At 42.2% G+C, this 72,089-nt stretch overlaps 2 protein-coding genes across 3 annotated transcripts in view; both read right to left on the bottom strand.

The window, feature by feature from the left end:
- The window catches only part of SIGLEC15 (sialic acid binding Ig like lectin 15), a 41,223-nt gene extending 31,670 nt beyond the window's left edge, over window positions 1-9,553 (bottom strand). The window contains exon 1 of the mRNA XM_049781689.1: window positions 9,537-9,553. Within this exon, the coding sequence (XP_049637646.1) occupies window positions 9,537-9,553 (17 nt within the window). The remainder of the gene's footprint in view (window positions 1-9,536) is intronic.
- Window positions 9,554-40,847: 31,294 nt separating this feature from the next.
- On the bottom strand, window positions 40,848-70,132 carry SLC14A1 (solute carrier family 14 member 1 (Kidd blood group)). Of its 2 annotated transcripts, XM_049782504.1 has the most exons (10): window positions 70,064-70,132; window positions 69,130-69,192; window positions 58,093-58,255; window positions 54,608-54,797; window positions 51,702-51,830; window positions 50,811-51,003; window positions 48,850-48,997; window positions 48,528-48,662; window positions 44,768-44,817; window positions 40,848-43,013 (listed from the first exon to the last, which is right to left on the bottom strand). In XM_049782504.1, the coding sequence occupies exons 3-10, from the start codon at window positions 58,226-58,228 to the stop codon at window positions 42,840-42,842; spliced, it is 1,155 nt and encodes a 384-aa protein (XP_049638461.1). In that variant the 5' UTR covers window positions 58,229-58,255; window positions 69,130-69,192; window positions 70,064-70,132; the 3' UTR covers window positions 40,848-42,839. The 2 variants fall into 2 exon arrangements, with proteins under 2 accessions (XP_049638461.1, XP_049638462.1); XM_049782505.1 differs by lacking the exons at window positions 69,130-69,192; window positions 70,064-70,132 and adding an exon at window positions 58,974-59,148.
- Window positions 70,133-72,089: the final 1,957 nt, after the last annotated feature.

The following is a 72,089-nucleotide window of genomic DNA, read 5'->3' as shown; positions in this document are numbered from 1 at the left end:
TAATATGCTTGCAGCTACTGGAGAGAGAGAGAGAGAGAGAGAGAGAGAGAGAGAGAGAGAGAGAGAGAGAGAGAGAGAGAGAGAGAGAGAGAGAGAGAGAGAGGGAGAGAGAGAATACAAAGGATAAGTTATATAGAGATTTTGCATATGAAAATATCTCTGCAGGGAGAGGATTCAACAGGGAGAGGACTCAACAGGCTTCAGCATATACTTTGCCTTCTGTATTTGATCTCTAGCATAACATGGTCCCCCAATCACTGCTGAGCATCACCAGGTGGGACAAATTCTCTCTAATAAACACATTTATGCTTTGCTTTTTTAAATTTAATTACTAATATTACTAGAAAGAGAATTCTAGGCTGACAAATTTTCCTTAATAATTTTGCAGGAATTCCACCACTGTTGCTAGCTTTTAGCTGAGAATTGTCATTCCATTTTTATTGTCATTATTTTGTAAATTATCTGGATCCAGGACCGGGGAGAGAGCATGGAGGTAGGGTGTTTGCTTTGCATGCTGAAGGACGGTGGCTTGAATCCTGGCATCCTATATGGTCCCTGGGCCTGCCAGGAGTGATTTCTGAGCATAGAGCCAGGAGTGGCCACTGAGTGCTGACGGGTGTGATCCAAAAACAAAACAAAACAAAAAAAACAAAAAACAAACAAACAAAAAACTGGATCCAACCTCTCCACCCCTATTTTGTGCATTATTGTGGCTTTTTATCATTTATTACTTTTTATGTTTTCTAAGCCCATTAATTCTAGAAACTTAGGCCTGTCAATTCTGGAAATTTTCCTTAAATTTTTTTCTCTCTTCTCCCTCTTCCCCTCATTGTTGTTGATGCTGTTGTTGCAATGACTGGGGATCAAATACATACATGGCTGTAGTGTTTGCACATTCATTTTTAGTTGTGAGGACAGCTAGGGGTTTCCCATCACGATGTGGTGCTTTCTGGGTTTGCACTCCCTTCCATTGGGGGGGCTTGTATATGTGCAAACTGGGGGTTACATTCTCGACCAGGCATATACTTTCTGGCTGTAGTGCTTCCTGTGGTGTTAGCACAGATGCTCGGAAAAAATTGCACTCTTGGCCATGGTACTTGAACATTACTCTAGATTCAGTGCTTGCTGTGGTAGAGCCAGGTACCATGCATGGCAGAGGGATCACAGAACTGCCAGGACTGACTTGGCAAATGTGATGGTGCCAGAGTAGGTAAATCTGTGGACATGCTTTTGTAAGGTGGGCAACCCAGTCACACAGCTCTTAAACTCAGGGTCCTGGAAAATTTTCTTTCTTTTTTATTTTATAAATTCTTATTTAAGCACCATGATTACAGGCATATTTGTAGTTGGGTTTTAATCATAAACAGAATACCCCCTTCACCAGTGCAACATTCCCACCACCAATGCCCCCTCCCACACCCCTGCCTGTATTCATGACAGGCATTCTACTTCTCTCATTTTTTAACATTGTCATGCTAGTTGTTAGTGTAGTTATTTCCCTAATAGCATTCACCACTCTTTGTGGTGAGCTTCAAATTGTGAGCTGGTCCTTCCAGCCCTTCCAGCTCTTAACTCTATTTTCTCTGGGCCTTATTACAGTAATGTCCTTAATTTTTCTTAAAGCCCATAGATGAGTGAGACTATTCTGTGTCTATCTCTCTCCCCCTGACTCAACATAATAGATTACATATACACCCACATATAGGAAAATTACATGACTTCATCTCTCCTGATGGCTGCATAATATTCCATTGTGTATATGTACCAGTTTCTTTAGCCATTCATCTGTTGAAGGGCATCTTGGTTGTTTCCAGAGTCTGGCTATTGTAAATAGTGCTGCAATGAATAAAGGTGTGAGGAAGGGATTTTTGAATTGTATTTTTGTGTTCTTAGGATATATCTCTAGGAGTGGAATTGCTGAATCATATGGGAGTTCAATTTCTAGTTTTTTGAGGAATCTTCATACTGTTTTTCATAAAGGCTGAACCAGATAGCATTTCCACAGCAGTAAATAAGAGTTCCTTTCTCTCCAAATCCCCACCAGCACTGATTGTTCTCATGCTTTGTGATGTGTGCCAGTCTCTGTGGTGTGAGATGGTACCTCATGGTAATTGTGGTTTGCATCTCCCTGATGATTAGTGATGTGGAGCATTTTTCATGTGTCTTTTGGCCATTTGTATTTCTTCTTCGAGGAAGTGTCTGTTCATTACTTCTCCCCATTTTTTGATGGGGCTATATGTTTTTTCTTATTAAGTTCTGTCAGTACATTGTGTATTTTTGATATTAGCCCCTTGTCTGATGGGTATTGGGTGAATAGTTTCTCTCATTCTGTAGGTGGCTTTCATATCTTAGGCACTATTTCATACTTTGAGGTGCAGAAGCCTCTCAACTTAATATAGTCCATTTGTTTATCTCTGCTTCCACTTGTTTGGAGAGTGCTGTTTCCTCCTTGAAGATGCCTTTAGTCTCAATGTCAAATACTGTTTTACCTACGTGTTGTTCTATACACCTTATGGTTTTATGCTTGACATCAAGGTCTTTAATCCATTTGGATTTGATCTTTGTGCATGGTGTTAGATGGGAGTCTGAGTTTGCTTTCTTGCAAATGGCTAACCAGTTGTGCCCACACCACTTGTTGAAGAGGTTTTCCTTGCTCCATTTTGTATTTCTTGCTCCTTTATCAAAGATTAGTTGATTGTATGTCTGGGGAATATTCTCTGAATATTTAAGTCTATTCCACTGATCTGAGGATCTGTCTTTATTCCAATATCATGCTGTTTTGATAACTATTTCTTTGTAATACAATTTAAAATTGGGGAAAATAATGCCTCCCATATTCTTTTCCCCAAGGATTGCTTTAGCTATTCGTGGGTGTTTATTGTTCCAAATGAATTCAGGAGTGTTAGATCCACTTCTTTGAAAAAATGTGATGGATATCTTTAGAGGGATTACATTAAATCTGTACAATGCATTGGAAAGTATTGCCATTTTAATGATATTAATCCTGCCAATCCATGAGCAGAGTGTGTGTGTGTCCATTTCCTTGTGTCCTCTCTTATTTCTTGAAGCAGGTTTTTGTAGTTTTCTTTGTATATAGGTTCTTCACCTCTTTAGTTAACTTGACCCCAAGATATTTGAGTTTGTGGGGCACTAATGTTAATGGGATTGCTTTCTTAATGCCAATTTCTTCTCTATCATTATTAGTGTATAAGAAGGTCATTGACTTTTGCGTGTTAATTTTGTAACCTGCCACTTTGCTATATGAGCCTATTGTTTCTCAGAGCTTTTTTGGCAGAGTTTTTAGGGCTTTTTAAATATATTATCATGTGATCTGCAAACAGTGAGAGCTTGACTTCTTCCTTACCTATCTGGATGCCCTTGATATCTTTCTCTTGCCTAATAGCTATGGCAAGTACTTCAGAACTATGTTGAATAGGAGTAAGAGAGGGCAGCCTTGTCTTGTACCAGGTTTTAGGGGAAAGGCTGTTAGTTTATCTTCCTTGATAACATTTGCCATTGGCTTGTGGTAGATGGCCTTGACTTTATTGAGAAAAGTTCCTTTCATTCCCATCTTGATGAGAGTTTTTTTTTTTTATCAAAAAATAGATGTTGGACCTTATCGAATGCTTTCTTTGCATCTATTGATCTAATTATATGATTTTTGTTTTTCTTTTTTGTTGATATGGTATATTATGTTGATTGTTTTATGTATGTTAAATCATTCTTGCATTCCTGGGATGAAACCTACTTGGTCGTGGTGAAAGACCTTGATGATGCATTGAATTCTATTTGCCAGAATTTTGTTGAGGGTCTTTGCATCTGTGTTCATCAGGAATATTGGTCTGTAATTTTCTTTTATGGAAGCATCAGTCTGGTTTTGGTATATAGGTGATATTAGCTTCATAGAAACTATTTGGAGGTGTTCCGGTTTCTTCAATTTTATAAAAGAGCCTGAAAAGAGTTGGTAGAAGTTCCTCTTGAAAGGTTTGAAAGAATTCATTAGTGAATTCATCTGGGCCTGGGATTTTGTTTTGGTGAAGATTTTTGATCACCATTTTAATTTCCTCAATAGTGATGGGCTGTTTAGAAATGCTACCTCATCCTTATTTAATCGTGGAAGCTTATAAGAGTCCAAAAATTTGTCCATTTCATCCATGTTCTCATGTTTTGTGGCATAGAATTTCTCAAACTAGTCTTTGAATATCCTTTGAATCTCTGCAATATTTGTAGTGATCTCCCCCTTTTTATTTCTAATCAGGTTATCAAGTTTCTCTCTTTTGATCTTTGTGAGTTTTGCCAGTAATTTATTAATCTTGTTTATTTTTTCAAAGAACCAAGTTTGCTTTCATTGATCTTTTGGATTGTTTACTAGATTTCCACTTCATTGATTTCTGCTCTAAGCGTTGTTATTACCTTCTGCCTAATTATTTTTGGTTCCATTTGCTGATCAGTTTTTAATTTTGTAAGCTGAGTCATTACGCTATTCATGTAGGTCCTTCCTTCCTTCCTGATGTGTGCTTGTAAAGCTATACATTTTCCTCTCAGTACCGCTTTTTCTGTGTCCCGTAAATTCTGATAATTTGTGTCTTTATTGTTATTTGTTTCCAAGAATGTTTTGAATTCCTCTTTGATTTCATCTCTGACCCACTGATTGTTCAGTAGTAAGCTGTTTAATTTCTGGAGGATTAAAGTTTTTCTTCTGTGTCCCTTTGTAGTTCACATCTAATTTCAGTGCCTTGTGATCAGCGAAGGTATCCACATGATATCTATCCTCTTGATTTTATAGAGATATGCTTTATGGGCAAGCATGTAGTCTGTCCTGGAGAATGACCCATGTGCATTGGAGAAGAATGTGTATCCAGGTTTCTGGGGAAGCAGTGCCATATATACACTAGTCCACTTTCTTCCATTTCTCTTTTCAGAGCTAGTATATTTTGGTTGAGTTTCAGTCTGGTTGACCTTTCAAGGGGTGACAGGGCAGTGCTGAGGAGGTCTCTCACAATTATTGTGTTGTTATTGACATCTTTTTTCATATTTGTCAACAATTGTATTAAATACTCATTTGGGTGCATATATGTTTAGGAGTGTGATTTCTTCCTGTTGTACATATTCCTTGATTAGTACAAAATGTCCATCTTTGTCCCTTACAACTTTTCTGAGTCTAAAGTTTGTGTCATCTGATATTAGTATGGTCACTTCAGCATTTTTTTAATAATTTTTTTATTTTGAATTATGAGAACAAAAGATGCAAAGAAAGAGGACAAGGTAAAGTTACAGTGGAAGGACAATCACCCATAACATAATTATCAGAAGAAGTCCCCTTGCTGATATCTTAACTTTGAACTTTCACCAAAGAAAGTTAAGATAAATAAAACAGAATCCATGTGCAATTACTTTGTCCCTCAAGTCCCCAGATTGTAGCACATTATAATATTTCTTAACAGCACACAAGGCAATCTAAAGCCATCAAACTTACGTAACTCCTTAAACATTAGAGGCATAGTATTTTTTACATTTCCATGTACATGCATATTAGCTTAAGTTAACCTCAAATTTTAAGTGGGTGCGTTTTAAGGATTAGAGTCAAAGGAGCACAGTAAAAACGGTGTTAGAGTGGCAAGTGTTGTTTGCATAGGCCCACCAAAATATGAGAGGCATGTAAAGGAATAACCTTGGCCTAAATACAAAGAGATCCTACCCCTGAAGTTTCCTGGCATAAGACCAGCTCTAGGCCTCAGGAAAGTTATCGTTCGCTCCAAGACATTGTCCGTAGCGCCAACACACTTATCACACAGTCTCTGTTGTTGGTCTCATGTTTCTGTATTAAAGATTCTGGAATCTGCATGTCCTACATTGAAGTCATGATGTGGAGTGCCTTCTCGTTTCACCTCATCATGAAAGGGCAATGCAGGAAGCCCTGTCCTGTAAGCAGGTTGTTGTTGTTAAGTCTTCTCAGTGTTAAGGGAAGTCTCTTTTGAGCAGGACGATGTCTGAGCAGTGGTAGGGTCTTCCGTGGTAGAGGATTGCTTCCAGGTGATGTTATAGACAAACCTCACCATAAAGGGGCAATACAGCAAGCCCTGTCCAGTAAGCAGGTCATTGTTCTTGTTGTCTTCTCAGTGTTAAGGGGTGTCTCTTTTGAGTAGATCGATGTCAGAGCAGCTGTAGGGTCATCCCTGGTACAGGAATGCCTCCGGGTGATGTTATATACAACCTTGGATGTTTTGTAAATGTCTTCTGTAGATCAAGGGGTAAATGGAGAATGCCCATTCTTCTGAGGCCTGTGCCAGGTCTTTATGTCAATGTTCAGGGTGTAAGGTCTCATTGCACTACAAGGTTTGTGTGTTCTCATTTCTATTAGATAAGAACTTATTGGTATGTATAGTATTTTCCCATGTTAGTGTGCCTACGCAAACAAGATATAAAGCCACGTGGTGCTATCAGATATATGGGGGCATAAGAACATTTCCAACAAGACCCATGACTTGGTTCAAACATAAGTATTAAACTGAGGGATTCTTTCACACCAAATTCCATATTGATCAGTTCACAAAGAGAAGATAAAAAACATGGGGGGGGGGGGATCATCACTGTATAAGAAAGTATTTAGCAAAAGTAATACCCGTCAAAGAAAACACCCATAAAATGTTGAAAAGATATGTGTCCTTTTTATGCCTTTTAAAATAGTTGGGTGGGTGTTAACTCTAGGGCACCACTTTGGTCTGTGACTTAGGAATCAACAGTACTTAAGTTAGAAAGGGTAAAAAAGGAGTAATGATGATAGGAGTTAAAGAAGTTAAAGAGAAATATGAACTTATGAAGGGGTATGCAAAAGGGCAGAGTACAAAATGGACATTCTGCATACATAAAAACATAATTCAATGATAGTGAGTACTATTAATGTTTCTTGTGAGAGTACTATTAATGTTTCTTGTGAGAGTACGATTAATGTTTCTTGTGAGAGTACTATTAATATTTCTTTTTGAATATTTTGAAAATGTAGACTGGACAGAGATTACCAGTGCCAGCCAAACCTCCTCCTGCTAGAATCCCGGCTCCCAGGAAGGAGAGATCCTTCAAGAAGCTGGGAGACCAGAAGTTCGGAGCCCCACCCAGACCCTCCCTAAGGAGCCGCATGGATAGTGGGGGAAGGCCTAGGGTACCTTCAAGCTCCACCAAGGGACCCAACTCACCGGCTTGCCCAGGCGTGTGGCCCGGGGAAGCCCTGGAGATCTGGAGCAAGGCGGCAGAGGGGTGCTGGGGTTACCCAAGTCCCGCACCCCCCCTAGGCCTGGCCAAGCAGGCCTCCGGCATGGCGGGGGCCTGCCAAACCTCCTCCTGCTAGACTCCCCCACTTCAGCATTTTTAAGGGTGTTGTTTGCTAGGATAATTTTCCTCCAGTTTTTTTATTTTGAATCTATGTTTGTTCTGACTATTCAGGTGTGTTTCTTATAGGCAGCAGAAGGTTGGACTCAGTTTTTTGATCTATTTAGCTACTCTGTGTCTCTTTTTTTTTTTGGTTTTTGGGCCACACCCGGCTTTGCTCAGGGGTTACTCCTGGCTGTCTGCTCAGAAATAGCTCCTGGCAGGCACGGGGGACCATATGGGACACCGGGATTCGAACCAACCACCTTTGGTCCTGGATCGGCTGGTTGCAAGGCAAACGCCGCTGTGCTATCTCTCCGGCCCTACTCTGTGTCTCTTAATTGGTGCATTTGTCCACTGATGTTGAGAGAGATAAATTTTATGGGAGTTAGTGCTATCTTTGTGTAGAAGTTTGGTGTGTTTGTTGGTCAGTCTTGTTTCAAAGTAGACCATACAGGTTTTCTTTTAAGGATGGTTTTGAGTTTGCAAAATTTCTGAGCTGTTGTTTATCCATGAAGGTATGTATACTTCCTTCAGATCTGAAAGTGAGTCTTGCTGGGTGCAGTATTCTAGGCGAAACATTTATTTTAATTGAGTTTTGTCACTATGTCCCACCACTGCCTTCTGGCCTTGAGAGTTTCTTGTGACAGGTCTACTGTAAATCTTAAGAATACTCCCTTGAATGTAATTTCCTTTTTTGATCTTGTTGCTTTTAGTATTCTATCCCTATATGTGCATTTCATCATTGTGACTAGGATGCGTGTTGGGATGCTTTTTCTTGGTTATCTTGTAGCTGGTACTTTCTGGCATGCAGGATTTGGTCGCATGTAGTCTTTAGCTCTGGTAGTTTCTCTGTAATGATGCCCTTGACTGTTGATTCTTCCTGGGGATTTTCTTCCTGGGTCTCTGGGACTCCAATGATTCTTAAGTTGTTTCTATTGAGCTTATGAAAGACTTTTATTTTCATCTGTTCACATTCTAACTTCAACTGTAACAGGTGTGCTGTGTATATTGATCTTCACTATAGGGAAATCTAGGTGTTTTGCATTGTCAAGTCTACAGATGTTTCCTCTTAGTTGGAGGTATTTTTCAGCAAAATAGCTTACAATATTTCTGCATCGGAAGTCAGAATATACATACATTTTAATATAAGGTGTAAAATTAATTTGGCTGTAGCATTTGGGACTAGCTGCTGTGGGGGACTCCAGTATAAACGTGCATTTATGAACAATTCTCTTCTTTAAATTTATTTTTTTTCTTGTCTTTATTCAGACATATGCAACATGATTCCTACCTTGTTTAGTTCCCAAACCCACATCTGCATTCCTCTACCCTTTATAGAGTTAGCTTGGTAGAGACACCTGAAATTTAGAAACATCAATTTTAGCACTTAACCCTCTTACCTCTGGAGAATTTTCTTACTTTTCCACCAGGTCAAATATGCTTTTAAAAAACTCACTGCTGGGTTGGAGTGGTGCGTAAGTGGTAAGTCATCTGCATTGCCTTTGCTAGCCTAGAACGGACCGCGGTTCGATCCCCCGGTGTCCCATATGGTCCCCCAAGCCAAGAGCAATTTCTGAGTGCATAGCCTGAGTGTCACTGGGTATGGCCCAAAAAACAAAACAAAACAAAACCAAAAAACCCACAGCTTACTGCTTTTCAGGTTTTAAGTGTGCTGTACTGGAAATGATGTGCTGAGTCTTGAATACCATATGGTCACTTGATAAGGAAGTTATGAGGCCATAGTTACTCTTTCCCCTAGTAGCATCAGACAGAGGTAGGAAGGGGATAGGGGTGGGGCACTGCTTATTCTCATGCTACCATTTTTTACTTGCTTTTATAACTTTATTTTGTATTTAATTGTTTTATTAACTGAATTACATTGAGGTTCAAAGTTGTTCATACCTGACTTTCAGGTATATACCCATCCCTTGACCACTGTCCGCTTCTCTCCACCAATGTCCCCATTTTCCCTCCTGCCCTCCTAGCAATCTGGTGTGCAAAAATGTTAGTGAAAGGGTATTATGCATATCGCTTTATATCCTTTCAACACCTAGTTCTTATCCAGAGTTATCAGTTCCCATTATCATTGTCATAGTTGTCCCTTCTCTGATCTAATCACCTTACTCCCATTGCCACCACCAATTTTTACTCAGCATCTTGAATGGTACCTTTTGGCATATACCATTCTTGTTACTAAAAAGATAGTAAATAGAAGCTGAAAGACCAGAAGGGCTGAGATCATGCACTAGATGAGCTGATCTGAGCTACTCCTTCAGGTGCCCATGGATGGAGGCTTGACACATGGCTAAGCAATGGGGGCGAGGGGGGGGGTGTTCTGATGAGCTGAAATCAGCTTCCCATAATTCCAGTGAGGTCCGCAGGGGCCTGAAGAATAAATTGAGCCAAGCATAATATTTTTGTTTTGTTTTGTTTACAACTTATAACTTGGTTCCACCCAAAACAAAGATCACCCCTGGTTTCTTTATATCTGTTTGTTTACAACTTGGTTTTTAACCCAAACAGAGATGTTCCTACCTATTATATTTTACATGTCTCAAGCAAACCTGGGTGGGACTGGCTCAGGATAGGTCTGACCTTACTCCCCTGCCTGGGGGTGGTATCTGTACCCAATAAAACCTTCAGTCTGGCAGGCAGTTCTCAGGCTCTCACTCTCATTCTCTTGCTCTCTCCTTCCTCTCTTTATCCTCTCTCTCTCTCTCTCTCTCTCTCTCTCTCTCTCTCTCTCTCTCTCTGCTTGACAGATTGCTACTCGGCTATGCATATGCTACTCTCAGCTTCGTTTGGATTATTTCCTGCAGTGATTCTTGTTTGAGACCTGCTCTCTCTCTCTCTCTCTCTCTCTCTCTCTCTCTCTCTCTCTCTCCTTGACAGATTGCTACTCGGCTATGCATATGCTACTCTCAGCTTCGTTTGGATTATTTCCTGCAGTGATTCTTGTTTGAGACCTGCTTTCCCTGGATGGAAATAAGGCATCTGGGGCCATTACACACACCCAATGGTGCTTAGGAATTCCTCCTGACTCTATGTTCAGATGTCAATCCAGATGGTGTTCGATGGACAGTGTATGGATTGTCAAGGATTGAAGATCTTAGTGGTTAGTTAACCTTTGGTGTTTGGTTTGGGGCTATTCCCCGGGGCTCTACCAACCAGATCAGTACTATCAGTACTATCACTCACTTGATGCTTGGCTTCCTCCTTACAGTAGTTTTCCAAACTCAGTAGTCCAACCTTCTTGTCAATTTTTCATTTATTAATAAGTTTCTGCTGAAGTATTAATAAGGGTGATTGCTACATAAAGTTGTCTTATTCCCCATGTCCTCCTCATCACCCCTAAGTTCTTTTTTTGTTTGTTTGTTTGTTTTTTTGTTTTGTTTTTGGGCCTGGGCCACACCCGACGTTGCTCAGGGGTTACTCCTGGCTATCTGCTCAGAAATAGCTCTTGGCAGGCACGGGGGACCATATGGGACACCGGAATTGAACCAACCACCTTTGGTCCTGGATCGGCTGCTTGCAAGGCAAACACCGCTGTGCTATCTCTCCAGGCCCAATTACCCCTAAGTTCTGTTTTCCAATTTCAACAGTTATCTCTGGATCTTTCACTGAGAGTGTGCATAATATTGCTCCAAATGGCAAATTCGCAATGACTTCCATCTGGGTGTGAAGGTCATACCCAGGTCATACTGTTATTCATTCTGCAGACTGAATATTTCAACAACAGGACTGCTACTCCTTCCTTTTGAGGAAACTGAGGAAGAAGCTTAACAGAGGGACATGGAGGTGACTTTCACTGTTATAGTTGTATGACTTTAGTTTTTGCAACAGAAACACATGACTTTTACATTTAATTTTTTTTCCTTGTTTGATTGTTTTGTGGCTACACCTGGTGGCATTCAGGGTTACTCCTGGCTCTGTGCTTAGAAATCACTCCTGGCAGGCTTGAATACCAAATGGGATGCTGGGGATCGAACCTGGGTTGGCCGAGTGCAAGGCAAATGCCCTACCTGCTATGCTATTGCTCCAGGCCCCTAATTTAATTATCCTCTCTCTCTCTTTGCTTGACAGATTGCTACTTAATTAAAATTTAAATAGATTTTAAATTTAAATAAGACATTTAAATTTAATTTTCTTGGTTGATTTCTGTTCTTCATTCCATCATGAGAAATATTGAATTGTCTTTCATCTTTCTATCCCCATAAAATTACACAGTATCTGAGTTTCAGGGTTAGGAACAGATGACTGTTAGCTGCCACATATTCAAGCAAAGCATTCCAAATGCCGAGGGCCCACTTTGTCATTCTCTCTTTCTTCCTTGAGGTTACTGAGAGACTTGTATCCAGGAACAATAGAAAATAATATATATCACCTATATTTAACTATATATAATTACAAAAGTAATTTATGTTTAGTATAAAAATGAGACAGGCAGGTAGGGAAGAGCTAATGAATCCTTGAGACAGCAAGGAAGTCTTGAGAGGCAGTAAAAGTTCTGGGGATATAATAAAATCAAGAGAGATTTGGAGGAGTCACTTCATCACTGATGAGTTTCACCAGGCACCCTTGTAAGGTAGAGAAGGGTGGACCCCCTCAGAGAGAAGCATTAGCAGGAACAAAGGCTAGGAACAGAATGTCAAAAAAATACCATCATTTACCCTCAACACTCTCCCTCTACCCCCACAATCACCAGAGTAACCATCCTAGCTAGGAACTCTCACCTAAGCAGAAAGCCCCACAGAGGGAAGTTGGGAACCCTATAAAAGACAACTTGCTCCTGGGGCTCTCTCTTTCTCTGTCTTTGAAGAAGCCTATGCTCTCCCTTGGGCATTGCACTGTTTCTCTCTTATTCTCTGCCTCCCCTTTCATAGTACCTCCAAATAAAACCTGTTTTGATGTCACTGTACACTGTGGCTTACTCCTGAAATTGTTTTCTGTGAGAGAATGCTATTTCTTCCGTGATTACTTACAGAAAGACAGCATGGGCAACCTGGGCAACCCCTAGGACTGATTTTCCTTTTTTGCAAGGAGCAATTCCTTGCTCCAGCCTGAGTCCATGACTCCCTGAAAAAAAAAAACCTCTCAACTGGCAGGGATTAACTCCTTGCCAGGTAGACAAAGTTGACTTCAGGGACTCATCCAGACTTTATCTGTCCTAGATCTACCCAGCTACCCTCAAGGTGGTAGAGGTAGGGAAAGAGAAAGTGGTAAATTCCCTTCTTGGGGCTGCTGCCTCTCTTTGCCCTTCTTCACGTAAGTCACCCCTCAAATCCCCACCAGCATAAAAAATAACCATGAAAATCCAGAAATGGCCAAAAGAGAAAAATTGTTAAGGTAAAATAATGAAGTAACACTTAAACTTGGGTTTTCTATATCTGCTTGTGTATCCAGGGGATTTTAAACTCATTTTCAGGATGGTGGGGGAAAATTTTTTTTTCAGCAGCAGGTGGAAAATCATCATCTCCCAAAATTTATTGTACCTTTTGTGGCCTGATCTAGCTCTTTGCCTCTCCCCACCTCACCTCTAGAAAGAAGTACTGAGAGTCCATTCCCCTCACTCCTCTTATTATCTTGTTTCAACTTGTCAAAAGCAAGGCCAAGCCTTAAGGGATGCTATGGTTTTAGCAGAACTTGACCTCTAGTGGAGGTGCTTCCTCATTTGCACCTCACAGTTTGATATTCTGGGCTTAGGACATCTATTAAAGGAGGAAATTCCAGGCCTTCCAACGACACAATGGGATGCGTCATTGTTTCTAGCATGAGAAACTTGCTCTCTGTGTACCCTGGCTGAAATATCAGAACTGCTCAGGTGAATAGAACTCCATGAGTATACATCTTTGGAGCATTTGGATCCATTTCCCAATTCTCTTGCCTAGGAGAGATAAAGTTCTCTGTTTCTGGGGTGGGGTTGATCTTATTTGACATCCTTTTTTGGCACTGACTCTGTAATGTGAACCTCAAACAAAGGACTTGACCTTTCCTGACATTACTCATCTGAGGAATGGGAATAAGTTGATCTGAGTCAGAGTCGGGTGTCTATGAAGGATGTGATAATAATCAGTAATTTCAGGAATCCAAGGGAGGGATCCTTGGTATTTATGGATCTTCATAAATACCATATAGAATTTCACTTTCTCCCATGTCCTGGATATCACGGGATCAATTTTGTCAAGGTTTCTTGTTCTTTTTTCTTTCTTTTAGGACCAAAGATAAGACTAAAGTGTTCTAGAAATATAGTAGATGGGGGTATTAGTGATTGAGAGATATCTAAAGGCGTTGAGAAAGATAAAAGAGTAAGCAAGACCTGGCTGGGAATGGGAATCCTGCAAAGAAAATATAGGGCTGGAAACTCACAAAAAAAAAAAAAAAAAAAAAAAAAAAAAAAGAGACACAGTAGAGGCAGATCCAAAACAGTCTTGCTTTAGTTGCCTAATTCTTTGTGGCTTGAAGCATGTGTTTGTTCCAGCCTCCATCTGTGGTTCTGAACTGCTAGCCTGGACAGACTTCGCGCATAGTCAAATGAATGGGGTCGTCATTAGATTTCAAGGTGGCATCTCTCATCAGGACATGCATAGAAAGATGTGCATTAGAGCTGGGTGCATAGGGCATTCATCATTTTCTGGAGGGATTGGAACTCTCTGGGGTCTTAGGTCCCATGAAAAGGACATGCTAGTGTCTAGAGAACTTACAGAGTATGGGAGAGCATAGGTGGGGTTGAGCAGTTGGGAATCTCAAAGGCTGACAGCCAGTGACTATAAAGGGACATCTAGTTTCCTGGCACCTAACTTCTACCTGCTCAGTGGAGTTGGGTGGGGGAGACTGGTGTCTTCTAAGACCTTTAGGTTGCTCACCAGGTAACAGGTGTGCTGGCGTTTGTAAGCAGGCCTGGTATAAGAACATTAGTGAATTTAGGAAGATGAGTAAATAATTGAGAAAGAGAATCTTTAGGGGAAGTTTTGGAGTCACACCTAGTGGTGTTTAGGTGCTACTCCTAGCTTGGTGTTCTGGAGACCATGCCAATTGAATCTGGGACTCCACATGCAAATCATGCACTCCATATAATTGTGTTGTTTTTCTGTTCCTACAGCTGTCTGTAGAGCTGAGAAGATAGTTGTGAAAGTGTCTTGGAGATGTAGATTCCACTTAGGCACCACCACAAATCCATTACATCTCAGTGGGCAAGTTTCTCTATTAGGCCACAGAGACCTTATGTCAACTGTCACATCAAACTGGGTGCTGGATCAGAAAACTTCAATCACATTCATCAAAGGCAAGGAGGAACTGATTGGGCAGGTTTCAAGACACCAATTGCTTTAAACTTAAGCAGATTTTATGTTATATGTCTTGATTTTGTACAGTGTTAGAGCAGCAAGAGGAAAAAAAGTGACAAAACTTATTAGATTATCTGAGACTTTATTTACTTACTTATTTATACATGTAGAGATGCTCAAGCATTACTCTGAGCTCTGCACTTAGGAATCACTCTGGTGTGCTTGGGGGACTATATGGGATGCTGAGAAATCAAACCTGTAACCCATCCCCCCATTCTTCCTGTGTAACTTGATTTTACCTGCAAGACCCATTCCTGGGAGGGGTCTTGCTAGGGGTAACTTTACCTGCTAGACCCTCCCATTCCTTGGGAGGGGTCTTGGAAGGTTATAAAAGGTTTTGCCTAAGGGGCAAAAGAGGATTAAGGACTTTGCCAGCATGGAGGAGACATGGCTGGAAAAGGCTAAGACGCAGGGCTAGCTAAGGATAGCATGCATAAATGGCTAAGATAGACCACACGTGTGGTGGATAGGGCATGAATAAAGCTGATACTTTCTGAAGTCCGCTTGTGAGTGAGATTTCTACCTGCCGCTCTCCTGGACCCAGATACCCGCTGGCTGAAGGAGGTTGCAGAGCCAGGTGGCTTGGGATGGCAGAGAAAGGTCTCACTGTCTACCACCATCCAAGCCCATCTTAAGGGCTATAACTCTACAAAACCCAGATTGATTGCACTCAAAGCATGCACCCTACTCAATGTGATATCTCTCTGGACCCATTCTACCATTTTTCTAAGATGATCTGAGGAGATTTCATTTATATTCAATGCATCACTCACGTTGTTAGTGCTTTTAATGTCCATTTTCTTGGTGGTTTCCATAGTCCTGGTTTCACAGACGGTTCAACTAACACTTGCTGCTTTGTATAAAAGCTCAGAGCTGAATTTTATTTCAATGCTGGGTCCGAGATCTTGAATCCCCTTGTATCAGTAAGAATATTTTTGTTTAAAAATTACAGAAAACCCAGTGACCAAAGAAAATTTGGTCATTTTCATGAAATAGAGGCTATTTCATGAAAATAGCAACGCTGGCATGTTGGTGTACACTGGGCCTTTTTCTCATAAGATGGCTGCTCCAAGTCCAGGGCACACATCTCACTCAGGGTATGATTCAGTGTCCACCTCATCTGTCTTTTCTGTGATGGAAACTAGGCCTGCCACAGTTATCCCACCATGATCCTGATTACATACTATTGGCCAGAGATATACCCCAAGAACCATTCAAAGAGTGACCATTAACCAAGTTACAATTGGTTGTTGGAGAATGCAAAGGGAATGGTGGAAGGATCCTCAGGAAACACCATAGCCCTGCCATCAGCTTCGCTGAACAGACTCCACTCAGCATGCCAACCCAGTAAAGCAGACTCCTGGGTATAATACAGAGGCCCTCCTTACTTAAAATTTTTTTGAGAGTGTGTGGTTTATAATATTATTGATATTGTGTTCTAATGGACATAATTCCAATACCACACTTATCACCAGTGTACCTCCCTCCCTCTTTATGCCCCTTCACCCCAATTCAACAGTGTAGATAATTTATCCCAGGATGCTATTTTTTAGACCCTTGTTGTGTATCTTTCTGTGTACCTTTAAGTCTCACATAAAATTAGAAAGATTCTGCACTGTGAAAGAAACTCAAACTCTATAGCTATAAGGAATGATGCAATCATTTTAAGTAGCTGCAACATGTTTAGAATTGGAAGGTATTAGTTAAATAAAGTAAGCAAGAAGAAGGACAATTACAGGATATAACTTATATGTCATATTCAGAATAACTGCATGAAGAAATGCAATGGTCTAAATGGTAGTTGTTGGGGCTGGAGAGGTGGCGCTAGAGGTAAGGTGTCTGCCTTGCAAGCGCTAGCCAAGGAAGGACTGCGGTTCGATCCCAGAGCCCCATATGGTCCCCCCAAGCCAGGGGCAATTTCTGAGCGCTTAGCCAGGAGTAACCCCTGAGCATCATATGGGTGTGGCCCCAAAAACCTAAATGGTAGTTGTCTAGAACACTCTTGGCCCCAGAGTATTGTGAGAAGGAAAGAAATTGAGTGGAGGAGAAGAAAAACAGATGCGAAATAATGGGGGAGGCAGGAGCCAAGCAGACTCAGTTATATTCTGTTAAGAAAGGACAGAACTAAATACCCAAGCCAGAGAGTTAACAACAATTAAATTATGAGACCCAAACTTGAACAACCAAATGAAAAATGGGTCTGTTTATGACAGGCTAGGGTGGGTAGGAAGTGATAGTGGCACGAAATGCACTCTGGGAACATTAGTGGAGGGAGGTTAACACTGATGCTAGGATTGGTGCTGAAACAGTGTTTGTCTAAAACCCAACTATGAATAACTTTGTAAATCACAACGATTTAAAAATAAAATTTAAAGTATGTTAAAAAAGGAAACTCAAACTCTGATAAAGATACCCTACTGAATAGGAGAAAATACTTGCACATAAGTCATTAGAGAAAAGATTTATAAAACACTCACAAACTCAATAAAAAAAACACCAATGGCCCCATTAATAAATGGGTCAAGATGGACACTCACATGATTGCCAACAGGCATATGAAGAAAGGTCCCTGACTTTGACGAGTGCCTCTGCCCCAGCACTACGGATCCTATTACCCTACCTCCAGTCTCCAGATAGCTTCAGTCTCCCCTGGCTGAAAGCAGGGATGATGGTTGAGTGATCCTAGAGTGGGAGTTTCTCTACCTGCGAGTCAGGTTTCCTTTTCCTCCTGGCAGCATCTGTAGTTTTAATGGAAGGCTCTCCAACAATGAAGCATTTGCGAGTCAGACAACACTGCTTGTTCCTGAAATCCCCCTTTCTGAAATCCCCATTTTCCACTTAGATTAGAAATTGTTGGTTTCGTGCTAGCAGCCCAGTAATAAGGCAAAATAACTACCCAGCAATACAAGTCACAAAGCGGGGTTTTATTTGCTTAGCTAGCTAAGGGTCCACCTGGGAATAGGCTTCCAGTCAAGGAACCCCGATTCTGGTGGAGTAAGGATATATATAAGCCATGGTCAAGCGTGCCCATGTGTCAGAGCTGAATGTACAGCCCCAGGAAGCTGATGTAAGGGATACACCATTCAATGCCACAAGATGTTATAACATTCAGATGTCATAAGGCTGGTCTGTTAAGGTCTATCCTGAGTACACGGATGTGAGTGCTGTGTTCTGGTCTTGTGTCTCCCTTTGTTTCTAACTCTTACCTGAAGGGCATATTCCCACACACTAACAAGCTAACAAATGGGGTATACATAAGACATTTTAGCAAAAGCAGAAACCTTCATGTGGAAAGAGGAAACCTCAGGATCCTACAAAGTCCCAGTCTGAGTATTAACCTGTTAGACTCTGGGTCTATATAAGCTGAAGCAAGGAAGCATGAGTGGTCAGCAGAAAAGAAATAAGGACAGGATACAGAAAAACACTAAATTATTTTTTTTAATTTTTAAAAATTTAGTCACCATGAATTACAAAGCTATTCATGATTGGGTTTCAGGCATATGTGTGTGTGTGTGTGTGTGTGTGTGTGTGTGTGTGCTTATTTGTTTTTTGGGTCACACCTGACCGTGGACGTTACTCCTGGATCTATGCTCAGAAATAGCTCCTGGCAGGCTCGGGGGACCATATGGGATACCGGGATTCAAACCACCGTCCTTATGCATGCAAGGCAAACACCCTACCTCCATGCCATCTCTCTGGCCCAGTAATTGTTTATAGATGCACAGGATGCAGTCCACAGGCCTGAGCTTTCAGCTAGGCAGCATCACAGAGGTGATGCTAAGCCAGCGGTGTGCTAAGGCTTTAGGGTCCATTGGATCTCTCCAATCAAACTCAAACACCAGAGTAAGCCCCGGGTGCAGTCTGGGAGTGTGTGGGTAGGCACTTGACAGGTTCTGGCTAGGCGTGATATAGATTCACAGCCTGGGCACTCTTGGAGACATGATACCCCAGAGTTCATTCTTGGGGTTTGGGATGAAGGTCTGCCTGGTGAAGCTACTTCTAGCTGACATGGGGCATTGTTCCTACCCACCAGGTATCACATCTCTGCTAACTTTCCCTAGGTGTTTGCGAGAGGAAAACAGGGTTACTGTGACTCTGTAGGTGCCTAGGAAGCTCCAGTAGGGATGGTTTCCTTTATTAGGAGAACCCCAACTACTTCTGATGACTTTTCTATGGAGCTGGGTTGGGATAAACTTTCTCCTGTCCCTGTGAAGGCATCTATAAAGATGAGGACTCCCTTGTTTTGACAGGGAGGCAGGTAGGTTAAAAACCTACATGCCAGTCTCCTCCAGGACACATTCCTCTTTGTTAGATCTCATCCACTAGGGCTTGGGTTACTTTATAATCAGATCTGGCATGATCTCACATGGGCTTTGTTTCCTGAAGCTCTTTACCAAGGGAAAATCCATTCATCAGCCTTGTTGGGTTCTGTTATCAGCCCAGTGATAAGACAAAGAGACCACCTGGCAATGCAAGTCATAAAGTGGGGTTATATGCTTAGCTAGTTAAGGGTCCAAGACTTCCACCTGGGAACAGGTTTCCAGGCACTTTTTCACTCGGGTTAAATAGGCATCAGATCCATGCATCAGACCGAATGTACAGCTCCAGGAAGCAGATAAAAGGGTTATACCATTCAAATGCCACAAGATACACAATTCAGATGCTGCAAGGCTGATCTTTAAGGCCTATCCTGAGTGCAGGGACATGGGTGCCATGTTCTGGACATGGGTGTCGTATTCTGGGTCTTGTGTCTCCCCTGGTCTCTAACTCTTATCTGAAGGCCACATTCCCACAAGCAAATAAGCTAACAAGGGGGTTATACAGAAGCAGTTTAGCAAGAAACTTTCATGGGGAAAGAGGGAACTTCAGAATCCTACAGCCTCTTTTTCTAAGACTATAATAGAGACATTTTAGCAATTTCCAATGGGAACCTTGGGATATTACTAATTTGCCCTACATTTTCTATCAGTTCCCATACCACCCTAACCCCTGAATTTTCCTTCTCTCTCTCTCTCTCTCTCTCTCTCTCTCTCTCTCTCTCTCTCTCTCTCTCTCTCTCTCTCTCTCTCTCTCTCTCTCTCTCTCTCTCACATTCTTCTTTAGTATGTAGGAATACTCAGGAGGGGGAGGGAGCCAGAGGTTAGGTTTTTCCTGAAGCAAAGGCATTGTCCTGATGCGAAGGGACAAGATTGCTAAACTTTTGATGGCCCTTGTAGTGAATCTCTACTCTCAGCACCATAAAAAAAACGTCCTCTATAAGTGTCAAGATTTGGGGGTTGCCTTTTATGGGTATTTCTTCTGGTCTGGTATTCCAGCCCTCCAAATAGCAGTGTGAGTATGCATACCAACTAAGCCACCTTTAACTGATTATCAAAATGATACTGGGATTTTATTATAGATGTCACTAAAGTCTTTTCTTCAAATTGTCTACAGTGGGCCAAGAGTCTGAAGTTGCTCTTAAATTGACAGTGTCCGAGGGTGCCTGGCAAAACAAGAAAAAGTCCTGTCTAACCACAGAAGATTCTGTCCCGGGAATGAGCTTTATATGTACATTTCCAACTACTACATCCAACACAATGGAAAAAAAACAAATTCTATGTTCAGTGATTGTGCAGGACCCCTCAATCTTTGATTGGGATAGTCTCCTTCCCGAGGTCTCTGCTGCCATGGCTCCTTTGGGCTGTTTTCCTGTGGCACTTCATTCATCAACCCCTTCTGGAAGTCACTTCTCAAACCTCATTGTGAGCAGCTCATAGGCAGTTTTTGCTCCATGACCCGTCAGCCCACCCAATCCAGACGGGATTTATGCGAATAGTTCAAATTCGCGCCACAACCCACTTTAGAGGACGGTGCCTGAAGAAAACCACTCCATGTCCTAGGGGAATGCAACGTCAGTCCAGGGTGTGCAGTCGGGCCTGGGGTAGGAGCTCCCGCCCAGCTCAGCAGGACTGACAGCCCAGACGGGGCGCACAAGGCCCCCGCAGCTCAGGACACACTTCCAGGTCTCCTGGGCTTTCTCTCCTGCCTTCTGATCCCGCTGCCGGCTTCCAAACAGCCAGGCATGGGCCGCAAGCACGCAGGGACCCGAGCGCTTTGCTGCAAAAGCAACTTTCGGGAGAAGTTGGGGATCTAATGGAGAGGAGGCCACAGTTCCCAGTGTACAGGATTCTATTTCCGGGTGTCCGGCGCGCCACTTTAATTTCCCCGCAGCCACTTCCTCTAGCGCGGTCCACAATGCGCAACCCAACCGTTCCGCCCTCTTGGGGTTCTTACTCTCAGTCTCCCACTCTGGCCCCAAATAAGTGTCCTTCCTTCCTTCCTTCCTTCCTTCCTTCCTTCCTTCCTTCCTTCCTTCCTTCCTTCCTTCCTTCCTTCCTTCCTTCCTTCCTTCCTTCCTTCCTTCCTTCCTTCCTTCCTTCCTTCCTTCCTTCCTTCCTTCTTCCTTCCTTCCCTGCTAGTGTAACAGACCCCCTCTATGTATAGCTTGTTGTAGGTAGGGTATCTTTTCTGTTGTCTGATTCTGTATCGGATTCTGTTGTCATTGATTTTGGTTTTGGTGTTTAAGTCTGACCATATTTTATTTCCATTCAATGTTCATAAGACTGTCTGATCCTAGTGAGTTTTTATCATGGGTCAACCATTGACATTGCCCTTTGCTAGGTAGGCATCATAGGATGTCCAGATAGAGTCAATAGAAACCCTCTGCATTTCAAGCTGGTGTTGGGAAGATTCAATCCTAAGGCAGAGTTCACAAACGATTCTCTGATTTTGGAGGTGCTTCTAAGGAGGATACAAGAGGAGCAGGTGTTATCATACACAGCCTGAAACACAAGGAAAGATTGTGTCAGTGGTTGGCAGAGGCTTAGAGGGGAGGCTAGTCTTGAAATGGATTTTGGGGGGGGGGGTTTGATGGTTTTTAGTAGAGTGGATGGAGATTCTTCTCAGGCTGGAGAAGATCCTTCTCAGGCTGAGAGTAGAGTAAAAGTGAAGTGAGATTAGGAATAAGTGGTTCACACAGATGGGTTGTGCACATTGTGAAATAAAACCACCCACCTCTCCTCTAACAGAACCACATTTATATTTTGAGACAAATTACAGTGCTAACATGAAAAGTTGATGCCTGTGGATACATTTTAATGTATTTAGTCTCAGTTTTAGTGTTTGGACCACACCTGGTGGTGCTCAGTGTTTATTCCTGGCTCTGAACTCAGGAATCACTCCTGGAGTGCTCAGAGACCTTATGGGATGGTGAGGATTGAACCTGGGTAGGCTGTGTGCAAAGCAAGTGCCCTACCCACTGTACTATTGCGTGGCAGACATTTGAAAAATAAAGGTGGAGAACCAGTAAACATAAGTTGCATAAGTATATTGTTATATCTCTTTGAGTGGAGTCAAAGATGTTTGTTTTAAGAAACAGTCAAGCAGGGTCCAGGGGATAGCTCAGTGGTTTGGAGTATCAAGTTTGATGTTAGTCTTTCCTGAGGTGTGGAGGCTCCAGAGGAACAATTTCAAGTGTACCAATCTTTTCCGTCCCCTCAAATCCACTCCTATTTGTTTAAAGTCCTTCTTACAGGAATTTGCACGTATTCTTTGTACCTTTGAGATCTAGAATTTATTTCCCCACAATCTTTAGTGTCTACACCATTTAAGGGCAAGGGCAGGCACATCCACTGGTATTCAGGCACTACTGGTGGCTAAATACTCAGAACAGGGGTTGCTACCATTGGTGTTTGAGAGATTATGAAGTGCTGGGAACACACTCTGGCCTCCCATATGCAAAACATCTGTCCTTTGAACCACTCTTGTCTTGCCATTTTATAAAAGCTAAATTTTATGTGAAATTTAATAACACTAGCAAAAATAATAGATGTAAATGAAACAAGAGTTGTTTAGGTGAACTTTTCTGCAATAGTTATGCTTATTGTCTTAAGAAAAGTTTCCAGGCACTTGAATGTTAAGCTTCTCTGCATGTGGCCGCCCCCATTTAATACCCAGTACCACAAAGCACCGCTCCAGATACAGAGCTGGGAGTAGTCCCTGAGTTTTTCTAGGTGTGTTCCAAAATCAAAATTTGTGTAAATAAAATAGTTTTTATTTTTTCTTTTAGTACTTTATTCTCTTGCTGTTCTCTTAATTAGAGGTGGAAATTCATGTAATATTTTGGCTAAAATGTTTTTCTGCTAATTACAAAGGAACTAAGATTATTTGAGCTATTTTGGTAAGAATTAAAATTATCTGTATAACAAAAACTAAGAAAAATAAGCAGAAATAGAAGGTGCATAATCAATCAGAGAAAGTAGTTGATTTTCGAGAAAAAAGAAAATAATTTTGCTTTAAGTAAAATTCATTCTTTCAGAATGTGAAAGAAATAAGACAAAATAAGAACATGAATAGGCAAATGAAAGTTGTAGGTTTGTGTGAAAAAATCTTTAGGAATAAATTTATTTGGAATCAAAAAGGATAAAAATAAACTTGCTATAGGGATTATTCAGTTCTTTTGGTAGGGCATTAGATATGGAAAAGGCTTTGAAAACTTACTAGAGATTGTCTTATAAGCTTACCAAAAGCACTTGTTTTAAGACACCATTGAGCAAGCAATTGATATTTGCTAGAACTGGTAACTATGAACTTTTAGTTTAAGAACAGAATCAGCACTTTATGCCTCAAATATTATTGTGAAAGAACTGTAATCCACTTTGACAACAATAAAAATTAAAAAAAAAAGAGAGAACAGAATCGGTCAAGGTCCCCTATCACCCTTTATTCTATACTCATTGACTAATTTTTGTGTAGACAAGAATTCTTTGCCTTTGTTAACATTAATCTTACACCATGTATCAAACCTTCCTTTTCTTTTCCTTTCACGGTCCCTCTGGGTAGGGGTCACGGTTTAAATTTGCAACTGGAAGCTGTATGTCACAAATTGTATTTGATCATAAATAAGTGTTCTTTGTCTTTTCAGTTGCTTTCTAAATTTTTTAATGGACAACAGGATGTGATGCATCAAAACTAAGACAAAGACTGAGTCATGCCATTTGGGGGGCTCTGGCCTTTATACAACCCCTGAGAGCTACTTGGAAAGGTGCATTTTCTGGCTGTTGGACACAAGAAACAGGAAGATGTTGGGGTTCTTTGGGTAGCCACACAATAGGAAAGCGAGTTTATCTTCTAAGGCAATATTTTTAAAATTAAGAAGGCTTGTTTAGATACTGTTAATGGCTTATTCACACACCAGTTAAATAGTGCTAGAGGAACTCTATTACAATGGGTCTATAGTTAATCAGAGCAGGACATAAGAGCAGAAATTTATGGCATGAGCTGAGCAGAACAGAGTATTTTTAAAGATGCATTGAGATTTATGGAAACTCTGAAAATACTTGCACATATTAGTGTTTTATTTATCCTAACAGATTTCTCCCTAAAGAGATAAAGCAACCTGTAATACCATAGCTTCAAGGAAAAAGAAACATTAAAATGATGCTTATGGAGATCCTCAGAAAGACTTATATGAAGTGGGGAGAGAAAGATGGCAGCTCCAAGAAGGGAATCTGTATCTTTTTCTCTACTCATTTCTCTCATTCAGGGAAGTGGCTGGGGAGATCTAGGACTGTGACTTTGCTTGACAAAAAAAAAAAAAAAAAAAAGTAGTTCTAGACCTTGGATAGGTCTTTTGTGTCTATCATCTTTCCTCTCAGAAAAGAATTTCTGATTTCTGGAGTTGATGAAAGTAAAGTAAAAACAGGTTTTATTTGGAAGAATTGAGGAAAGGTAGGGAGAATATGAGAAAGAGAGATAAGAATATCCTCAAGATTGGGGGTGGGGACTTTTCCAAAAGCAAAGAGAGACTGCTACACAACCCAATAGGAAAGTAGAAAAATCCACATCTCAAGAGGGGAGATGCAGGAAAAATGTGCTTGGTTACCATGTACCTAGGCAAAACATGTGTGCACTTCATTCGTTCTAAGTTGACTTTCTAGGGGTTTCCAAACCTGTCTCATGTTGGACTTTCTACCTAGGTAAGAGTCCTGTTGAGAGGGTGGACAACGGGGAGAATAAATGATCTTTGATATTCTTTCCTGCCACTTGTTTCTGATGGAGCTTCTCCTGGTAGGAAGTATCTAGTCTCCTCTGGGTCTGCAATGGTGCCTAATGAGATTCTTATCAAAGATGAAGCAACTCCTCCAAATCTGGTCTCTTAGTTTTATTATATCTCAAGAATCCATTGCCATGGGGGTCTCTTCCCTACCTACCTGCCTGCCTGCCTGCTTGATTCAAGATGATCTTTAGATTTAGATTAGTATTAGAACTATCTGCTGGGGTAGGAAATGGGAGGAGGCATCTTATAATATCTGCCATAAGATGGGTGAATGAATGGTCATCTGGTTCATGTAGGAGGAATGATCAGAAGATGGGAAAGACATATTTGGGAGACAGCTGAAACTCAAGCTCTCTCATTATAGCCTCCTCAAAAGACTCTGGTTATTTTCATCTTTACCTGTTTCTGGTTTACTAAATTCTTCCTTTAAATATCAAACACATCTACAATGCATCTTAGGGAGAAGGAAACAGATGATGGGAGAGTAGGGAAGAAATAAGGAGAGTTAGAAAGATGTTTTTGAGAGGGAGGCCTAGGAAAGAATTAGTAAGAAGAACTAGGTATGGGCCCCAGGGTCTTTCATGGCACTAGGTTAAAGAGCATCAGCCAGGAACTGAGAGGGTACTCAACACAGACTTTGCCTAATTTGCAATCAGTAATAATAGTACAAGAAGGATCAAGTGCCAGCTAGAAGGAGAGACTGCGCCTCACCTGGTTTTCATCCCAACTCAATTATTCTCCAGTCTCTCCCATGTGTCTTTCTTCTTACTTATGACTTTCTCTGCAGATTACATTCATCCACTCACTCTGTACACCCTTACATAGGCATTTATTGCTTTGTGTTTTGAGTTATTATCTACAGCCCTAATTTTCTTACTGAATTCCAGATCACCAATGCCAGCTGCCTCCTCGAAGTCCCTATTTGGGACTCCCTTATATCACCTTTGCAAAGTTGCTTCTTTTTCATGTTTTATGTTTTAGCAAATTTCACCATTCCATCATTCTTGACACAGCCCTCCTGTCTTATTCCCTGGTGAAATCAATTACTAAGTGTTCATTCCATGTCCAAACTTTTGCTTTGATCCACTTCATTACTGTTCTTTCAGGCCTGAACTCCACCTTCTCTGACCTGAGCCAAGAGTTGGGGTCTAGATCTATTGCAAGCTCTTGTCTACACACAGCTTGGGTTATCCTCTCTCTTGACCCATCTGGTGCTCACCATTGCTTCCTAGCTCATTGTTTCTCAACTACAGGTCATATGACTTTCAAAGAGTCCCCAGAATATTTTAAGGTGACTACAGATGAAAATTGTATAACTGGGGGGCATAGGATGAGACTAGGGGGGCAGTAAGGATAAGCTAAGGAACAAGATCAGAAGGGTGCCATGGCTGGAAAGAGGTTGAGAAATGCTTTTGTATACAACTATTTCCTCTTCACGTTCTCCTTGTGTTATTTCAGCCTTGTTTTATTTCCCAGTCATGCATCTCCTGGATTCCTTCCCAGCTCCAGAACACTTTCTGGTTCAAAATTGCTGCACTGCATTGGATGCCTTGCTTCTGGGCTTTGGCATTTGTGGGGTTCCATGACCAGTATCTACTAGCTCTCTCACTTTTATTTTTGATTTTTGGGCCACACCTGGCAGTGCTCAGGAGTTACTCCTGGCCCTTCACTCAGAAATTGCTTCTGGCAGGCTCGAGGTATGCCTCGAGCTATACGGGATGCCGGGTGGGGATTGAACCCAGGTCTGTCTCAGGTTGGCCGTGTGCAAGGCAAATTCCCTACCTCTGTGTTATCACTTTGGCCTCCTCTCCCATTTATTTTGTAATTAACACCTAATAAGCCTTTGGGACTCAGTTTCACTGTTGCTTCTATTGACAAGCCTTTTTGGAACTCTAACTAGGGATCTATATGTGCTAGGTGTGTCAGACTTGAGTCTTCCTTGTACTTCACTCTCTTGGGAATGAGATAAGAGAATGTAGAAACTCAAGACACTAAATGGAGACTATTTTAGGGACTGGGAAGTTCATAGGTCACTCAGAGACTCATGGTTTATTGAAGTTCAATTGGTTCATGTGGTGCCAGAGGTTCAATCTCTGGCACCACATGGTACCTTGAGATGAATTATGGAGCTGAGATTAGCCCCCTAGACAACCTTTGATGTGGCCCCTAAATCAAAATCAACTAACCAAACAACCAAAAAGACACTTCTATTTACTCTCCAGTCATGTCATTTTTAATTTAAGGAGCCTTGGTGTTTTAGGGGCACCAAAACCTTTGTAGGTAAATTAATCTCCAGCTCAAATCTGTGCCCCTGAAAAGCACTTGAAACAATGAATAAACCTGCCCTCACCTTTACATGGCTTCAGATTACCAGGATTTATGCCATACCTTCTCATGCCATTTTCTCTTTTGTGCTTCTGCCCAAGAATTTGACCTTCATTGCCCCAGGATGATCTGGGAACATTCCCTTCCCAGAATTGGGAGGAGCCTCATTACCCAATTGGTGACAGACAGAATCTGGTCTTGTTTTGGTGGTATTGACCCTTGTCTGCCCAATAACTATGGTCCACAATTGATAAAAGTTGACAGTTGGGCAGAAGCTTCTAATCTCTCTATGTGATGTTTCAGTGACTCTTACTAAAATTTCCTGGGTGACAACTGTTAGGGTTGACCCTATGGGGCTCAGGCTATCAGCATCATCTGGACCTGCTGGGTGCTTTTGGTATTTGATGTCTGTGACTGGGATTCATGTGAGTTTTTCTCATCTAGGTGGTAGGGATGATTCTTAGATGAAAGACTGAATCAAGCTACTCCAGAACAAAGTGTGCTTAATGATGGGTGAGATAAGGCAGAAATTTTTCACCTCTAGTCATTAATACACTGAGGATGATTATTCTAGAAAAACTTTTTGGCTCCATGTCCATGTCTCAGCTGGTCTTATGAATGCAGCTAGTGTGATCTGAAAGTTCAAGGTCTAGTCAGAATAATGGGGAAGAGCCAGGAAGGAGTGGTGTGGTCATGTGGGCAGGATATTCTGTGACCTTGGGTACATAAAAACAGTTTCAAACAGTCATTCCTGATGGTTTTGGGGGGACCATATGCAGTGTGAAAAATGGCACCAGGGTGGGGTACACTATAGGGAATTATTGCACCCTCATATGATCTTTCTGTTCCACCCCCACAGGACATGTTTAAGTATTAGGAGAGAGGCTCAGGACAGGCTCAGGACCTACTCATGTGCAAATCTCAAACCTAAAGTCAAAACAGCCCCTGAGTAAGACTTCTCCCCAAAACAGTCAGGACCAAAAAGTGCTGTCTTTTTTAGGGAAGGAGGGAATTGATAAGAGGAGGAGTGTGGGAAGACCCATTTCTCTTTATCCTCCCAGAAAGCTCAGGATGAAATGGATCAATTAGGATTCTGTGGGTGTGAGATGCAGGTTATGGCAGAGCTGTAGATTTGGAAACTGTGAACTTGGATAATGGGGACTTGCATACTGTGGACGGGAATACTGTAGACTAGGATACTCTAGACTTGGATACTGTGGACTGGGATATTGTACACTGTGATACTGTTCACTGGGATACTATGGACTTGATATTGTAGAACAGATTATTGTGGACTCAGATACTGTAGACTGAATACAGTAGACTGGGATACTGTAGATTGGGATATTGTAGACTGGGATATTATAGACTGGGAGACTGTGAACTCAGATATTGTGGACAAGTATCCAGTAGGATCCTGTAGACTGGGATACTATAGAATGGGCCCTGTAGACTAGAATAATGTGGACTCAGATACTATAGACTGGAATATTGTAGACTGAGATACTGTGGAGTGGGATATTGTAGACTGGGGTACCATTAGGCTAGGATACTGTAAATTGGGATACTGTGGACTTGGATACTATATACTGGCATACCATAAACTGGAAATACTGTAGATTGGCATACTGTACACTGGGATACCATAGATTGGGATACTGTAGACTGGTATACTTTACACTGGGATACTGTAGTCTATGATACTGTGGTCTTGGACATTGTAGACTGGGATACTGTGGACTGGGATACTATAGACTGTGATATTGTGGACAGGGATATTGTAGACTTGGATACAGTGGATTCAAATACTGTAGACTGGGATACTGTGGACTTGAACATTGTAGACTAAATACCATAGAATGGGATACTATAGATTGAGATACTGTAGACTCCAGTCTACAGGAATACTGTAGACTGGAATTCTATGGACTCAGATACTGTAGACTGAAATACCGTAGACTGAGATACGGTTTACTTGGATACTGTAGACTGGGTACTTTAGATTGGGATACTGTGGGATGAGAAATTGTAGACTGGATATGGTAGACTTAGATAATGTAAACTGAGATACTATAGACTGGGATTTTGTAGACTGGAATACTGTGGACTCAGATACTATAGACTGGGATACAGTAGACTGGGATATTGTGAATTTGAATGCTGTTGACTGGAATACTATAGACTAGGATACAGCAGACTAGGATACTGTATACTGGGAAACTATAGACTGGGATTCTGTGGATGCAGTTACTATAGAGTGATATTGTAGACGGGGATACTGTGGATTTGGATACTATGGACTTGGGTATTGTAAACTGTGATACTGTGGACTTGGATACTATTGACTGGGATACCATAAACTGGGATAGTGTGGACTGGAATACTGTAGATTGGTAGAATTGTAGAAACCATAGACTGAGAAACTGTGGATTTGAATACTGTAGATTAGGATACTGTAGACTAGGATATTGAGATACTGTAGACTGGGTTACCATAAACTATGATACTGTAGACTAGCATACTATGAACTTGCATATTATAGACTGGGATACTGTGGATTGGGATACCATAGATTAGGAAACTGTAGCCCAGGATACAGTATACTCAGATACTGTGGACTTGGATACTATAAAATGGAATACTGTGGACTGGGATACAGTAGAATGGGATACTGTAGTCTGAAATACTGTGGACTCATGTCACATAGAATGTGATATGGTAGACGTGGATACTGTAGACTGGGATACCATAGACTGTGATACAGTAGACTGGGATATAGACTTGGATACTGTTGACTGAGATACCATAGATGGGGAATACTGTAGACCACTATATTGTAGATCAGGATACTGTGGACAGGGATACTGCAGACTGGTATACTATAGACTGACATACTATGGACTTTGATATTGTAGTCTGAGGTACTGGGGACTTGGATACTGTAGACTGGGATATGTTAGACTGGGATATTGTAGACTTGGAAACTGTAGAATGGACTTCTGTAGACTGGGATACAGTGGACTCAGATGCTGTAGACTGAGTTATTGTCGGCTGGGAAACCACAAACTGGGATACTGTGGATCTTAATACTTTCTACTGAATACTATAAATTAGAATACTGCAGATTGGGATACTGTAGACTGGGAAACCGTAGACTGGGATACTATGGATTTGAATACTATTGACTAGGATACTGCAGTCTGGGATACTGCAGACTGGGATACTGTAGACTGGAATGCTGTAGACTGGGGTACTGTAGACTAGGGTATTATAGATGGGGATACTGTGGACTCAGTTACTGTAGACTGGGATACTGTAGACTATTTCTATAGACTTGGATACTATAGACTGATACTGTGGGCTTGAATGTTGTGGACTAGGCTACTGTGGACTTATATACTGTAGACTTGACTTATAACAGAGAGTCACTCTTCCCTCCTGACTGCTCTGTAGCCCCCTCAGGTAGAGGTATAGGAGGGTGAGTGAAGCTGTAAGACAATGGCAAAATGGTTACATAGGCCTAATGTTCAATGCCACAGGCAGAAAGAATCCTAGAAAGACAGCTGAAGGCTTTGGTTAAAGGCGGAAAGAAGCCAAACAAAGTGGCCCAACTACTTTAATAGCCTATATTTCCCCATAATACCTTTTCTAAAGAATTGGGGGCTCTTGGTTTGGACTATACCATACTGCACTTATTAGTATTGGCCTCCTGTAGTATAAGGACAATTGGTTCCCAGATTGGAATGAGATTTCCCCATCTTTGTTGCCCACCCATTATTTTCTCACTCCACTTGATCTTCTAGGGATGTCTTTGCAATTTTTTTTTGATTTTCGGTCACACCCAGCAGCACACAGGGGTTACTCCTGGATCTACACTCAGAAATTGCTCCTGGCAAACTCGGGGGACCATATGGGATGCGGGGATTCGAACCACTGTCCTGCATGCAAGACAAATACATTACCTCCATGCTATCTCTCCAGCCCCTGTCTTTGCAATTTTTGAACCAATTTTGGTTGCAACCAATTTTGGTTGCAATAGAAACAGAGACTGACACAGGTACAAATTAAATTTATGGCAAGTTTTGGTGTTCATTTACTGCAAGATAGAATAGTAGCCTTGTTTTAGAACTGAGGGTGAAGGAACCATGGTGACTTTGCATATTTTATGGTCTTTTTTTTTCCAGAGTTCAGACCATTGCTGTGTGACCTGACTCCTATTTTCTTCTCTCCTGACATAGTGCTGAAAAGTCAAATTACTGAAGAGCAGAAGCTGATTGACTCAGTTTGAGTTAGGTGGTTTTCCCTACTGCCAATCTCCATTTCCCCAATGGAGCCCAGAATTGAGAGCCCAGAATTGACCAGGGCTGAATTTTATTGTGTGTGGAATTAGGCTTGAAAGGTTGGAAGCACCATAAGAACACTCCCTGCATAATGGGAAGTAACCTATCCCTTAGGGAAATGGCTGTGTTCTTACCAGAAGAAGGTGGGAAGTACTTGGAAACAATAACAACAAAGGGCCATTAGGACAAGCAAGCTGGGATTTTGAGATTACGGGAAGAGGAAGATTTTAATGACCCAGAGAAGGAAAGCTAATTTGAACTCACATTCATTAGCTATGCTGCTGCTGTACACACCTGATTGGACTCCTAGGTCTGTGCCCATGGCTTTTTCATTTCCACTTTTTAGGTTCGACAGAAGACGAGCTTAATCATGCTTTGTCCTTAAACACCCCCTTCCTTTCCTTCCTCTCTATTACCACCACCCTAGTTCTAGATGGTCTTCTATCTTGAATTGTCTTGCACACAATTCTTTCTAGAATTTTTCTTTTTTATAGGATATGTTCTTGTTGATTCTGGTTTGAGCAGGGGTGGAGGAGAGAGATGATAAATAAGTGTATCAATAAATTACATCCATCAAGATTTGAATGTATGAAATCTTAACGACTGACTAATGTCAGCAGACTGCTCCCTTACTGAGCAGATCAGGGTAAGATTTCAGGCTCAAAGACAAGCATTTTGTTGGGCTGTTGGTAAAGGCATATTAAGGCCTCTCTGCTCTTAGACCATGCAGGTGTTGGACTGATTCGATCCAGGTGGCATGGATTTTGATGCCAAGGTTGTGACCTTAATACCCAGTCCTGGTCTTTAGACCCTACCTCAGTGCCTGGAAAGAAAGAATGGTTTGCATTAAGTTTCAACCAGCTTTAGTCAGACAAAGCCTGTCTGCATCAGATCAGATCATCTGACCATGCTTATTCACAGGGTGATCTGCAAAGATCCTTAACTGGTCTGGCAAGAATATTGACCAATCAGGTCCAGAATGCTGAGGAAGGGGCTCCCAAGGATGTGTGTCTTGGAGCATTGAGGGTTCTGCGAGTGGGCAGGGTTATAGGTGAAAGGTCACTATCCATGAAGTGTGTGGAGACCAGAGGCAGGTGGCCTTTGCTAGACGCTAAAGGATGTCACCAAAAGAAAATAAGAAAAAACAAGTCGTCACATAATGAGAGAGGATGTTTAAGGTCTGGGAAACCACAAATGGCCATCTTCATTTATCTTTTTTGTGTCCTTATAAAATCTGGTCATCTGTACAGTAAAGCAGGAGGAATCCCACAGGAACTTACATTGAGTAAGATGCATTCACTGTCTTGGCACAGGCTGAATGGGAGTGAAATGGGAAAGTATTGCTGTTAATACTTTATGTGAACTTAATACTTTATTTTTTTGTTTGTTTTTTTTTCCGGCCACACCCGTTTGATGCTCAGGGGTTACTCCTGGCTAAGCGCTCAGAAATTGCCCCTGGCTTAGGGGGACCCTATGGGATGCCGAGGGATCGAACCGCGGTCCTTCCTTGGCTAGCACTTGCAAGGCAGATAGCTTACCTCTAGTGCCACCTCGCCGGCCCCTAACTTAATACTTTAGTTGAGATCTGGACACTTGAGAAAATGGATTTCGGGCCTGGAGCTTAGGATCTCTGATTTAGAAGCATATGGTCATATGAGTTCAACTTCTGGTGTCCGACATGTGCAAGAACACGATCTGGTTCTACCAGATCTGCTGTTTGAATCTGACATTTCTACTCTCTGCAATCTTCCTCACTGAAAGTGATTTCTCCTTCCTTCCTTCCCTCCCTCCCTCCCTCCCTCCCTCCCTCCCTCCCTCCCTCCCTCCCTCCCTCCCTCCCTCCTTCCTTCCCTCCCTCCCTCCCTCCCTCCCTCCCTCCCTCCCTCCCTCCCGTCCTCCCTTCCTTCCTTCCTTCCTTCCTTCCTTCCTTCCTTCCTTCCTTCCTTCCTTCCTTCCTTCCTTCCTTCCTTCCTTCCTTCCTTCCTTCCTTCCTTCCTTCCTTCCTTCCTTGACGTGTTTGAGCACCACAGCGCCCCCTAGTGAGCCTTGGGCCTCAACTGAGCACCGGACTACCAGCAAATACCTTGCAAAGGGGTGCTAAAGTGCAAACCCCAAATGGTGTGACTGAGTGGGCAAGCACCACAATCTGATATTCAATCATTGGCTAGAACCAACATTAAAAATGGGTGAGCACCATGAGCCAGTGTGTATGCACCCCCTGGTTATAATCATTATTATACTAAACAATGAGGGAATTGGTGGGAGGAGATGAAAATTCGCTTTAAAATAGATCTTCTACAATGGGAATATCCTTCAACTCCTGACACTGTTGATGTTATGTTCCATCCAAACTTGGTCTCTTGGTAAAAGAACACTTGTTCTGGCCCCTTGCAGTGGAATGGCAGTCAGAGGAGCTGGAACAGACCCAGATAGACTTCCCAAACCAAATGCAGGTGAACCAAGAAGGCAGCATGTCTGAACATGACAGAGTTGACCTAGTCTAGGAAGCCATCTTGAGACTCCTGTTTCCATGGAACTTGAAGCTTATGGTTGCCTTTTTTAATTTATATGTTTTAAATTTTTTATTAAGGAACCATGACTTACAAAGTTATTCATAGTTGAGTTTTAGACATAATATTCTAGCATTGAATCCACCACCAGTGTCAACTTCCCCCACTAGTGTCCCCAAACTCCCTCCCTCTCACCTGCCTCCTTGAAAGTTACTTCATAAATTTCGTTGTTGTTGTTTGGATATCATATTTTCAGTGTTCCTTATTGTGGTTTGAACATATTCCTAGATAACACTCCTCCATATCATTCCAGGCTCTTGCCAATTCCCTTCTTCACCGCCTTCCTCCATCAATTTTCTTTTCTTTCTCTGTTCTCTGGGGTCAAGGGTGATCTAGGCATACCACTGCCCAATCCTTACTACATTGCATTCCCTTGTCCAGTTATTTTATTCACAGATAAGCGAGATCACCCTATGCTTCTTGCTTTTATATAGGAGGAGAGCACATTAGAATCACCCATAGAGCCTCTTAAGCTTCAGGACAATTGAGCCTGGGTACGGCTCTGTGGCAGAACACTTGGCTTGCATACATGAGGTTATAGGTTCAATCTCTAGCATACTCCACTTCACTGAGTGCATTCCCCACTGGCACATAAGAGCAGCTCCCATCACAATGCAATCAAGTATGTGATGCCTCCAGCACATCTCCACCACTGCAAATGAGGGAAGAAAAGTTAAAAAAGAGACTTTGGAGGTTCAGAACGAGACAAGAATAGTAGCATTTCCTCCAAAGATCCTTATGCAAAATTCTAACTAATGCTCTATGGTTATACAATATTGCAGAACATTTATAGGCGATGCCTAGGGTTGGAATTTGCCAAACACAGCTCACAGAAAGAAGTCTAGGCCACTCAGCCTTTGTTCTGAGCTAGTTTAGGTTAAAACAAATATGAATGGGAATGCTTTCAGGCGTGGATATGAAAGTTTCAGTTTGCCTCACTCTTTATTATTTCCTATTTTCTCACACTCCTCATTATTTCCTGTTTGTGACTAATGAACATTTAACACATATTGGTAACTACATCATTCATATGTGGTCAACAGGAAGTACCCCCTTGCTCCTAAAATTACTGCCTTATCTCTGAGCTCTTCTCTGGAAATACTGTCTTTAGAATAATTTTATACCACACACACCATTAGTAGTATCAGGGAAGCCACATTATGATTATTTTTAAAATGTACCTTTTGCCTGAAATCAAAGTTTACAGCCTTTGAATTTATGTATTTGAGATAAGGACTTTTATATTAGTTAGCTCTGACTGCATAAAATGCTGGACTGCATAAAACTCTTACCATTCATTCTTTCTAAAGGAAGAATGAAAATTCTCCAGAAGTTGGAAGTTTCTAAAACTCACTACCATCCAAGTTGTCATGGAGTCTTTATAAACCATTGAAAATTCAGAAGTTGGTCACTCCCTAGCTTTAGTGTTATCTAACAAAAACACCTCCAAACAACATAATAAAAACAAAATGGCAAATTATGGCATGCTAGCTAAAATGTTCCAGGGGGCAGAGAAATAGTACAGTGATAAGGATAGTTGCCTTACACCAGGCTTGCTTTTTAGCACCCCATTTGGTTTCCTGAGGTTTGCCAGGAATGATCCTGAGCATAGAACCAAAAATAAGTACTGAGCACTGCCAGGTGTGACCCCCAAACAAAAATAAACAAATCTCCCAAATATTCCAGTGGTCACATTAAAATTTTTTCCAAGGTGAATGAATTTAATAATCTTTTTCTTGGAGGGCTGTGATTTCCAAAAAGTGTTCAGGGGGTTCTGGGGCCACTCCCAATGCCATGTGGTCAAACAGGTAAGTGGCCCAATTTTAAGTCCTGAGAATGCAGTAATGCTCAAACACTGTGGTGTCAAGGACCATCAGTGCTTTCTGACTGTACTCAGGGACCTCAAGGGGCTACACCCTATAATACTCTCTCTATATATATCACATGGTATTGGAGATTCTACCAGGTCAGGCACATGGTAGGTATGTACCCCTAGGATTGGTCTAATTCTGGTCCTTGATTAGAATCCTGTATTAGTAATCCTTATATACATATAAATACTAGTTAATTCAGCATATTGAAAACATTGTCATCCCAACAATTAGTCAATATAAATAATTGAGTCTCATATTTTTGTCATTCCTGTTTATAATCCATTTTGCTCCTCAGACTTCATGTCCACCTCCCCTAGGGCTTCTTGTTTCAAGAACTGCATGTAGCTAATTGCTACCACAGATTCAGTCTCTTGTTGAGAGGCCAACATGGGGTCTCAGAAGATAGATAGAAAAGCCTACTTGTTAGATTGTCTTTGCTCCTGGCCTGATTGTGACGACACCCCTATTGCTCCAACAAGCACTAGCTCTTGGGTCCCTGACTCCTGTCCTAGAGGGCATGTCTGTGGTCAGAAGGACTAAGTTTAGCCAGGTTCTCTGGCATCGTGCCACTTTTCCTCTGTGCTTCACTTCTTCTCAGTCAAGACCTTGCATGCCACTGTGATATAATTCAAAGCTTCTATGGGCCTGGAGCCAAAGGACCCAACCCAAACAGGAAACTGCCTTTATCATTGTTTATTTGCATCTGTGAAGTATTATATTCAGCACCTCTTTGAGCTGGAACTAAGTGGAGACTCAGCAGTTTCCAATGAAGTCTTCAGATATGGAATAATGTAGACATTTCAACTGATAGAGAATTAATCAAAACATGGATTGACTGTAGGCTTTTCCTGCTCTAATCATGATCATTGACTGCTTCATTCTTTACTTAGAATCCTGTTTTTCAGAGGTACAAATTCTTGAGTGAGTCTGCAATAGCTTAAAACTATTCTGGGAATATTCCAGCAAAGTGTCTGTCTAAAAATTCTTGAGCAGATCTCTCTTCTAAATTTGTCTGTGAATTTCACAGTAAACAGCACTGTGCTGTGGGGTCCCATATGCTCTCTTTCGTGTTGTATAGGAACATAGGTCTGGGCACCCATGGAGAATTTTGTCAACCATTATACTGACCACATGTCTAAGAACCATTTCTCCCATTTCTGCTGCATTATGGCAGTGCTTACCCCTACAGTGCATGCTGATGATACCAAATACAGGTTTTCCCAGATTCCTCTGCAGTTAGGAAGGTCCATATGGCCAAGTTATGCCAAAAAGATATACATGAAGGTATTTTGGGCAAAGATGTCCCTCTAATGAATTAGATCAACATGAGAATATGACTCATTTGCTTTCTTCCTTCCTACATTCTTCCTGATGTAGTTCATGCCCATGAGGCAATAAGTCTGAGAGACTTTTGAGGATACTGTAGATGTAAAGAGAATGGAAGGGTAGTTTTTTGGTGATATCACTGAATATATCCAATCTGGAACAGAATATCTGACTTTTGAAAATGAAATTCTTGTTTTAAACACCTATAGTTAGGGACTCTGTTACTTGCAGCTCAAAGCATTCCAACTGCTATGGCTGCAGAATATTAAATAATCTTTTTTTTTTTTTTTTTGGTTCTTGGGTCACACCCAGCTACACTCAGGGATTACTCCTGGCTCTATGCTAAGAAATCACTCCTTGCAGGCTCAAGGGACCATATGGGATGCTGGGATTCGAACCACCATCCTTCTTCATGCAAGGCAAACGCACTACTTCCATGCTATCTCTCCGGCCCCTAATCTATTGTTTCTTAAAGGGAGTAGTCACTGGAATTTACCTCCCTCAATCTTGTTGCCTGACTGTCTCTCATGTCACACCATTCACTCATTAGCTTGTCAGTTCACTTCATATGGTTCATGTGAGGAGGGAGATTATGACTGACTGATCATTATTGCTGTTCTAGCCCCCAATATGTGCTGAAAAGCCATTCATAATTCTATCCCTTTGAATAGAGAAATTCATGGGTCTGTCAGGAGGTGGACTTTATAGAGTTTGGCCATTGTATAAAGGTGAAAATGGCATCAAGGATGGCACTCTGTATCCGGCATCAGTGACTAGCTAGAGGGTGGTAATTTTCTTGGTAAGTCAACCTGGGAGGAGTAGCAGTGTTGAAAGAGATGAAGTTTGTTCTGGTTGTGTCGCAATTAAGGACATGTTTTGGCGAAGTCCCCATAGTGTGTGGCATATAAGGTTGGAACGATGCTTGAGAAGAATGCGTTACAAAGAAGAATGTGACTATCCTGTCTCCCATCACGTTGTGTGACATCACCCCTTGTGCTAAACTGAATATTAAGGAGCCAACCATAATACCTCTTTCTCCTCATTCCTGATATTAGTCTATAACCAGTTCCTAAAAATTTGCCTCCTGTCTCTCGCATCCCTCTTGTGCCCATTAAAGTTCAAACCAACCATATTTCTCATCATCTTCTCTAACTAGTTTTCTGAATTTATGGCAGTGTCCTCTCACTCACTAGATCCTTATCACATTCAACTTCTCACCTGCTCTTTGAAAGTTCTCAACTTTTTCTTGCATCAAACTTTTTACAAGGTACCCACATCAAGAACACCATTCCTGGGTGAAAAGATAGTACAGCAGATGAGGCAATTGCCTTTTATGTGGCTCAACCTGCATGTGATCCCTATCTGCATTTGGTTCCCCTTGAAACTTGAGCACAGAACAAAGAATAAAATCTGAGCACTTCTGGATATAGGCCTAAACCATACCTCCAATCCAAAATGAATACCCCTCTTGCATCTTATATAATTTCTTCTACTTACCTCTCCTTCATCTGTTCTTCAGGTCTCAAGCCTAACCATTGGTTCCTCATAAAGATCTTCCTTAATCCTCCCCAACCCCATGGGCTTCTGTGTCCTTAGAAATTTAAATTAGTCAAAACCCAAGTTTTGGGCTTTGGGCAACTCTACAAGTAAATAAAACTAAAAGACTTGTATATCAAAATGAGGTTATCAGTTAAATAAGAAACATTACCATCAAGTATCAGAAACTTTTGGGAGTGGACAATCATGTTTTATTTCCTCAGCAGAGAAATCAACACCTGAAGCCAAAGAGTTCATGAGATAAATAGTGTTAACTGCTTGATCTAAATGATTTATTCACTAAATCTCTATTTCCAGTCCATAATAAAGCTCTTCTTTTACACTGTCTGGACCCTTGTACTCAATGATGAAGACTTCTTGCCAATGTCTGCTCTCAGCTTCGAAGCTTCAGTAGTTAGCCTGCTATCTTATCAGGCTTGCTTAGGTAAATTAACATTGCCTACTCCATAAATGATCCAATCTTGGAGCAACTTTTTCCTATTAGATTTATTTTGTTTTGGTGTCATGTATGATGATCACCAGGGCTTATTCCTGGCTCTGCATTCAGTGATCACTCCTGGATGGCTTGGTGGACCATAAGGGGTGATGAGGATTGAACTGTATGCAAGGCAAATGCTTTTCCCATTGTTTAATTACTCTGTCCCTCCTATTAGATTTTTTAAAAAAATCTTCTATGATATAGAATATGCATTTTAGTCCCATTTTTAAGAGATGTGAAAGAGGACTCTTACAAAACTACAACTGTTAGTTTCCTGCTTTCAGGAATACTCCTGGTAGTGGCAGAGAACCTATATGGAATGCTGGGGATGAAACCTGGATTGATTGATACAGCTAAATTCCCAACCCTCTGTACTATTGTTCCAGGGAGAGGACTGTTTTCTTTTCTTTAAAACATTTTTTTTGGAATTTTTTCTTTTTTAAAGGGTTCTATCTTATTCTACTTGTTTATATTTCTTCAGGTTCTGCATCACACATTATTTTAGCAGACATAACTCTTTGGTCTTGGAACTCCACACCTTTTAACAGTTGGTAGGGTAACTAAGGGACAAAGATACATTCTAGAGGTTAAAGCCTTTGGAAGGAAATTCTTAGATAGAGACAGGTAAGTGTACACAGGTGCTTAAAATTTACATCTGTATTGACCAAATATGCAAATATTCTTGCAAGGTTGTTTAGAAGCTCCCTTACAGGAATTCAGATCTTTAGAACTTAACCCAAAATCCCAACATATTCCATGGTATCCAGGTCCCATGAGTAATGAGCAAATTTGTACCTGCAATTTTTAACTCCAGTTTATGGTAGAAGGACATTAAATTTTCTGTTTTCTACCTCAGACCAACTGGGATATTTAATGACCAGATCACTCTTGTAAATTCTCTTGAAACAATAGCAACTGATGGGAAGATTCTGTTTTGACAGGGCACTGCAAATGGGCCCATCCACCATGGCTTCTTCTTGTTTCCCGCTTGGGTTGCCTTTGAAATTTGCTGAAGTAGATTTCATTCTTACCATGATCACTTTAACATATGCTAACTCTGACACAAAGGATGTTGAGGACAAATGTTTCAGGTGGCAGAGACAAGCAAAGACTATGACTCCAGGAAGACTGCAAGAAGTCATACATCATAGAATGTGAAATGTTCCTTTTCCTATCTCCTACTCACTCATGCTGGGCAAAGATCAGCTCATCAGCTTAATTGGGATGTCTAGGGCCAATCTGGAGACTCATGGGCACTGATTCTCAGAATAATTAATCTCAGATATTAGGAATATGCCCTGAAATGTCCATAGGAATTTATTCATTCTACTAGTGACTGAGAACAATGGATACTTGGAGATGATACCCATGAGGATAAACCCATAAACTTGAAATTGAATAGGGCTTTTTTTTGTCATACATCTGGTATTCTTATCAAGTGTAAGAAAAGGTGAAAAATTGGAACACCCGGAAATATAAGCAATACAGACATAGATAAGTGATTTCTAAAATACCTGTTAGCCAAAAGGCACATAAGAATTACAAACATAATTTACACAAAACTGAGCTATGAGTTGTGAGTATTATTTATTCACATTCTTACATAGAAATCTGTTAAATGAACAGTAGGAAAAGATTCAAGGGCTCTTTAAAAATGAATACAATACTTAATTTTAGAACAATATTCAGTAACAAAAATAGCTTGAGAAAATGAAGGTCATTTAAAGTAGCAAATATACAAGACTTTAAGTATTCCTATTTACAAGTCTGAAAGCACACAGGGAGAAAGCAAGTACTTAGCACAAGAGCTGAATGCTCCAATCCAAACATGGACCCTCAGTTTTCCTGCTGGCTATCTCAACTGATGCTGCTTCTTTGTCCCCATCCATCCTTCAGCTCTTATTTTCAGTTCAAACATTGAAATTTGACTTTTTCCAAAGGAATATACATACATTTATGACTTTAGGATTCATGGTTTCAAAGGCTCTTTGGTTACAAGGTTTTATGTCAGAAAAAGTGTTTTCCTGAGAAAAAGAAGTGAATTTCTTCTTCAACTATCAGTAAGGTAACTTCTCTTTTATTGTTTCATTCAGCAAACTGTATTTTGCACTGAGCACTGCAAGCCTGGGAAAACATTGAGGATTCCAGAGTTTCACATTTTAATCCTATAAAATGCTGAGCTGATCACTTTCTACCAACATCTTCAGCATATTGGGTTTCTGGATATTTATAGAATGGATAATTTTTAAGTGACAAAACAGGATAATCCTTTACTTGGATTTCTCAGGGTTGTTCCTGAGCAAGAGTATGGTGTGTTTGGAAAAGAATGGTTTTTTGCAGGGGTAGTTTGGATCATACCCAGTGATGCACAGTGGTTGCTCCTGGCTTTGCACTTAGAAGTAATTCCTGGTGCACTTGGGGAACCATATGGGATACTGGAGATGATGAAGCCATTATTGACTACATGCAAGGCAAGTTCCTTACTGTCTGCACTATATATCTAGCTCCAAGAATGATTTAAAGAGAAAAGTAAAGAACTTCAACAGCTCCTAAACTCCTAGAAAGACACTGGCCTTCACTTTTAGTCTTTATAACATATTTCAGATGAATTTAAAATGTGATTGTAAGGGGGTCCTTGGATGTGGATGACTTGATTTAAATGCTCTGGTGGCATTTACAAAATCAATTTAGGAAACAAATTAAATCTAGCTATGCTATTTTATAAAATCACAATTGTTCTTTAATATCAAGAAACAGAGTCAGCCAAGAACTCTTATTTTAGCTCACTGAAAAAAAAACAAAGCTACAAAGAGAAATAATGCAGTAAAAAAAAAAAACTCCTTTTCAGTCTGCCAAGGAAAGTGACAATACCGAAAAAAATTGTGACTAATAGAATCCCTTTCTCCCTTCTGCAGCTTGAAAATAACACCCAACCTCTCCATTAAATAATGCCTCTTCCAACCCTACCCTCAAACAGTAGGAGCAGAGAATAAACTCTGCGAGCAGCCTGCCCTACTCCCAACCCCCCAGTGCTGTCCATGGCTCCAGTGTATAATTTATATTGATTTTAACAAGCCAACCTGCTTAGCTGAGAATAGCAGGTTGGCTTCAATTTTGTGACTGTTAATTCCATTCACCTGAGGCCTAGCTGGTTCATAAAGTTTAATGTTTAATACTGTTAATGTCATCTAAACTACCACATAGGAAGAATCTATGAAAAAATCAATAACTAGCTCCAGCTTCCCTTCTTTTCATTGGTGCATCATTACTTCATAAACATGTGACTGTCCTAGTGCCAAGGCCCCAGTAGTGGTTAAAATTCTCTGGTCAGAGCATGCTCATGGGATATGCTGCTCCCATGTCTGAAGATGGTCTTGGAGTCTTAAAAGAAAAAAAAAAAAACCAACAAAATATGTTTAAGAACAGATTGCCAAAGGGTTAGTATGAAAGTTGCTATTAGTGAAAATTGCAGTTTTCTGGAGACTCAGTAGTCCACAGGGGCAGGGACTCAGAAATGCCTTGTGACCTTGGCTGTAGTTGGGTTGCTTGACTTGGGTTGCTCTCACAAAGGGCTTTCTACCAATCTTTTCTTAGCTTGCTGGTAGAAGATGCGGTTTTCTTCCGTGTAGGTGACTTTACTCAGTGGCATTCTGTAGATGTTTCGGTTTCCCGTGGTGATCAAGAGGAACAGGAGCGTGGCCAAGCAGAAGGGCCAGGTACAGGATGGCAAGCCAAACTGGAAGTAAGTACAAACAAGCTTGAAATCCGTGGAGGCCCCATGAGGAAATGTACCCACATAGGGCTTCCTGCATCTTCTGATCTTGGGGGTAGCATAAATCCTGAAATTATTGCTCCAGGTCTGTTTGTCCCCATAGAGACTAAGATGTCAGGGCATGTTGCATAGCTTAACTCTGTGCCTTATTCTTTATGGCAATCGGGTACAGGTATGTCTCTATCTTGTCTGTCTCTCCTTCCCTCTCCTACACTCAGACTTCCCATACCCAGTGATGCAAAGATGACTCAACACAGAGATTTCCCTTAGCAAAACCCCATCAGCCCCTGACCACTTATCACATGCACAGTCTCCTTTGGCTAGTTCTGCTAGTGGGGACCTCTCTCCCCTAGGCTAGCTAGTTTGGTCTTTGCTTATTCTCCTTCTCACTCTGGCCCCTCTTTATTATGGCTTATCTTTCTAAGCTTGAGAGCAGACCCTACTTCTGCTCTGTCAATGGCAGCTCAAGCAAAGCTGAGCAGATACCATGCCCTTGACCTGGCCCCTCTGGTGGGATTCTGATGGCCTGACACAATCCCTTGGAGAAGTTTCAAAAAGTACAGGTGCCCATGCCCATGCCCTCTGTTTGGGAACGAGCCATTTTTTTTTGTTTACAAGAATCACTTTTATAAGAAATGCTAAGGAACAGAAACTAAAAGTTTGTATTTTCAAAATTCCCCTAGCTGATGCTAGGATAAAGGGTATACAATTCTCCAATGAATATGCCAGAATGCCTGTGATGGGGATTTGACTGTCTGCCACACAGACAGTGTCTATCAACGGTGCTGCCTGCTGCTGAATGGTCCAACATGGTCTGACCCATATTAGTCGTTGTGATCTCACAAAGGGTCGGGGCTGGCAGAGACTGGCCTGTGTCACCTGGAACTAGGCAGAGGGAAGGAGAATCAGTCTAGATCACTGAGAGGGGAAGCATGGTGAAAAGTCAGGAGATACAAGCTCCTCAGCAGAAGGAAAGGAGTAGATCCAAGGGCAGGACAGGATTGGAAAGGAAGGACAGTGGCAGGAGGCCATTAAGAATGGGCATGGGCTTTGCCACTTAGAAAAATTGGCCAGGAGATGTATCTTATTGTGTCTTAAGGCATCTTGTGGCATCACAGAAAGACAATAGGTGTGAAAAACTGTTGTTTTAAATAAAAACAATAACAGCTGGGATTTTAGTTGAAAGATACTTTCAAGTTGGAATAACTCAGGATTAAAATGGTGATGCTTGGGGAGCATATATGTGGAAATCAGGTTGAACCCTGGGGAATAAGTGGGGAACAACAAACCCTGTAAGTATGTATGCAAACACCATAGTAACCCTTGGAAAGCATATATGTGAACCCCATAACTGTTTGAGAAGCACAGTCTAGTGTATATGTGATCCCACATCATGGCAACATAATATCAACAGAAAAGGAAAAGAGGGAAAAGGGTATACTGAATTCAATTTCTTGATAATCAAGATATGACTCAGGTAGTATGTTATTCCGCTTAAATATTCCTTCTTTAGGTAAACAATTTGTCATTTTCAGTGAGCTGGTACCGGTAACTGAGACTGACATTTACTGGGTGCTGGAAGCTGAGCAGCAAGACTAGGCATCAGTACCTGTTAAGGTTCTGGGTCTGTCTAGGGTTACCACCCAGGGGGCCTCAGAGTGTTTCCATAGAACAGAAAACTGATCAGTGCTACTGAATCAAGATCAAAGTGAACTCACCACAGCCATCATGTGTGACATGCTGATCGAAAAGTAGGCAGTGAACAGGGCTACAAAAAAAAAACAAAAGAGGAAAGAGCAATTCATGGCATACATTTCCTGCCTCCAGACACATATATTGGGGAATTCCGAAGTTCTTGTTCTGCCAGCTAATCCCACACCTGGGCCACAAGTCTGAGCTGAGGGTCAGCAACTTCGTGTTCAGTCTTGGGTTTTATAACTTGGGAACTTGGTGCCTCTATTTCCTTGTCTATGCCATAGAGAAACTGGAAATCTCTCACATATTGGATAGAAATGAAAGGAGTTAGTGCCTGGAGTTGGCAGAAAGGAAGCTGCTGCTACCATTGAAATGTAAGTCCTCCTATGGCCGACAAAGCTACCTGGTGGCTTATCCAAGCGTAGTTGAATTACTATTTTATTTTATTTTATTTTATTTTATTTTATGGCTAGTCAAGTGAAGCAGTGGGAGTGGAGAAGGAACAAAGAAAGCTGTAACTGGCTGGCATCAATTAATTGTAAACATCACTACACTCAGACCAGCCAGTTGAATTACTATTAAGTTTCAACATATTTCATGTGATATTTGGCTTCTGTGTCATTCCTCTACATCTGAAATTCTCACATTATGGATAAAATTCAAAATTCCATAAAGCAATAAGTTAGCAACTTAGAGACCACAGAAACTGAGTATCAATTGGGCATTCTCCCCATATTTCTTGCCACACAGGTCAATGAAGTCATATGCTCTTTTCATTTACTTTGAGTGTGAATTTTTTTTTAATTTAAAAAATTGTAGGGAGTGGGGGCCACACCAGGTGGTAGCTCAAGGGAACTCTGGTCCTGCAGGGAGATCATTTGTTGTGGGGATTGATTCAGAGTCAGTTGCATGCAATGCAAACACCTTACCTCCTATACTAGCTCTCCAGCCCGGGGAGAATGAATCTTAATTGTGTATAATCTGAGTGTGTGTATGACTTTCAGTGTAATACAACAAAGGCAAAGATCTCCAGGAAAAAAGCAATCAATTACTTAGCATGGATTGAAGAGGGGATTCAAGGAGGTTCAGGAAACAGCCCGAAGAATGACTGTTACCCAGAGGAAGGGACATGGTTCAAAGGGCTGGAATGTAGCTTTGCAATTGGGAAGCAGTCAAAGGAAAGCAGCTTTGCAGTTCTTTGTAAACCACCTTTCTTTAAATAGGCTGCTGTGAGTAAATCCACTATGAGAACCCAATGATGAAAAATAGATGCAAGACATGTTTAGTTTGCTCTGGGGAAAAAGTAAGAAAATCTTGATATTCCCTGACAATGTAATTTTCGGTATGGTTCAGAAAGGCAGAATGAGGTCCTATTTGGATTTCCTTTCTCAAAAGAGCCATCGGACTGATGAAGAGAACAATTCCGTAATAAGTGACTATTATTTATTGACTTTGGCTAACAAATAAAGGCTGGTCATTTGCTTGGCAGTATCAGGGTGATATGGGCAAGCTGTGACATGTCATGGCAAGAATGCTATGTGAGGTTGCCCTGACAAGAGGGGCTGGAAATCTGTTTTAGAATGTCATGTTTGAAGATGAAAGGGACCGACAACACCCAGTGAGGATGAAGTGGACCCTCACACAGTGTAGGTGAAAGGGAAAATTGATATAACTTCTGTGGGGGTGGACCTGTGCCTTTGGTGAAATTTAAATGGTCAGAGTTGGGATTTTGGCTCTTTATGAATTCAGGGGATTGCCTTGACTGGTGATTGGTGCCTAGCAAAAGATATCTGATCTACCCAAAGGCAGGCCCTGGAGGCCTAGTGACCCCAGTGACCTCCTCTAAATGGCCACTCCTCATCCTCAGAGTCCCTATCAGCTCCTTGACTTGGCAGAAGTGCCTTTGTGCCTAGGATTTCGTTTAAGATGGGGAGATGATCTGGGATGATCCAGCTGAACCTAGTATAATCCCATGGTTCTGATAAGAGAGTGTCTGAGGGTTGTATCAAGAGAGCAGGAGAAAAATATTTTCACTTCCTGTTTCTGACGATAGTATCAGAAATAAAATCACTGTGAGATCGTTAAAAAGTTGAGTTAAGTTTCAGTTTACAATGTTGTAACACCCATCCCTTTACCATTGTTCATTTCCTATCACTAATGTCCCAGATTTCTCTCCCCTCCACTCCCCCTACTCCCTGCCTGCCTCTATGGCAGATATCTCCCTCTGTTTTTTCTTTCTTTTTTTTTTTTTTAGTTTTTGGGTCACACCCGGCAGCACTCAGGGGTTACTCCTGGCACTACGCTCAGAAATCACCACTGGCAGGCTTGGGGGGCCATATGGGATACCAGGATTCAAACCACTGACCTCTGCATGCAAGGCAAATGCCCTACCTCCATGCTATCTCTCCGGCCCCTCTGTTTTTCCTTTTAAGGCATTATGCTTGCTGCACTCTATTTTCACTGGTCTGGTTTCAATTAGTAAGTGCAGCCTACTCCTCTAATAAAACTGTGGAGATATTCCTGCTTTGGGGACACATAAATGCCAGAGTGGGCTGCATCCTTCTCTATGTTCTGGAAAGACCCAGTTGGCCAGGGACTAGAAAGATAGTCCACAAGTGAGGCTTTTTCCTTACATGTGACCAATCAGGATTCAATTCCAGCTCTATGTATGTAACTCTCAGTACTATCAGGAGTGATTCCTGACCAGAGTCAGGAGTAAACCTTGAGCACTTCTGGGTGTGGCCCCAAACAAACAAAAAAGAGGTGGTCAATCAACCCTGGAGAGGTACAATTTCTTCTTGGTCTTCAAAGATGTGCTCAGGCTGTCTTCATGCTTACCTGTGTCCATTTCTCCACTTACTAGTGCTCATTCTCTCAGTATTTAGGATTTACAGATGGGTCACTTTTACCAGGATGACTCAGAACTATCATACTCCCCTGAGAAACACAGACTGCAAACAGTTGTTGCAAACAGCCTATGATTCTCTGTTGGCTTTCTTTAATACTTACCTGCTTTCTGCCTCCACTAAACTTGTGGGTAAGGGACCTTACTGACCATACAGTTAACCTTCAACTCTTTCTAGGACTGAGTATTTAATACATATTTATTGGTATTGCCAACAAAGAAAAAAAATGCCCACTCTGCTTAAGGCCTGAAGACTTCAACCAAACTCAGAGTAGATTCCAACCCAGCTGAGCTCAGGTGACAACATAACTTGGTCATAGTCTCCTTTACCCACAATGTGTGAACAAATCAGGGAAAATGATCAAATGATTTTAACAGGGCTCTTTGGGGGAAACAGCCTTGCATATGTCCAACCTGGATACCATTCTTAGCATCCCATATGGTCGTATCCTGAGCAATACCAAGAGAAATTCCTGAACATAGAACCAGGAGTAAGCTCTAAACCAGGGGTCTCAAACTCTCGGCCCGAGGGCCGTTTGCGGCCCTCTGTACAACATTTTGTGGCCCTGCCTTAGAGGAATCTTTTTTGTTTTGTTTTGTTTTAGTTGTTTGGGTCACACCCCCCAATGTTCAAGGCTTACTACTGACTTTGCACTTAAGGATCATCCCAACTTTGCCTCCTGTGGTCCCAGGTAAATTGAGTTTCAGACCCCTGTGACACTGCGGTATGCCCCCACCATTTGAAAATAAAGAAAGCAGGGGATATAAACTGGAATCCCCAGCATAATTTCTTATACCTTTTTTTTAAAAAGTTGCTTTTGATCCCAGAGTAACAAATGACTGCCCCCCAACCCTGCACCAGGCCCCAGGTTACTCACCACAGGCGAGGGCTAGGAGGTGGGTCTGCCAGGTGAGTGCCATGAACATGCCTCCAATTGCGATGCAGGCCAGGGAGCTGTTGAAGCCCCAGAGGCCAAAGTAGATATTCTCAAATGGAGCAGAGATGCTGAGTCCTAGCAAGAGGGATCAGAGCTCAGATGAGTCTCAGGATGCTCCAGGTAGAGTCTGAAGGTAGAGGAAGCCATGACTATGGTTCCTCAGAAACAGATCCCACAGGAAAAGGCTGGGGGACAGAATCACCTGGGACAAGACCTGGATGGAGGAAGAGGTCCATAGCTGGGGGCCAGCCCCCAGGCTTACCTGCCACAATCCCCAGCAGTGAGCCGATGGCAGCATGCAGGCACATGAGTGGGGAGGAGAGGAGGATGGCACACAGGAAGATGCCCCCAGTCCACGGACTGCTACAGCCATAGATCTGACTGATTCCCACAGGCACAGATTCCAACAGCTGCAAAAGCCATGCAGGAAAGGATGAGATTAAAACAGTGGGATAGAAACCCATAGGATGTCCACAAACACATGGAATGCAGTTCTAGATTTATTCAGCAGCTACAGGAATCTCTTTTGCTATGGAAAAACTCAACTTATTTTTTGCTTTACCTTGAGATGTACTTGACCTTTTCTGATGCTGACTGGATGTGCTTTCTCCAAACATCTCTCCAGTTCAGGCCTGTCATACACTGACATTCTGCTTGGGGGCTGATAAGTTCCTAGTGTGGTCTGTCTCTCTGCCCTGTGTGTTCACCCCTCTATACACACACACACACACACACACACACACACACACACACACACACACACACACACACACACACACATATGCGCGCGCACATACTGCATGAGGATGGGAGCTAACCTCACTTACACTTCTATTATCCTGAACTTTTCTCTGGGTGGGGCTAGAGCATGGACCCAGATATCTCTACGTGCACAGGAAGTTTTACTCCCTGCAATTTGGTTGTGGATATGAAAACCATAGGGGTCTCCCCCTCCCTACCCAAAATGGGCCCCTTTATTTACAGTTCAGAAGCAAGCAATTATGGACATATTTATGAATCAGGATTACACAGAAGGTCCTGTTGTTAATAAGAATATATTCATGTAACCAAGACAGTAGCTTATTCCAGAGAATAACCAGTAACTACTGGTTGTCAAAACACAAACCTAACTGTGCATGGCAAAACTCTGCTTGGAGACTGAGGCCTGAATTCTGGGAATGTGTTTTCAGAATATCAGTTTTCAGGAAAGAAAGGCTAAGAGATGATACCAATTTCTTTGACTATTGAAAAGTAGACACTTATTTAAGATTTGGCAAGTTTTGTGTGTGTGTGTGTGTGTGTGTGTGTGTGTGTGTGTGTGTGTGTGTTGGGGGATCTAGAAATTATAAATCTAGAAATAAATCTAGAAATTACAGTTTCAATTTCAACACTATTACCAATTATTTATATGGAAATGGTTTTGAGAATTCTCTAAAAACCTACCAAAGCAATGTTCCTACTCAATTGCATGTTCTCAGTTCATGTGGGGGTAAAGGATGGGGACAACCTGCAGTTCTTTGTAGACAGGACCAGGAGAGAAACATTAGGAGGGTTATTGCTTTGTGGCCTAGGCCATTTACTGAAAGATGTGCTCCACTTCAGTAACCCTCACCCCTTGCTCCCTCCAATTCCCCTAGGTTAGAGGTGTCTCTTCTGGCCAGGACCTTTAGCTCAGCTATAGCATGAAGGAATGCCCCCTTCCTGCTTCTGTTTGGATCTAATATTTGTTTCCAAGTTCCAACCTGATCTTCTCTTGTCTTCAGAATTTAACTGTGGAGATGCAACCAACCCTGACACAGATCCTGAAATCTTCTAACCCATGTGGGAACTTCATGTTTCTCCTAGATCATATGCTGCTTCTTTTCTATCAGGGACTTGACCAGGAACAGGCAAGTAGTGTTCACATACTATTACTCAATTATGGCAGGGAGGGAGGGAGGGTTGGAGGTTGGAGGTTGGAGGTTGGAGGTTGGAGGCCCTGCCGCAAGTGCTGAACCCCATTAGACTCAAATAAAGGCTGTTTGCATTGGGTGTTTGATTTCCAATGGAGATCAAGCCTCCAGATGTTTCAAAAGGAGAAAGATTTGGTTTTAACCAAATAATCTTTTAGAAACAACTCATAGACCCAAAAGCTTTGGAGTGGGATGAAGGATACCGACATTTAGAGAAAACTACATTTATAGCTAAAATTCTTCCAGAGCAAAAAGGAGAAATATCTCTTACCTTTAGGGCACTGAGCTCAGTCCAGGTGATATTGGGAACAGCATTCACAGGTGTGAATTGCATGGTTGGGAAGAAGGGATTGTAATGTCCTGTGGCCAACAGGTACATGGATAGCGCCATGTTGAAGGGCAGAGTGAAGACAGGCAGGTCCCATTTGCATAACACAGAGCCCAAAGCACTTGAGAAAATTGGGCTGAAAACAGTAATATCCAAGAAAAATTATATATATATATGAAATAATATCATATATTATGAATCAGGATTACACAGAAGGTACTGTTGTTAATAAGAATATATTCATGTAACCAAGACAGTAGCTTATTCCAGCGAATAACCAGTAACTACTGGTTGTCAAAACACAAACCTATATATATATATATATATATATATATATATATATATATATATATATGAAAAATCAGGAGGACAAATGAAATCTTTGTATTTTGGAGCAGCTTGACTTCTCTGAAAAATGTATCTATTAATCCATCTATCCATCCATCCATCCATCCATCCATCCATCCATCCATCCATCCATCCATCCATCCATCCATCTCCAAAATACTCTATGGGCCTACTTTTATTTGTTTTTGAGCTACACCCAGTGATGCTCAGAGATTACTCTTATCTGTGCTTAAGGACTACTCTTGATAGGCTTTCAGACCAGGCTAGGAGTGTGCTCTATTATTTCAGTCATCTCCCTGATCCCTTCATGAGTTTAAAGTATACAGTCAGGAGATTTAAGGGCACATTTTTGATCAACTATCAACTCCAGCTCTTATAAAAATCAATATTCTGTGCCCTTTAAACAGTAACCCCTTCTGGTTCTCCTCCCTCAACCTTATTATTATTTTATTTTAAAAAGGTATTTGAAAATGAGGTACAACTTACCAAGTCATAGACATCACTGATACGGGAATTAACATCAACCAGAAATAGTCTCCCTTGTCTGAGAAGACAGCCATGAGGATCCCCACCAGGGTGGCATTGTAGCCATGGAGTCCTGCTGCAATGGCTGCCCTGAGCACAGAGAAATGGAAAATATTTTAGGGTGTGGGAAGAGGGACACTTAGGCTGGGCTTCCCCATTTATGTTACACATAGCTTCTAGATAATATTGACTTTAGAAAATGAGGTGTTATCTGTTAATATATTTCAAAGTCTATAGAATAATCACACAAATACTGATCAGGTGAAATAGACACAGCTGTGCAGATAGTGACCCCTGACTCGGGCATCCCAACTAAAGATAGAAATTCTAGCATTGAGGGGAGGAAAAGGAAATTAGCAACCTGTTCTGCTTCCATTCAGCCTTTCCTTTGAAAAGTTAGTATTTCTTTTAAATCATTAAAGGTCACTGACTTGAATGGAACTTTTAGATCAAACTGTTTCCTAAGTATGATTCTCTTGGTGCAAGATGTAAGATGCTTGAAAAGAACATTTACTTTCATAAGTGTCTTTGAACTTATAAGTATTCATCTTTCAAATTAGCATACATTTTCATCTTCCAGGACTTCCATGTTGTTGCCTCTACTTATATATTTCTAAGCAACTGCAGAGAAAAGCAATGACTTTCTCTTTAATTCATTTTATCATTCCATGGCAAAGGACCCCATGGAATGATATGCAGAATTATCACCCAAGATTTTTTACTATATATTTTTCTTATTGTATGTATTTTATTTTCACTTCTAAAAGTCATCCTATACCGAGTCCATGGTGGAAGGTGTATGTGGTATTGGAATGTTGAATACATGAAACCATATCATGAATAGTATTGTAAATCATGATGTTTCAAATTTAAAAAAAAAATGTTTTTCCTATGTGGAACTTTCCACTCCTGGACTAAAGGTTTCCATTTACTACTTGGAAATTATTTGGGGGAAGAGATGGGGTCAAACCCTATCATGCTCAGGGCCTTTTTCTGCTCTGTGTTCAGGAGTGACTCCTGGAGGAATCATATGTGGTTCTGGGGATTCAAATTGGTTTCATGCAAGGTTACATCTTAACACTGTACTATTTCTTTGACCTTTTAAGACTCCTTTGTGGGAAGAGAGAAATGACTTGGGCCATGCCAACTATACCCAGAACTAGCCTGGCTAGTTGCTCAAGGATCACTTCTGATGGTGCATAGGGATCATATGTAGTGTCGGGGATCAAACCTGGGCAATGCATGTGCAAGGTAAACACCTTACTGACAACTATTTCTTCAGCCTAGCAAATAGTTCCTATGAGGAATAAGAGAACAAGCAAGTTCTCTTGAGTTCTGATCTGTGACAAATGAGAATATCTTGGCTCACTCAAGGTTAAAGTCCTAGGGGCCACAGCTAGGAAATGGGCATGAAGATGACAAAGCAGGATCTGAAAGGGAGTGGAGCAGCCTGGAGCTACTGGAAAGGGTGGGACTGGATGAAGGGATGGCAAGATGCCTTGAGAGTGTCTACTTGATTTGCTTAGATCTGGACGTTCCAAATCAACAGGGAGATGAAGTTACCTTTATTCATCTGGGAAGAGCTGAGAGGTGAGAATCCTCTTTCAAAGTCCATTGTCTCCTTTAAATAACCCCTCAGGACAAATGGAAGGTGATGGAATTTGTGTTAATTTAGTTTGGGAAGTGCTAAATGCCTTCTAGACACTGGGACTCCTCAGATGACAGTGGGGAGCTGTGTAAAGACTTGTTTTCCCAGCAACTGCCCTGGAGATGAAGTACTTAAATGTGCTCAACAGAAAAAGAGTGGCAATGTCTAAGTGGAATGCCAGCATCATAGCCACCATAGAATACCAACTCTTAAGAGAAAAATCATCATGTGAATGTTAATAGTAAAGGATTTCAGAAAGTCTATCAAAGAGATCTGAAAACCAACATTGGCAACTATCTCTTGTCTTCTAAGCAATATCTGATTAGGAAAGAGGGTCCTACTGAAGCAAAAGGATGAAGAAATTTATTCAGTATGGTACAACTTTGCAACCACTCCAAAACAGAAAAGGTCATTTTTTCTCAAAGCCTTTCAATAGGGTTTGTCTCAGACACAAAATCACCATGTAGAACGATCCAATCAGGTTCTTTGCCCTGATGTAGAATATTGGCTAACTCTCCTGAGAAACTCTTCAGGCAATTTTCAGTAAGAGTGAGGAGTTTAGCTGTATCATACTACCCACTGGGGAATAGGCATTGATCCTGGACATTTGGAAGATTGAACTGGTTAGTCAGAAAGTAGCTAGCTGTCTGCTCCTCAGAGAAGTTGGCTCACTCCTATTCAATGACAGATCTACCTATAGTATATTCACAATTGTTAACCTAATATATATTTCAGAAGACTCACCAATTCTTCCCTAAGTGTTTGAATTTTTGGCCATTCATGTCTCTACAAGTTGAAATAACCTTTGCACTATCTTTGAAGAATGAATTTGATAAAGTATGCTTGGGAATAAACTATCTTGGGGATTCTCAAGCTACTAACACTTTTATTTCATGGAAGCATAGACATTTTGCCTATTAAAAATGTTGATAAATAATTGCATAGGCATCTAAGAAGATTCCTTTAGAAACTTCCTAGGGATTAAGTGAGGTTTGGTTCTGGTTACCATGTGCTGCCATGAGAATCTAGGTTCATTTAGATTGGCCACCTCTCCAGGTACCATGAAGAAATGGTTGTTAATAATCCATTTAGCTCTGACTTAAAGCAAATAGAGAACATTTTATGACATAAAGATCTTTTGTTTTTCTACAGAGAAGAGTGGTGCTTTACTATCCAAATCACTGGCTCCACTGTTCTCAGGCTTAAATGTCACACCTACCTGTCCTGGCTGAGCAAGAGGGCCGTCAGAGTGGAGACCACTGTGGCCACACAGCCATTGAGGGCCAACCATGGGCTCTGCACCAGGAGTCCCACCAGAATGAGGATTCCACTGATGGGGTTGCTGACAAACACCACTTGGGATATGCCTCGAAGTATCCAGTCAATGAACTGGAGCACCACGGGTTTGTCTAGAAGACACAAGAAGGATGGCGCCAAGAAAGTGGGGTGCAAGCAATAAACTTTCCATGTCCAGGATTTACCCTAAACAAAACTACCAACCTCTCTTTAAACCAAGGTCAAAATCATTTTCATTTCCTTAAAGCTTTCTCCCTGACCCCATGCCTTCATTAGAGACTCCCAGTTCCATTAATGTTTCTTTATGTGTAACCCACAGAACCTCTTCTTTTTTTTTTTTTTTTTTTGTGGTTTTTGGGTCACACCCGGCAGTTCTCAGGGGTTTTTCCTGGCTCTGTGCTCAGAAATTGCTCCTGGCATGCACGGGGGACCATATGGGACGCCGGGATTCGAACTGATGACCTTCTGCATGAAAGGCAAACGCCTTACCTCCATGCTATCTCTCCGGCCCCAGAACCTCTTCTTGAGCCTCAGTTCCAGGAAGCTTCAAAGTACTGACCTACTGTGCTCAGAGGGACAGGTTGAAATCAAAAGAATGAATTAACCACTGTAAAATTTCAGAGTGTTTTTTTGGGGAGAGTGGTGGTAGTGATAGTGAGAATTGAACCCAGAGCCTCAGATATAAAAAGGAATGTGTTAGACTATTGAGTTATATTCTGGACTCTTAAAATTTTAGGGTTTTATTTTGGCAGTGGATGTTGTTGTTGTTTTGTTTTGTTTTTGCCATATCAGACCATGCTCAAGCTTACTCCTAACTCTATATTCAGGTATCACTCATCACTCCTGGCAGGCTTGTGGGACCACACGGGCTTCCGGAAATCAAAACTGAATTGGTTGTGCTCCAGTCAAACATCCTAGTCATTGTACTATTATGACTCCAGAAAATTTTAGTTTTTAAAAAAAATTGGGAGAGGCTCAGTAGGGCCTGGGCTACTCCTGGCTTTTTAACCCATGGGAGTGGTTCAGTGTTATGGCCTTAGATTGTGCCGTTGCTTCATCCTTGTGCCAAGGACGCAGGATGGGTTCACCAGGGCTATCTCCAATCCTGCTTCAGAGGCCAAGAGATGCAGGGGATTAAGCCTAGCATGTGCCCTAATTTATGTACTCCACAACTGAACTTCAAAATGTCAGTTTTCAAAAAATAAAGTTTTAGGGTAAAACCAAGGTCCTGCCTCTAATGTGAAGGCCCCATTAAAAAATTACAAAACAGGAGCAGGCAGAATACAGTGAGTAAGTCATTTGCCTTGCACGTGTCTGACCCAGGTTCACTCCAACACCTGGTCCTCTGAGCATAGCTGGGTGTGGTCCAGACTTCTTCCCCATTCTTAAAATGTTATAAAATGGGGGGAAAAGCAATATATTAAAAAGTAGGAAAAGATTATAAAAATGAGAACAAGTGGGCCTGGAGAGATAGCTCAGTGGCGTTTGCCTAGCAAGCAGCTGATCCAGGACCAAAGGTGGTTGGTTCGAATCCCGGTGTCCCATATGGTCCCCGTGCCTGCCAGGAGCTATTTCTGAGCAAACAACCAGGAGTAACCCCTGAGCACCACCGGGTGTGACCCAAAAACAAAACAAAACAAAACAAAAAAAAAGAAATAAAAGTGGAGGGCCCAGAGAGATGGCACAGCGGCGTTTGTCTTGCAAGCAGCCAATCCAGGACCAAAGGTGGTTGGTTCGAATCCCGGTGTCCCATATGGTCCCCCGTGCCTGCCAGGAGCTATTTCTGAGCAGACAGCCAGGAGTAACCCCTGAGCACCACCGGGTGTGACCCAAAAAACCAACCAACCAAACAAACAAACAAAAAACATTTTAGGGGCCGGGCGGTGGCGCTAAAGGTAAGGTGCCTGCCTTGCCTGCGCTAGCCTTGGACGGACCGCGGTTCGATCCCCCGGTGTCCCATATGGTCCCCCGAGCCAGGAGCAACTTCTGAGCGCATAGCCAGGAGTAACCCCTGAGCGTTACCGGGTGTGGCCCCCCCCCCAAAAAAAAAACCAAAAAAAAAAAAAAAAAGAAAAGAAATAAAAGTGGAGAGTGAGAAGTAGGGAGGCAATGGGTTAGGAAGTAAGGGTTTTGCACACTGGATGGTGCAGAGGTGTGATATATTCATATATCCAAGCCTTAGAGTCAGCAACACTGCTAGCAGGGGCTCCAGAGAACAATAACCAAACTAAAAAATGTGCCTGCTAAGGAAGCAGGGTGAGGGTTGGAAGGAACCTGGGAGGGACATTGGTGGAGAGAAATTGACACTGGTGGTGGAACTGGGGTTAGAATAATATATGCCCGAAAATATTTCATGGACAAGTTTAAAGGGTAAGCCTCATGTTGTGATTCTTCCATAATAAAGTAAAAATAAATTTTAAAGGATGCATATTTGAGACTGAATTATAGAAAAATATCTTATTCTGTACTAAAAAAAATAAAGGCAGGAGAATATAACTAAAGAAATTGAGTTGGGGGGAAGACATGTGAAATGATGGGAGATAGTAGCTAAGGAGGTCTGAGGTGCATTGTTGGTATTTAGAAAGGACAGAAATAAATATGCAAGCCAGAGTCAACAACAATGAAATCAAGAGACCCCAACTTTAACAAACAAAATTTAAAATGGGCCTGTTATGCTGGCAGTCTGGGGATAGGAGGTAGTGGCATGGGTTGCACTTTGGAGTACATAGGAGGAGGGAGGTAGACACTGATGGTGGGATTGGTCTTGAAACATTGTATGTCTGAAACCCAGCTATGAAGAACTTTGTAAATCACAATGGTTTCAATAAAAAATAAAAAATAATATGGGGGCCGGGCGGTGGCGCTAAAGGTAAGGTGCCTGCCTTGACTGTGCTAGCCTTGGATGGACCGCGGTTCGATCCCCCGGTGTCCCATATGGTCCCCCAAGCCAGGAGCAACTTCTGAGCACATAGCCAGGAGTAACCCCTGAGCGTTACCGGGTGTGGCCCAAAAACCAAAAAAAAAAAAAAAATAATATGTACGGGCTGGAGAGATAGCACAATGGTAGGGCATTTGCCTTGCACGCAGCTGACCCAGGACGGACAGTGGTTCGAATCCTGGCATCCCATATTGTCCTCTGTGCCTGCCAGGAGTGATTTCTGAGCTCAGAGTCAGGAGTAACCCCTGCGTATCACTGGGTATGACCCAAAATCCCCCCAAAACAAACAAAAACAATATGTACAGATACTAAATTTATGGCTTAAATTATACAAATACAAACCTTGTATATTAATATGCTAATATAAAATTTTTGTTAAAATTCATAAAAAAATTGAAATAGAAGAACCAGCAAAATAGATTCTCAAAAGGGACTTGTCCCAAGTCTCCAAGTGCTGGAAGCATTCATACCTTTCAGCCAGCCAGCAAATTCTCTCATATCGCCGGTGACATAACTGAGTGCCTTGGGGATGCACCATCTCCTTTGATATTCTGGCATCTGGCTTTCACTCCTGTCTGCTTTCACCATCCTGGGGCTGTCCTCCATTGGGCTTGCTTGCTCTTTCTCAGGATCCTTGAAAAGAAAAGAGCTGGAACCAGCTGGTGGTGGGGCTGAGTAGAGCAGCCACTGAGGATGGGCTTAATGGTACTTTACCTGGACACTGACATCATTCCCTCAATATTATCCTAATCTCAATTCCCTCCTACTTTTGCTACTAATACTAAGACTTGTTTCTGGCCTTGCATTTTATTAAGTTTATCTTTTTATCAGGTTCACATTCTGAGGGGCCGGAGAGATAGCACATCAGTGAGGCATTTGCCTTGCATGCAGCCAAACCGGGAGAGACCCAGTTCAATTCCTGGCATCCCATATGTTTCCCCAGCCTGCCAGGGGCAATTTCTGAGTGCAAAGCCAGGAGTAACCCCTGAGCACTGCTGGGTGTGGCCCCAAAACCAATCAATCAGTCAATAAATAAACAAATAAAAACTCACTGATTTACACCCTCCTACATGCCATTCACCAAAGACATGGTGAGCTTTGAGAGAATGAATCAAAGAAGAATGTTGAAAGTATTAGGTTTCTATGCTTAAGCTGCCTGCTGTTAACACAAGAACCAGAGACCAAGTGATCAAGTGATCTGCACACCACTGCAGACCAGTCTGCTACTTTCTAAGACAAGCAACTTTTGGAAATGAAAATTTCATCTTAAAAACGTAGGTTTTATAGTTCAAAGGATGAAGTGAAAGAAAAACATTTTACAAATAGTTGGTATGTATCGACACAGACTAACCTCTGATAGAGATTCTCCAAGACAAGATGGTTTGAGTCGCTCCTCACACCAGGCGCTGTTCCAGCTACAGCACTTTTACTTATACATTTCGAAATAGGCAAGAATAGTTGTCCACAAAGGTATAGGAATAGGTAAGGCAGAAGAGACAGAGCTGTTGGAAACATGGAGCTGTAATATAAGAACATACAGGGAGGTCCGGGATGGCTCAACGACAAAAACACCTCCTTGGCAAGTGTGAGGCCACGACTTCCATCTCTAATGCTGTCCTGTGCACTAAGTGTGGTCATGGCAGTTCTACTCTATGAGACCAACCCAGACACTTCCAAGGGGTGCAATCTTTGGTGCACAATCAGGTATGTTTGAACACAAATCAGGTGGATTATCCAGGAAAGCACCACAACTAAAGCATAAAAGCACTGTGCCAAGAGTATAACCCCCATGAGCAGGTGTGTGAGCACCTTGGTGCCTCCTGTGAACATGTCTGAGCACTATAATGATACTACATGAGAAGTGCAATTATAACATGCACAAGCACTATGGCTTCCTCCATGAATACAGAGGGCAAGTGTGTGTGCATCACCACAGCCAAGCAGGTGTGTAACCTCCAGTCATCAAGATAAGGGGAGGGGAATCAAGGAAAAGGGAAGGCCTCGCAGGAGACAGAAGCTTGGTCCAGGCAAACACCTACAGTCCTACCTGTGGCTGTGGCTTTTCTGATGTTTCAAGAAATGAAAACAGGAGCACATCAGGAGCATCAAAACTGCATTTTGGTAGATAAAAAGGAAAGGGTCTTGCCTGGTGCCAAGAACATAAACAGAAGATCAAAGATAGAATCCCAGAGAGGGGCATAAAGACAGACAAGGGCAAAGGTTCCTTACATGAGAGGCAAGTCAGAAACTGGCCAGGTAAGTGTAGGCCAGGTAAGTGTCGGGTGTACTACCTCTCAAAGCCTGATGGCTCATGTTGGCTCTGCAGGCAGCTGTGGCTTTCAAAGGTACCACCCACAGCCATGCAGCTAAACCGGTCATTGTTTCCCATGGCCTTTCAGTGAGGGAGGTATTCCCGCCACTCTTGGGTCTCCAACATTGTTCCTTTAACAAGAGCCAGCAAATAGCTATTACCAGGTAGTAAGGTTATGCCCTTTCAAAAAACATGCTGACTGTACTTTGATTTTCTATTAACCCCAGGAGGGAAATCAATGAAGACAAGTCACCGTCTCTCTTTGAAACAATAGCAGCCCATGTATCATTACATAACACAGGAGAGATTTATGTAACCCATTCTGGACAAAGCTGATTTTGTCTGGGCAATACAGTGTTAGACCTCACCAGCAGTGGGACCTCTATGTATTGGGGGGTGGGGGGTGGGAAGGGAGCAGAGGATCCAAGAGTTCAAATATACTACTGAAACTATAGTCCCAGCCAATAAATTAATTTTCATCTTTATCTGGAACGGGGGGCTCCTTAGAAGTTCCGGGGCTCAGGGGCTACTTCAACCTGTGCTCAGGGGCCATGGGGCTATACCTGAAAGTTCTGGGAGGCATCAAGTGCCAATGATTGAGTTTGGGTCTCAGGCATGTTGGGTGGTAGCCAGGGTTCTTCAGAGTCAGAGGGAGATGAACACCTCTTAGAGAAAACACCTGTCATGTCGCAATGAATCCCACCTCTTGCGTTTTCCTCTAGTCACATAGGTTGTATTCCCCAGTCTCATAGGTCATGTCTGAAGACCTGATATGTTGCAAGCACACCTGACCAATCAGGACCTTCCCTTCTTTTTGTTCAAGCTTTTGGTGTAGATAAATCCTGTTAACTGTGTAACTATTTAAATATTTCTTCTCCCATGGGGCCAGGAAGGTGGCGCTAGAGGTAAGGTGTCTGCCTTGCAAGCGCTAGCATAGGACGAACAGCGGTTCAATCCCCTGGTGTCCCATATGGTCCCCCCAAACCAGGGGCAATTTCTGAGTTAATAGCCAGGAGTAACCCCTGAGAGTCAAACGGGTGTGGCCCAAAAACCAAAAAAAGAAAAACACAAAAAAAAAACAAACAAACAAAAAACATTCCTCCTCCCCTGATAATAAAGAGTCATCTCACTATAGTCATTTCCTGAAGGCCTTACTCTGGACACCTCCAATCCCCTCTTTCCATCCCCCTCTAAACTGACCTGAATGAGGTTACTAACTTGCTCAGGATCTAACATCTCCCAACATCATCTTTTTTTTTTGTTTTGTTTTGTTTTGTTTGTTTGTTTGTTTGTTTTTGGTCACACCCAGCATCGCTCAGGGGTTACTCCTGGTTCTATGCTCAGAAATCACTCCTGGCAGGTTCGGGAGACCACATGGGATGCCGGGATTTGAACCATCATCCTTCTGCATGCAGGGCAAATGCCCCACCTCCATGCTATCTCTCCGGCCCCAACCAGCATCATCTTTTATACCAGTATGTGTTTCAGCTCTTTGAGCTATCTACTGGCACTAGAAAGTTGTTTTTTCTCTTTTAAATTATTATTATTTTTTTAGACCAGGCATATAATTCAGTGGTATAGCACTTGTCTTGCATGTGTGAGGCCCTTGATTTGATGCCTGGCACACACACACACACACACACACACACACACACACACACACACACACACTTATAAATAGCTTCAGAAGTGGAGCAATAGTTCAATGGGTAGGGTTCTTGCTTTGCACATGGTTGACCCAGCTTCAGATTTCTAGCTTCCCATGTGCTCCCCTAAACCCTACCAGGAGTGATCTCTGAGTGCAATCAGGAATAACCCCTAGCACTACAGAGTGTGGACTCCAAATGAAAACAAACAAAATACCCCAACAACTCAGCAATAATTACACTGAGTATTACTGACTGTTAAGTTCTACATAGGAAGTAATAAATAAAAACAGGAAAGTGACATTTTTTGTCCTGCAGAAGCAATTATGTATCTGAGTTATTCCAGGCGAACAAATTTATGTCTGCAAAACTTCCAGTATGTGCCTATTTATTTTAGGGGAGTTTAAATGCATCACCTCAGAGATTCTGGAGATACAGATGTGAAACCTGATAATATAACTGGCCAGGCCTGACTGAGAACTGGAGTGGCCTGAGTTCCCTGCCCCACCCTCCCCTGCAGTTAAATCAAGATTGGACCATTTCTGATTGAAGGCAGCTTAATAGAGAGGTCAAATTGCCATGTCCGTCTTGCAAGCGCTAGCCTAGGACAGACTGCAGTTCGATCCCCTGGCGTCCCATATGGTTCCCCCAAGCCAGGGGCGATTTCTTTTTTTTTTTTAATATAATTTTTATTTTGATCATAGTGGCTTACATATTGTTGACAATAATATTTTAGGTACATATTTACATAAAATCAGGGGGGATTCCCATCACCAATTTGTCCTCCCTACACCTCCATTTTTGTCCTACCTCCCATATCCTCTTCCCTCACCCCCAGGGCTGCTAGAATATGTGGTCCCCTCTGTATCTAGCCTACTACTTAGTAGTCTTGCACCTGTTTGGTCTTGGTGCCTCCCTTATTTTCCCCTCTAACTGTGAGGCAGGGCTAGCTAGTTCACATTACGTGGTTTTGTTTGAAGAAGAGAAAAGTAATAAACTGGGGTAAAAGTCTAATATGCCGAAAATGGGCGGAATCCTTCTAGAGGCTCTCATTATCGATTTGAGAGATGAAGGAGAAAAAGAAGGTGAAACACTCCACCAGTACAAAAAGGAGTGTCAAATATCCAATGAGGCCTCCGACATTAACAATAAGCACCACACACACACACACACACAAAAAGTAAATAAATAAAAATAAAAATAAAAAACCGCCGTGGTCTTGAGATAAGAAACATGGCATAGCACAAAAAGAAAGAAAAGAAAAGAAGGGAAAAATAAGTATAACTAGGGACAACAACTACAATAACCACACCTGAGCAAAGAAATCGACCAAAAATAGATAGGTAAATAAAAAAATAATAAATGAAGATAAAAAAATATATAAAAAATAAACAATGTTTTGTGCTTTTTGCGTTTTTTTCCCCTCCTGCCCTGGCACAGTAAATATTGGGGTCATTCAAAAAGGAATTCACTTGGCCTAAGAGATATGGGGAGTATATTGTCATGGGATTAACTATAGACTCTGTTCAGGGTCACTTACTCTCCCGGTGGTGCTTTTGTGATGTTTTGAAGACTTCTGGTCCGTTCTGGGTGATACAATCAGACCTCTGTATCTAGAGATCTTGGTATCTGCACAGGTCCAGGAGTGAGTCTTATGATGAAGTCAGTCTTTGTGGTTCTAGAAATTCTGTTCCCTCACTGTCATTTTAATCCATCTTCTGTGGATGGTGGTCTTGGTCTTTGCACTGAACCTAGGATGGCACCTAGTATAGCGTCTTTCTTTGTGTTTCCAGAAGCCCCATTCCATTACCATTGTCTCTGCCAGACCTTTGGAACTGGGTATCATGGTTATTGTGCAGGTCGTAGTTCAAACCCTAGACTAGGGCTTTTTATTGGTCCCAAGATATATACAGTCTGTAAATCGCGATCTTGGCTTTTGGACCTACCAAAGGGTTACAAGTCTTCTGATTTTGTCTTATCATTAGCTGGTAAGGTAGGATAACCTGCTCTTAGGTCAAGTTGTTCCCATTTTCCTCATTGTCAGGATATCGTATTAGAGCTGGCCCTTGTTGGTGACCCAGCAGTATTAAGGCTGTCTCGGATGGGATTTGTTTCCTGCAGCTGTTGTGAAGAACTGTGCCGTTTCTATGTCTGGGACCCAGGGTTCAAGGCTGGATGGATGGTATCTAATCACCTAAGGTCTAAGTTGATTCCACATGACATATTTTCAAGGTAGGAGATATCCCTGTATTGTAAACAACTATGAGTTCCTATCTCTAGTAGATAAGAGCTCTTTTTTTATATGTAAGATTTCCCCCTTTTTTTAGTGTGCCTTTGCCGGGAGAAATGGTGCTATATTATATTGTAGGTGCATTTGGGGGTGGACAGAGGGAAAAACAGAAACAGGTCACATACCCAAAAAAGATAATAAAAAAAATAGGAATAAAAATGTATGTGCCCACATATGTATATGTAGAACAGACATTAAAAAAAAATAAAAAATGAGTTAACGAAGTATTTAAAGGACCAAAGTGGTGCAAAAGACTACCTTACATTTGGGGAAAAGCAGGTAAAGAGGTGGCGTAATACAGGTCTTATGTTGGAGGTACAGGTTTTCCCATTGTCTTTTGGGCCAGGGGCAATTTCTGAGTGCATGGCCAGGAGTAACCCCTGAGCACCAAATGGGAGTGGCCCCAAAAAACAAACAAAAAAATTGCCATGTGTTACTCCAGTCTCTGCAGACTAACTATAAAGCATTCAGGTTTCAACGAGAAGGATTTTCCAGGAGCTGGACAGGCAGTGACTACTGGTTGCCCCAGGGAACCATTTATTTATTGGGGGGGGGGGGCGCTATAACAGGTAGTGCTTGAACTCTAACCCCACATTCTCTCAGCCCATTGAGCTATTTGTCTGCCTCCAGAGAACCACTTATTGTAACAGTGGGGCCCTCTGGAGTCCCCTGATTACTTGTTCTAAAACTCAGGCCTGAAAACCAGCTATGAAAAACCAGTAACTTAAAACTATAGATCACCTTAACATATTGTCACACCAATTTACTGTCATTTCTTTTTTGTTTTTGGGCTACATCCTGTGGAGCTTGGGAGGGGGGGTCACTCCTGGCTAGGCAGTCAAATATTACTCCTGGCAGACTTGGGAGACCATATTGGGTGTCAGGGATTCAACCTGGGTGACTACATGCAAGGAAAATGCCCTTATATGTTGTGCAATCACTCCAGCCCCCTACTGGCATTTCTTTACTAAACTTTAAAAATACACATTATAATAGGGACTGCAATTTAAGGGAGAAAACAATAAGGCTAGCAGGGTCAGTGATATAGTACAGTGGTTAAGCAGCCTTGCATGCAGTCAACCCTGGTTTGATCCCTGGCATCCCATGTGGTCCCATGAGCACTGACAGGAGTGATCCCTGAGTGCAGAACCAGGAGTAATCCCTGAGCACCACTGGGTGTGGCCTTCAAACAAAATAAACAAAGGAAAGAGGCAAGCAGTTCCAATAAAATAAAAAATCTGGATACACTCAATGCCTATAGTGAATGTCCCCTAGATGTTTCTGTTGTCAAAATTTCATGCAATGAGCTATTGAGATAGTACAGGGGTTAAAGCATTTGCCTTGCACACAGCTGACCTAGGTTGGATCTCTAGCACCACATATGGTCCCCGGAGCTCTGCCAGGAATAGTCCCTGAGGGAAGAACCAGGCGTCAGCCTTGAACCAGGAGTGGCCCCAAAACAAAACCAATTCCATGCAGCTCCAATAGCCAAGTATGGCGAGTAACAAGTGACTTTCTGGACCACGAACATCAGACACAGCGTTGGCCATAGCACAAGCAGAGCGTGAGTTCCCACTGGCCTATTGAGCAGATGCCTGAGTTGCAGAGCAGAGCTGCAGGACATTCCCAGAGCCAGAGGCTGTACCCAGGGAGCACAGCTGCTCTGAAAGCCGTGCGCCATACCCAGGTCTAGCCCACTGAAACCTCTGCAGGTTCCAGGCTGCAAGCTCCAAAGAATTAGTTGGAATAGTACCGCGGTGATGAGTCTAGCACCAACATCAGAACCAAACCCTGTTCAGCATCCTTCCTTCTTTCTTCTGGACCAGAAGGATATCAAACAAGGGCTCCAAGGAAGGAGCATGTATGATGCACAAGGTGGAGAGCGGACTCTGGGAGGATCAGACCCGAGAGGAAGAACTTTCCCCAAGAATCTGCTGGACTTCTTTTTTTTTTTTTTTTTTTTTTGTGGTTTTTGGGTCACACCCGGCAGTGCTCAGGGGTTATTCCTGGCTCCAGGCTCAGAAATTGCTCCTGGCAGGCACGGGGGACCATATGGGGCGCCGGGATTCGAACCGATGACCTCCTGCATGAAAGGCAAACGCCTTACCTCCATGCTATCTCTCCGGCCCCTTGGACTTCTTAATTCATGGAGATAATGGGCTATGGACAGACACTCTCGGCGCGTTTCTCTTGGAAGAAATGGAACAGCATCTAGTCAGTACGTGTTTCTGCGGAATTCCCACTGCATGGCCGCCAGACCCAGTTCTACCTACTCTGCACCACTGGACTGCAATCCCTCCCGAGATCCCCGAGAACAAAGGGGGCTCCTCTGGCACTGTGATTAGACCCCAAGTAAGCCAACACAAGGGCAAAGCAAGCCGCCCCAGGGAGAGCCCATGCAAAGCAGCCCAGCCTGCAATCTGGTTCTTTAGAGGCGCAGCAAGGTGCTTTGCAGGCCCCACCTTCTTGTGCCGCGATTCTCTTTCCTGTAGCAAGATTCTTTTTTAGGGGCCCGGATGCCTCTGCATCGCATGGGTCCCCAAATAATCTTGGGTGTGGTCTGGGAGGCTTTGGCACGCCCAGCCACATCGCCATCTCTTTGAGAGTCCAGGGAGTGATTCACCCCAGGAACCCTGAAGTACACACTTTAAGTACACAGGAAAAATAGAGCCCCTTAAAAAGATCCATGTATTTTAAAAACAACGATGTTTGTTTGTTGCTGTTGATTGTCTTTCTCTTTGTTGCTGTCTGGGGCTGCCCACTTATAATGCTAACACACTCACACGAACTTTGTTGGAGTAAAGTGGCCATACTCTCCAAATCACACCCCTGGCTCCAGAATCATACTAAATTAAAAAAAATATGATGATAATAATAAAAGACGGCTAAGTGGCATTTTGTCTCACATCTGAATAAGAATTGTTAAATAACAATAAATAATAATAATAAACAAAAATAATAAATAATAAATCTCCAGAACACTGGAGATGGGTGTGGTGTTGAGATTATGTTCATGAGAAACCATTATTAATAGTATTCGTAAACCACAAAATCTCAATCAATAACAGGAGCCGAAGTGGTGGCACGAAGCACTAAGGCACCAGCCTAGGATAGACCTTGGTTTGATTACCCGGCGTCCAATATGGTCCCCCAAGCCAGGAGTGATTTCTGAGCGCATAGCCAGGAGTAACCCCTGAGCGTCACCGGGTGTGGCTCAAAAAACAAACAAAAAAAAATCTCAATCAATAACAGTGTTAAAATTAATTAAAATAGTATTTGTGTACATAGTGGAATTCAACTAGTGAAACAACTTCTTATAAAGTTTATTTTTCTTTCTTTCCCACTTGGTTTGTATCTGAATCGTTTTGGAGCCACACCCAGATGCTGAGGGGCTCTTGAGGTGGTTCCCAGAGGTGCTCAGGGGACCAAGAGGTGCTAGATGGAACCCAGAACTTCTTCATGCACAGACTGCTCAGCCAGTAGAGCTGCATCTTCAACTCTTTTTATTTCTTAAAAAAAGAAAAAAGAAAAAAAAAACTTATTGGGCCAGAGACAGAACATCAGGTAAGATGCGTGCCTTGGATGTGGTAGAACTTGGTTTAATCCACAGCATTCCATGAGCACATCTAGTAGTAATTCCTAAATGCAGAGCCAGGAATAAGCCCTGAGCACAGTTGGATGTGGCACCTCCCCCCCCCCAAAAAAGGTGATCACATTTACAGATAGACTAAAAAAGTTGTATCATAATACAACTTTAAATTTACCCTTTAAATTTCTTCCCCTTTAAATTTTTACTTTCTTCTACTGGATCGGTTATAAAACTAAAAATTTGCACTCAACTAAGTGACTCAGAAAAATCCACAATTGTGGAAAATATGACATGTCTTAGAAACGAATTGTGTACCTATATTTTTTCTTTTTTTTTTTTTTTTTTTGGTTTTTGGGCCACACCCGTTTGATGCTCAGGGGTTACTCCTGGCTATGTGCTCAGAAATCGCCCCTGGCTAGGGGGGACCATATGGGACGCCGGGGGATCGAACCGCGGTCCTTCCTTGGCTAGCGCTTGCAAGGCAGGCACCTTACCTCCAGCGCCACCTACCCGGCCCCTGTACCTATATTTTTAACCCACAGTTAAACTGCCTAGCCAATTAAGTCCTAAACTAAGTTGAGTCTACAGGCTACATGTATATAATTGGATTTTATAGGGAAGAATGCAAAGCATTCCAATGGAAGGATAGGATCTCATTTCATACATGGTTAAAAAAAATAAGAAAATAAAAGGAAAGAGTCAGCAGAAACTGTGGTTTACTCTCCACACTTGCCCTTTCCAATGCTAAAAGGTTTTATTTTATTTCCCACCTCCCCAATCATACACATTATGGACACAATGAAAATCCTTCAATCCTACACTTTGTTCAGAGCCACAAAATGCAAAAAACTAAGATCTGGGTGAGGTTTCAGAGACCACATATTTCAAGCTTCCATTTTACAGAAGAGAAAACTACCATTCATTCAGAGGGGAGACCACAGAAATTTACTCAGCAGAGCCTGGCTTTGGAAATAGATAAACCCTATATATATATATATATATATATATATATAATCTATAAACCGTATCTATGTGGTTCCTTGTCTCTCAGCCTGGAGTCAGATCACTTATGCTAAGATTCTCTCTGAGCAACAAGGAGGCAAGGAGCAGCTAATCAAAGTCTAGGGTCACAACAATGGAATAAACATGGCATGTCTTCTTCGACACTTGGAAATCATCTGGTTTAATCCCAGGGGCTGAACAGCTATGGGTTTAACTGTCTCCTTTCATCCTTGCCCTTGCTGGAAGCAGAGTTTTCTAACAAACAGCTCCCCCTGCTTCAATATGAGACTCACTCACATCTAGGAGCCACCTGTCCACACTAAGTGTGTAATATGCTAAAGACAACATCCCAAGAATATTCTGAAAACTCTCCAGCACACATCAGAAAACACTTTTCAAAGCTCAGATGACTAGTGAACTGAAGAGGTACTCAGCATTACAATATAAGCAACATCAAGATTTCATTGACCAATGTTTCCTTTTTATTATATGAAACAAATTATTCTCTGAACAGCGTGTGTTAGAAATATTTGCAGCTGGAGGGACCCAAAAGTCTTCAAGCATCACTTAAAATTAACCCCCAGTTTTGGATCGAGAAGAAAGCATTTACACAGTCATGCTCTGTCATAGTAGAAAGCCTCCCAGCACTGACATTTATTTGGTACTTACAATAATCTATCCTTTAAGCAGTTTTTGATTTAAGTAGTGGGAAGGTCTCAGTTTTCTTTAAAGCTGTGATCGGAAACAAAGCAATGCTGTCAAGTATTCCTGGCTCCTGATCAAAATACTTCTCTCTACAGAGCGCACTGCTCCTAGGATGGAACCTTGGGGTCTGAATTCCACAGCACAAGGTGCAAGTTGTAGAGACTCTGCCGCCAATTCTGAGGCTTCACTGTCACCCCCAGTCCCTCCTTCCTTCAGCATGACAGCACATACAGGCAGGGCATAAAACTACAACTGCAAAGCCCTGCCCAGTGCCCTGGTTTTCCCTTTTTCTTTTCTCTTCTTTCTTTCTTTCTTTCTTTCTTTCTTTCTTTCTTTCTTTCTTTCTTTCTTTCTTTCTTTCTTTCTTTCTTTCTTTCTTTCTTTCTTTCTTTCTTTCTTTCTTTCTTTCTTTCTTTCTTTTTCTCTCTCTCTCTCTCTCTTTCTCTCTCTCTCTTTCTTTCTTTCTTTCTTTTCTTTCTTTCTTCTTTCCTTTTCTGGAAAGATATTGCTACATCTCCAACTTAATTATTTCAAGAACACAGTCAGTCCCAAATGCTACAGAATGTAGAGAAACCTAGAATCCTCTTTCACATCAAGAGGACCCCTGGCTAAAATTCTGCTCCTTGTGGAACTCGAGTGCTTGCAACCTGTTTCAGAGTCCTGAACCAAGGACATTGCTTTTCAAGATTCAACAGGATCCTCTAGCTTTGGGAAATCGCTTTCTAGTCTTCCAGGTCCCTGACTTGGCTACTTTGACCAGTTCTGACATCTAAAACCTATTTCTATTGAAAAGAATGGGGAAAGAGTAGAAAGAAGAGAGAACTATGGAGTCCAAAATAGCCTCTTTCCCCAGCTTCAGTGAACAGGGGTAATGAACGGAAAGGAGCAGGGCACTCACCGCAGTTGGCTTCCTGGTGGCAGAAGGCACTGGCTGATAAAACCCTGCTGGGCTCTATTCAAAGGGAGGAGATAGTGGTGGGAGGAGGCACCAGTAGTTTTTATACTTAGAGCCCCACTCTGCATCGTCCTGCACTGGACTTTCTCCTCCCACTCTAGGCAGCAGAGCCAAAGCATTGTTGGGGAGCTGGTCCCCTGTCCTACCTGCCAGCTGTCTCTCTCTCTGTGTTCCAGACACGGGCCCAACAGCCCCGCCATAGTTTCCATGCCATTCCGCGGGCTGTGCAAGGTGACATTCCTGCATAGGTTCATCTTTTTCCTCTCCAATATGTTGCTTCAAACTCCTGCTTCCACCTCAGAAGTCTACAGAGTCTTACTTAAGCCTTGCACCCCCAGGCAGGTTGTCCAAATGGTCTCCAGATATGGAGACTCATGAGTGCTTTGGGCTGGAATTTTTCTCTTCCTCTTGACCTGACTTCTGTACAGGTAGAGGGACTTGAGAGGCCGGGGGTGTGGCTTGAGGGTGGGGAGACCTGGGGCGTCCTGTTTGCAGTCAGAAATCAACCTGCCCTTTTCCCCAGGCAGGAAAAAACAAAAGTAGGAACGGTCCCCTGGAATGTTCCTTTTACCAGGTGAGAATCCCTGATCAAGGCTACGGCCTTTGCAAGGTCAGAAGGTCAACTTTATCCATTGCAGGCGAAGAGCCTCTTTCTTCCCCATTCATTTTTTAAACTTCAGTTTCTTGGCTCCTTTGGTTAGGACAGAGCTCAGCTGAGGTGTCTTCAAAATTTCACAAAACAAAATCCCTCCCTCCTTGGGAGCAGATGGGTTTCTTCATCCTGATCTCTCGCCTGCCTGGAGCACCAGATAGCCCTTGTCACACTCAGCAAGGTCCTGAGCAACTCTCTGGCTCCACCCCCTGGACGCTGGCCAGACCGCAGGGTTCCTGGTTCTCTGGGGGACCCCTCCCCTCTAGGTGCCCCTGCAGCTTGGTGTTTGCCTGGGAGGAACGGGATTACAGACCGGAGGTTCAGGCACCAGCCTGCAGAACTCTCCGCTAAAGAAGGAATAAATAAGCCAAAGATTCCCCCAGAAAGGAGAGGGCTGGACAGCAATGGAAAGAGGCAGCTAGTGAAACCTTGACTCCTTCTGGACCCACTTCCAGAGGAACCATGATACTGTGAAAGGTGCATAATTGACTAAGGATTCGCCCTATGTGGGGCCCCGTGTCCCGCTCTATACCCACCACAGACATCCCACCTCCTGGATTAAATTATTCCCATTTTGCAAGCAAGGAAACTGAGGCTCACAGAGTTTAAGCAACTTGACCAACATCCAAGTGTATGCAAAGACAGACTTTAGTATAACTTTAATGTTTCCAGGTGCCCCTCCGCCCCCCCTTCCCTTTTAGTTGTTGCTGTTGTTGGCTGTGGTAACTGTCAGGGCTGTATACTTAGCATTGGGGCTCACACACTTTTGGTGGATTGAGGCATTCTAGGAATTTTACACTTTGGCAGCACCTGGATCCAAGGTGGCAGGACCACCAAGTCACTCTCAGTGCATGTGTCTTGGCATCCAAAGGCACCCAGTGGTGAATGTGGAGAACAACTTGGCAGGAATCTGGACTCAGTATGGCGGCTGATCTAGGGGACACCATATTTTCCTCCACAGGGTCCCAAGATACCAGATCTGATGCCTCCTACTGGCTGTGGTCTGGAATAATTGGAGGGAAAATTGGGCACCTAATATCCCCCATGCTGTAGTGTCTGATGGCACAGTGAAAGGCCCCCCAGCTCTATCTCCATTTGCCTTCACCACACCCTGTCATTTACTCTTTCCTTATTCTCTGGCCACATCCTCCACCATCTGTCTGCTCACACCTAGAGAAACACATTTGAACAGGGGTCCCCAACTATTGGCCTCTGGGCCCATCGAGCACATTTATACAGCCTGCTGGATGATTTTGCTGCCATTGCCTGTCCTGCTTAGCAGCTGATTTATCCTGGCCCACAGTGAGCATGTGTGGG

Source organism: Suncus etruscus, chromosome 10 (assembly GCF_024139225.1).
Source record: "Suncus etruscus isolate mSunEtr1 chromosome 10, mSunEtr1.pri.cur, whole genome shotgun sequence".
In the NCBI taxonomy this organism is placed as follows: domain Eukaryota; kingdom Metazoa; phylum Chordata; class Mammalia; order Eulipotyphla; family Soricidae; genus Suncus; species Suncus etruscus.
The sequence above is the reverse complement of the archived record's forward strand: the minus strand, read 5'-3'. Positions and strand labels throughout refer to the sequence as shown.

Excerpts from the sequence above, each read along its gene's own strand:
- SLC14A1 (XM_049782504.1), bottom strand. The coding sequence starts at position 58,228 with ATGGAGGACAGCCCCAGGATGGTGAAAGCAGACAGGAGTGAAAGCCAG. Across the intron at positions 51,004-51,701 it reads TCAGTGATGTCTATGACTTG|CCCAATTTTCTCAAGTGCTT; the intron begins GTAAGTTGTACC and ends TACTGTTTTCAG. Across the intron at positions 48,663-48,849 it reads ACTGCTGGGGATTGTGGCAG|GACTCAGCATCTCTGCTCCA; the intron begins GTAAGCCTGGGG and ends CCCTCTTGCTAG.